This window comes from Apium graveolens, chromosome 3, assembly GCF_009905375.1.
Source record: "Apium graveolens cultivar Ventura chromosome 3, ASM990537v1, whole genome shotgun sequence".
In the NCBI taxonomy this organism is placed as follows: domain Eukaryota; kingdom Viridiplantae; phylum Streptophyta; class Magnoliopsida; order Apiales; family Apiaceae; genus Apium; species Apium graveolens.
Window position 1 is genome coordinate 1,999,424 of NC_133649.1, and position 70,736 is coordinate 2,070,159.

Here is a 70,736-nt window from a genome sequence, read left to right on the forward strand (position 1 = left end):
TCATATGATGAAGTTCAATGTGATAAGCGCAACCTCCTCATACAACATGATCCTTGGAAGGCCCACTATCACCAAGCTCAGAGCAATCCCCTCAACTATTCACTTAAAACTCAAATTCCCCACCCCGGGAGGCGTGGGAGAATTGAAGATGATAGAGAAATGGCAGGGAGATGTTATGGTCAAGCCCTGGTCATGGCAGAGACGGAACCGGAGAACAGGAAGAGGATAATGTCCCTACCCAAGGGACAAAGCAGAAAGAAGCATCGAGAACACTTTAGCAAAAGGGCCCGCTTGGATGTGAATATGATTGAGGACTCCGGGTACAGCGTAACCAACGCCGATGTCCGGATTCAGAAATTTGTAGAGAGCGAGGAGAAGGCAAAGGTAGAGCCTGCCCAACAGACAATTGAGGTAGAACTGGAACCCGGGAACCCCACCCGAAAAATAAAAATCGACAAAGGCCTGAAAACCACCTTCCAGAAGGAGCTTATCGATCTACTGAAGGAATACGTGTCGGGGATTGATGAATCTGTGGCCATGCACAGCCTGAACGTAGATCCAAAGCAAAAACCAATCAAGCAATAACGAAGGAACTTTGCCCCTGAGAGACAGCAGGCAATCGACCAGGAAGTTGAAAAGTTGTTAAAGGCCGACATAATCTGTGAAATTGAGTATCCGGATTGGCTAGCAAACGTTGTGCTGGTCAAGAAACCCAATGGAAAATGGCGAATGTGCGTGGATTATACAAGCCTCAACTCGGCATTTCTTAAAGACTCCTACCCCCTGCCCAACATTGACCAGCTGATAGATGCAACCTCGGGCCATGTAATGCTAAGCTTCATGGATGCTTTCTCGGGATACAACCAGGTCAAGATGAATCCGGCAGACATTGCGAAGATGGCATTCATTACACACCGGGCTGTCTATACTTTTGTTATGATGCCGTTTGGGTTAATCAACGCCGGGGCAACATACTAGAAAATGATGAATACCATCTTCAAAACTCAGCTATGCAAGAACATGGAATCTTACGTCGACGATATGATCTCTAAGTCGGCCACAATCCCGGACCACGTCAAGGACCTCAAGGAATGTTTTAACAATTTGAGGAAATACAACATGAAGCTGAACCCAGAAAAGTGCGCGTTTGGGGTCCCCTCCCGGAAGTTTCTCAGTTTTCTGGTCAGTGAGCGGGGAATAGAGGCCAACCCGGAAGCAAGGTTCAAGCCTCCCCGGGTCCGTTCTCTCCCCGATCCCATTCGTTGTCTGGGGAATTGACATCATGGGTCCTTTCCCTCGATCAAAAGGGGATCTTCGTTATGTGCTGGTAGCAATAGATTATATGACTAAGTGGGCAGAAGCCAAGGCTATGAGAACCATCAATCAGCAAGACTGCATCAAATTTGTGGATGCGATTCTGATGAGGTTCGGGATCCCAATGGTTTTAATCTCGGACAATGGGCCGCAGTTCGTGGGTTCGAATTTTGAATCCTATCTGAAAGAGCTCGGGATAAGCCACATAAAAGCATATGTGGCCCATCCACAAGGAAACGGGCAAGTCGAGGTCACAAACAGAACAATACTCCGAGGTCTGGAAAAGAGACTGGAAGACTCTAAAAAGAACTGGCCGGATGAACTCCCGAAGTTTTATGGTCATACAGAACTACCTCCCAGACGGGAACCGGTGAGACTCCATTCAAGCTTGCCTATGGTACCGAGGCTCGGTTACCGGTGAAAACCGGATCTCCCTCTCATAGAGTGGTCAACTTTGACGAGGTCTTCAACATAGAAGGCCTCAGAACCAACCTCGAACTCTTGGATGAAGTAAGAGACCGGGCTGTAGAAAAAATGGAAAGCTACAAAGAAAAAACAAAGCTTTACTTTTGCGAAGAAGGCCAAAATAAGAGAATATGTGGTGGGAGATCTAGTGCTCTGGGACACCGAAGCCTCAGACCCAACTAACTAAGGGAAACTGCAGCCGAACTGGGAAGGCCCCTACATAGTCAAGGAGGAGCTCCGTCCGGGAACTTACAAGCTGAGCTACCTCAGCGGGACCGAGGTCCCCAACACCTGGCACGGAACCCGGCTAAGGAAATTCTACCAGTAAGAGAAAGGTGCACATTCTGGGAACACCTCTACATTTATACTATGATATTTCGATGTAAACACTATTCACATTCCCCCAGAACGTAATTTTTTCTTTCGATATGAATGAAAAACTCTACTTTAAGCGTTCCATAATTTGAATCAATTTCATCATGTTGCTTATTTATCTACCACCCTGGGGTCTGCAAAAACACAGCCCATGTGTACTTTGAAAATTACTATCAAATGGAAATTTACCCCCGCCCGGGGTCCTATAAAAACTCAACCCATGAGTACTTATAAAATTTCTACAAGTTAAATATATTTACCCCACCTCGGGGTCTGCAAAAACACAGCCCATGTGTACTTTGAAAATTTCCATCAAATGGAAATTTACCCCTGTCCGGGGTCCTATAAAAACTCAACCCATGAGTACTTATAAAATTTCTACAAGTTAAATATATTTACACCACCCCGGGGTCTGCAAAAACACAGTCCATGTGTACTTTGAAAATTTCCATCAAATGAAAATTTACCTCTGCCCGGGGTCCTATAAAAACTCAACCCATGAGTACTTATAAAATTTCTACAAGTTAAATATTTTTACCCCACCCCGGGGTCTGCAAAAACATAACCCATGTGTACTTTGAAAATTTCCATCAAATGGAAATTTACCCCTGCCCGGGGTCCTATAAAAACTCAACCCATGAGTACTTATAAAATTTCTACAAGTTAAATATTTTTACCCCACCCCGGGGTCTGCAAAAACACAGCCCATGTGTACTTTGAAAATTTCTATCAAATGGAAATTTACCCCCGCCCGGGGTCCTATAAAAACTCAACCCATGAGTACTTATAAAATTTCTACAAGTTAAATATTTTTACCCCACCCCAGGGTCTGCAAAAACACGGTCCATGTGTACTTTGAAAATTTCTATCAAATGGAAATTTACCCCCGCCTGGGGTCCTATAAAAACTCAACCCATGAGTACTTATAAAATTTGTACAAGTTAAATATTTTTACCCCACCCCGGGGTCTGCAAAAATACAGCCCATGTGTACTTGGAAAATTTCAATCAAATGGAAATTTACCCCTACCCAGGGTCCTCTAAAAACTCAACCCATTAGTACTTATAAAATTTCTACAAGTTAAATATTTTTACCCCACCCCGGGGTCTGCAAAAACACAACCCATGTGTACTTTGAAAATTTCCATCAAATGGAAATTTACCCCTGCCCGGGGTCCTATAAAAACTCAACCCATGAGTACTTATAAAATTTCTACAAGTTAAATATTTTTACCCCACCCCGGGGTCTGCAAAAATACAGCCCATGTGTACTTTGAAAATTTCCATCAAATGAAAATTTACCCATGCCCGGGGTCCTATAAAAACTCAACCCATGAGTACTTATAAAATTTCTACAATTTAAATATTTTTACCCCACCCCGGGGTCTGCAAAAACACAGCCCATGTGTACTTTGAAAATTTCTATCAATTGGAAATTTACCCCGGCTCGGGGTTCTATAAAAACTCAACACATGAGTACTCATAAGTTAAAAATAATTTACCCCAACCAGGGGTCTGCAAAGACACAACCCATGTGTCGTACTTAGAAAATGTCCTAATTTCCTAAGTTAGAAATTCGCATATACAAGTCACTAGAAAAGGAAAGAAAAGCACAATCATATTAAACAACCCCGGGGAAACACACCCCGGGGGGCCAAATCCAAGTCATTTAAATTACAGACAAATTAGCCAAAAGACTGAAGTTCAGACAATACTAAAAACAAAGAAATAAAAATTACATGCCAAGAAATGGCAAAGTCTTCAAGCTTCTGCTGCAGGCTCGGCAGGAGGAGAGGGAGGCTGCTCAGGATCACCTTCGGGAATTGGAGGCTGCTGGGCGAGTGGCGATCCGAGAGAAGGAGGGATGTTACTAGACATTCCACCACCAGACTCCATGGTCCGGATAGCTTCCTTCTCCTGCTCCAATCGGGTCTCCTCTTCTATATACCTCTCTAGGAAGACGTCGATAGTACCCTGAGGCTCCTTGCCGAGATACTTCGAAGCAACATTCCAGCAGATCTGGATCTTCTCCAGCGTTTTGTCGTTCAGCTCTTCGAAGTACGCGGGAGTCCCCCGGAACCCGGCCAGAACCTCTTCGGGAGTGGGCCGGGCGGCAAGATCATCCTTCAGCTTCTTGTTCTCCGCCCTCATCAACCGGACAGAAGCCTCGTCCCGGTCCTACCTCTCCCGGATTTCATCAAGGAGCTTCTTATGAGCAGCGGCCTCCTTTGCACTTGCCTCCTTCAACTCTTGTATCTCCCGGGACAGCCTCTCAGATTCAGTCTTGTAGACCTCGGCAGCATCAGCCTTCGCCTGTAGGCTCCGGGTTATGCAAACCAGTCCAGCAGCTCGGGAGTTAGCCTGGAATAATTATACACCACATATTTAGATGATACGAATACAAGAAGACAAAACGAGGCAAGTACAAAATCGAATATCGAAATGGCACAAGGAAAAGGCTTACAGCAGTAATGTCCTCCTGAAGCCCGACCAGGAAGTCGTCAAGAGGCTCCTTCCTGTATTTCTTCCTCTCCGCTGTGCTAGCGTAGTTCTCAAAGAGCTCCCTCCGGCGAGTCTCCGGGGTGAAGCTAGCCAGCAGTGCCTTCAAAGTTTCCGGGGTATTCGGGGCCAGTTCAACAACAGACTTCTTGGCAACATGGCCCTCAGACCCCTCTCCTCCCTTCTCCCCGGAACTTGCAGGAGCACTCTTCGTCTTTCGGGGCGCCGGAACCCTAGTAGCGTCCCCTTGCTGCACATCTTCGGCCCGTGGCTCGTTGATCACGATCGTTGTCCTCCCCGGACGAGACGGTGCCGCCTTCCGGGCTGCATCTTCACCATCACCAACCTTCTTCTTACCGGAATCTAAGCTCGTCATCCCTCCAATCCTTCGCAGCTTGGCCGACAGATCCTTAAGTTGGGCAGACATGTTCGGGGGATAGGGAATTAACTTCGGAATACCTGAAAAGAAGAACAACAAAATATCAATCCCGGATATAAGCAATCAATAAAGGTTAGAGCAACGAAATAAAGCTAAGGCAAGAGACTTACAACCGGCAGCATGCATATTTTCATTGTTAATAAAGGAGTCTCGGGTCCATTGCGTCCCGAGTACCTCATAAAAGGCATAAACCATCGCGAGTGCTGCTTGCCCGAGCCGCTGGACCGGAAATCTATCTGTTTTAATTTCGAGTTTATGGAGGGGCGTGAACTCCAAATCCCCACCCCGGACAAAGATAAGTACCTTTATCTGAAGGATATCCACATTCCTCGATCCTAAACATGAACTCATACATCGGCGGGCAGTGGATCTCTTAATTTTGAAAATATGATGGAAAAGTTTGAAGGTGGGGAGGTAATTTTTGGCATGGCAGCAAGCTAGAAACCAACTTATCCATTTTACTGAATTCGGGGCCAGTTGGGTGAAAGGAATCCCATACACGTCCCGGTAGAGAGATCTGGTAAATTGATGTAATCCGAGGCGCATGCCCCGGAGGTGCTCCAAGGGAATCCCAACCCAACCCCCATTCGGTCTGTGATACACCCTCTCATGCTCCTCGGGCCATCTCCATTGGAATGTATCGTCAAGGTTAAAGGCGAGTCTAAGGGCACCATCTACCTCGGCGTCCGTATATTTCTCCTGAACCTCTTTATGAACCGCCCCACACTCATACCTGGTCCCCGGGGCGGTAAAAAACTTCCTATTCATATCGTCTTCATCGTAAGGGTCCCTACCTCCCAACCCATCCGGGCCCCCGTACGCCTCAGATAAATCTCTGTAATAAAAGCCCAAAGGCTTAGGATTCACTCGACAGTGGACAAAGTATTCGTCCACATCATCCCAAGACTCATCCGGATTAGAAAGGGTATCCCCGGGACCTAAGACTAATGTCTGGGCTAAAATTTGTTGGGGTTGGTCAACCCGGGGAGGCATCTCTACGGAGCTACTACTGGAAGAAGAAGATGAAGGGTAAAATGCGTTTAGTTCGCCTAAACCTCTAGGCCGCTCGGGATACCGACTCCTAAGGGTAGCAGTACGTTTAAAATGGGTACCTGACATAAACTATGTGTATCTATATAAACGCACCCCGAAGTCAATGCCAAACCCGAACCCAACAAAAACAAAAACAAACAAAAAACAGAAGAGTTTAGAAACAAATCGTGTATGTATCTTAGCCCAGAAACAAGATCTACAGCATATACATATACATGCAACCAAAAACACATATCAAGAACACACCCCGGGCCCTTCAACTTTTTACACTACTAAAAACCCACTTTTTCGCATACAAAACTACCAAAATTCATGATATTTACACAAATCAAACACAAAATTATTGAAAAAGCTATGCAAAATCTACACAACTACACAGATTCAAGGTCAAAGCAACAACACAGTGGTGAAAATCGAACAAGGAATATGAAGGGGCGTAGCAAAAATCGCACAAAATGGCTACATGCATTGCGAGAACGAAAGAAAAAGAAATGAAACAAGAAAGCGAAAGATCAAGATACTTACAAAGTAGCAGGAGAAAGAAATGCGGCTTCAGAAAATCTCTACAAGATTTCTCTGGGCTCTCTCTCTCTGTGGAAGCTTCTGCGTAAAAGAAAAAAAGAAGGAGAGAAGGAGGTATTTATAAAGAAAAGAAATACAGGTGAATGGTTTTTGGGATAAAAATTAATCCCCACCACGTGGTGCCCTCAGATTGGTCCCAGAAAATAACTGCATAGCAGTTATTACACAACTTGTCACGTAATCATTACGTGGGCAGGTCTTTTTAGGAGAAAAAAGGGGGAAGTTAAAGAATATCACACTCAAAACATACGCATAAACGTATGTATCTTTGACCCCGGCTGGAATCCTAACAGTCGTCTGACACCCCGGATTTGCAACATCAGCTTTTCAGAGTCCGGTCAAATCAAATGTCAGGAGTGTACTTATCCACCAAACCGTGACCAAAATCCAAAATCAAAATCGACTAACCAAGTCAACCCCGGAGTCTCATCCCCATTTGACCCCGGGGTTAAGGGGCATCAAATCAAACAAACCCCCAATTTTTTTCTAAGTACTTCAAGGGATCCCACCTTGAACTGCAATCAAAGGACTACACGAGTCAACCCCGGAGTCTCATTCCCATTTGACCCCGGGGTTAGGGGCAACAAATCAATCAAACCCCTGAAAACTTTTCCTAAGGCGTCGCGACACAATGATAAATTACTCTACTCCCCCATCCGGGTAAACCCGCATAAGGGAGTGGGGGGCAAATGATAGCCTATAATAATATAGGCCCAATTACAAGAGCCCAGGGAGTACTCAGCTTTAACCTTGAAGGGCCCAGGACACGTGGCGACATCACCACCGTCCGGGTGCCCGGGATCCGGAACGTTCCTACGGTCCGGATCCGGTAGTACTCTGACGCATCCCAGGCGTCCAGATACCCTACAGTCCAAAAGGCACACCTATGGTCCAGATTAAAAGGTGCAAACCCCTAAACCATAGTAGGAGGCCTATAAAAGGTAGGACAGAAGGAAGGTTACAGGTTACAATCTCACATACTCTCTCTCCCACACGTACTTACGCATACACACATATACACACGTACGCACCTTAAATACACCGGCATAATTCCGCTTTGCCTCTCTTCTCCTTAAAACCCTTTCTCATTCTTACGCCGGAGGTGCCGCGGGGACGCCACCCCCTCCGGTTCTGTTTTGTAGGTTCCCACCCTACAGCTACACCGCACGCCGCCGCCGTTTCCGTCCAAAAGGAGCTTGAATCCGGGCCCAGCAAGAAGAAGGCCCGGGGTGATTTGGGATTATCAATCACAAACCACCTTTTACTGCACAGCCATTCGTCGACGGTCTTGTTTTGTTGGATTTGATATATATCATAAAAGCCATGGCGTTTCTTATCGAATCCATGGATGTGAAGAATGATCATGTTTGATTGGATTCTGCTTGGTCTAGTTTGTTAATGTGGTGTTAATGTGGAAGGGGGATTCTAAGGAGAAGTAAACCTTTTTTGCCTATATAATTTGTTGAGTTTCAATGTTTTCAGACCTCGTTAACCATCTGTTTGATATTTATTATTATTCAGTTTCAAACAATTTTAGATATTAGCCTTGGAGATGTTCTTAACTGTATGTTGATTTGTTGTTCATATTCTATTTGTTATCATGGATTCATGAACCAATAATCTCAACTAAACTACCAAGTTTGAGTTTCAATGTTTCCGGGCCTCGTTAACAATCTGTTTGATATTTATTATTATTATGTTTCGAACAATTCTAATTGATTTTAGTGATTTGCTTGCTTAAAGAGTATCCTAAATTGTACGTTGAAATGTTGTTCATATTCTATTTGTTGGCTCATGGATTCATGAACCAATAATCACAACTAAACTACTCTGCGATTCTCAGGTTTCGGTTTCAAAATCTTACAAACAATTGCATTTTGCATTGTTCATGTCTTTCACAGAAAGAATGTCAATTTTTTGAAATAACAAGTTAATTCTAACTCGCACATTTATAATTTGATTATTTTTAGTAAAAGTAAGAAGCTCGATACCAAAGTGTCCTAAAAAAGTTTACTATCATCTTATACTATTTAACAAATTCGAAAAAAGTAACTGAACTCCATGAAGCTTAGTGATTTCAACAGATAAGGAAAAAAAGGTATTTATTATTTTTTTGCAAAATGTCATATATTTTTTTGTCACAAAAAATTCGAGATTCATTTTGAAATTCAATCTGAACCTATCATAATTTCTATAATATTTCCCATTATTTAATTTATGATTCTGCAAGCTCATTATTTACCAACCACATTTCCAATCAACTTATCAATTAGTTGTGTTAACTTAATTTACATACTAATCTTACTCTAATTTTTAGCAATTACCAGTTAATTAAACAAATTCAACTTACATAATTACTTAATTTGAGTTTCTTCAAAGAAATAACATTTATCCAATTAGAAATACCTCTCAAACAATAAAATAAGAGTGAAGATAGTACCCATTGTTCTGCAATTTGCATAAAATTGTTTCACTTCTATAAGATAGCGGATGAAAAATACTTTTTTTGGAGATGTTCATATAATATAAGATTTTTATGAATAATTAAGTTAATTAATTAAAATTTTTAATAAAACTTTTAAGTAAAGTTGAGATAATTCGGTAAAATCAGCATATATCAAAAAATAGGTATGATACCGAAATTTTTAATATTTCGTACATATGCACCTTGTGCATGCACAAAACTTTTCCCCTTAAATTTTATCAATAACATTTAATATGAAAATATAATGATATTGTTTTTGGGAATTTAGGAATCTCAGAGCTTTGCTAGATATATCCACATGTATATAAGAAATTATGAATTTTTTTTTTTGCAAAATGTTATACAGTTGTTTTAAACTGTAGCAGCTTAGAGATTTATTTTAGATATTTATGTATTATATTGAAATTCAAATTTTCCTTATTGACAGTATATATTATATGAAACTGTTTAAGTAAAATGTTATAATTTCATACCTAAACTACTCTAATTAAATTTAATACTGTTTTGGAGTAGTTTCTTTTGATACACTCCACCAACAACAAATTTGGCATGTAGATCCTAATTTTTTTTCAAATAATGTGGGGAGATAACAATTGTGTATTTGTGTGGACTATTATGAATTCTCTTAATTAATGTACTACATGAAATTTAAAATTATTCAATTTGGGTATTTAAAAATTTTCTACAATATCTTTTCATTATTCAATTTATGATTCTGCTAGCTCATTATTTACCAATCAACTTATGAATTGGTTGCTTTAACTTAACTTACATACTTATCTAATTCCACTTTCATCAACTTTCCAATTAATTAGATAAATTTGATTTGCACATTTACTTGATTGAAGTTTCTTCAAATATATCACACTTATCCAATATATTGCTATATTTAAATTTAATCAGGCATATATAAATTTATAACACAAACTAATACATGTGCCCTATCTCACTCGCATTGTTGTGTCCAAACCTTGAGCATTTTTTTATAAAATGTCAAGGTTTTTTATTTTCCTGTTTTTTTCAATTTTGTTTCGAACTGCGTCCTGTGATTTTGGTTCCATCGGAGTGAACTATGGCCGAATCGCAGATAATCTTCCGGACCCCTTGAAAGTCGTAGAGCTTCTTAAATCTAATGGCATTAATCGCGTTAAAATTTTCGACACCGATGCTTCTGTTCTATCTGCATTGGCCGGTTCAGGCATCAGTGTCACAGTTGCAATGCCTAATGAGGTTCTCGCTTCTGCTGCGTCTGACAAATCGTCGACTGATGCCTGGATCAAGTCCAATATAGCCCCGTTCTATCCGAATACTAAAATTGAGGCTATAGCTGTGGGGAATGAAGTGTTTGTGGATCCAAAAAACACTCCTTATTTAGTACCAGCCATGCATAACATGTTTGTTTCCCTGCAGGGACTAAATTTCGATATTAAAGTGTCCTCTCCTGTTGCTCTCAGTGCCCTCGAAAATTCTTACCCTCCGTCATCAGGATCATTTAAGGCCGAGTTGATTGAACCTGTTATTATACCAATGCTCAATTTAATTCGACAGACTGGTTCTTATTTTATGGTCAATTCTTACCCGTTCTTCGCTTATGAAGCCAACACTGACACCATCTCCCTAGACTACGCGTTGCTTAACCCCAACAGCGGTGTCAAAGACTCGGGCAATGGGAGGGTTTACAAGAGCCTTTTCGAAGCCCAGCTTGATGCAGTATTTGCCGCTCTTGATGCCTTGCATTTTAATGACATTAAAGTTGTCGTTTCCGAGACTGGCTGGCCCTCTGCAGGCGGGGACAAAGAACTTGGTGCTGGAGTCGAAAATGCAGCTTCTTATAACGGAAATCTTGTGCGCAGAGTACTCACTGGGGGTGGCACCCCTTTAAGGCCTAACGATAAACTCAATGTCTTTTTATTCGCACTGTTTAACGAAAATCAAAAGACCGGTCCTGTTTCCGAAAGAAATTATGGCCTTTTTTATCCGAACGAACAGAAAGTTTACGATATTCCTTTGTCGTTGAATGCATTGAACAAAGGAGGAGGTTTGAGTGGGACGTGCAATTTCGGTATGATGTGATTACTCAAATTCGAAGTTTAAATTTATATTTTTTATATTCCCCCCCTAAATTAGTGTAGTTTTTATCGAAAACACAAGTGTACGAGTTAGGCGAGTAACAAACGGTACTGTAATAACTCGTTTAATAACAAACCAGCAATAAACTGCACTGTAATACCTCGTTCAATAGCAAACCCTGTTATACGAAAACTAAAGTGCAGATTGTTTTTTGTTATGTTTTCAGCTTTGGGCAGCTGCGAGACTCCTACAAATGGTGCAGGCACTCAGAAGTCAGGGCCACTCTTGAAATGCCTGGTGTGGTGGTTCAATTTTTACTGTTCTTTTTTAACTAGGCATATTGAAGAGTAGCGCTTACCAGCTTATATAGTTCAAGAGGATATAGAATTTAATATTTTATGTAATGGTATCAGGCTCTAGATAGGCTTCTTTCTTTATTGAGTTTATATATTTTTGCTTAGAATTGATATTAATCTATAAGAAATATGCATGTAAGTAAGTATTCAGCGAGTTATACGAGTAGGTAGTGTATTTTAGTGATAAAATTAACAAATTTATAATCAAATCGGATAATTACTAATATATCCCTGGTATATTTATATTAAAAGAAAATTGTACTCATCTCATTTAGGTGAGTATGTACTTAGAAATATTAAGAGCTCTGTAATATATTCCTTCTTTATATTGTGACAAGCTGCATTTTTAATAATTTTAGTTTCTCTTACCTTTTGAGTAGTGCTAGGTTCCCCAAATATCTTATCCAAAAAATTTATGACTTATTTTTAATTTGTGGGCGCATATTAATGCATGCGGGTTCCCATTTTATTATTAGGAAGATTATCAACAATTCATGTGATACATCAGATTTGGGGAAATATTTGGGATAAAAATTTGGAATTTCTAACATTTTTCACCGTGATTTGAGAAATTTTTGTGAAAACTTTGTTAGAAGCTCTCTCAAAGGCAAAATCACTGATTAATTGAGTAAAGGGAGCAATTTGACTTGTATATTACATACTGGCTTAAATTAAGACGATTAATCAGAATTCAATGATTTAGTAGATTTTGAGGAATCTTGATATTCAAATGAAACTATCTATTTAAAAATAGGAAAATGTTAAACATAGCCGGACTATGTTTAAGAATTAAATACATGTATTTTTTCTGTCAAAATTTACCTTTACCTCCTTAAATATCAATATGAGCGTAAATTATAATATGGCAAGTGTTGAAAATTAAATTTTCATCCATATAGAATAGGTAAAAATCATTGCTCTCCACCCTTATATCTTCTTAGTAAAAATTATAGACAATTATTTTAGATAATACTTTTCAGCCCATATCAAACCCCTTGGCTACAAGTTTACAAAATCATTATAGCCAAATATTTTGCATTTTAGCAGAGATGCTCTTTAGGACGTACTCGCAGTGAGTCCGAAAGCTTTTCTAATATTAATGCACGGGGGTTCTTATGTAATTATATAACTTGACTAAAAATTTACTAATTTTATCATTAAATTCCCCTACGTACTCATGTACCTTTACATACTTAGGGGAATTTTTCTAATAATAAAATTATTTTATTCTATAAATTACTAAATTAGTAGTACAAGTGGAGACTTAATGTTTTGGGCCTAAGACTTACCTAAACGAGACAAACACTTCAGTTTAAAGTATAACCCTCAAAGCAGGCCCATTAAGAAAGCCCAAAATAAAACTAAGCCTTTTTTTCTTTATAAAAACATACAAATAAAATAAACCCACATTTTTTATCACCATCTCTGAGCACCAAAAATCTCTGTATAAATTTTCGGATAAGCTGCAAAAATTTAAGCAACAGAGGAAGCTTTGTGCTCATAAATTCACCAAACAGTAAGCTCACTTGTATGTCCTCGTTTACTCTTTTTTTCTCGTAAACTAAACTTTTAATGTTTCGTATTTAATAATATATATAAGTACAATACTTATATAGGACTTAAAAGTTGAGTTTATGGATTTATTGGTGCCTATACAGCAAACCCATGAAGGGTTATGTTTATTACATTCTGTGTGTAATGATAGTAGAAAGATTCAATCTTTAAGGTTTAAAGATAGGGTTAGAGTTGGATTTAGTAATAGTGTAGCTAAAGTGTTTGATGGGAAAAATTCATGTTCTTTTGTTGTTTGTGGTGGGAATGGTGATGGGTTGAGGGGAAAGAAGGGTTTTACGGAGAAAAGGCGAAAAATGGTATCTGCCATTTCGAGGTCTGGGAGTGTTGGTTTGAATGGGGAAATGAATGGTTTTGATGTTAGGAATGGGGGGAGTTCGAGTTTGAGTAAGTATAGTTGTTCGCGGAATTTTGAGGAGTATGAGAGTAATAATTGTCTTCGTAGATTGGTTAAGAGTGGGGAGTTGGAGGAGAGTTTTAGGTTTTTGGAGAGTATGGTTTATCGGGGTGATATTCCGGATATTATTCCTTGTACGAGTTTGATTAGGGGGTTTTGTCGACTTAGGAAAACGAAGATGGCTACTAGAGTTTTGGAAATTCTTGAGGAGTCTGGTGCTGTTCCGGATGTTATTACTTATAATGTGTTGATTAGTGGGTATTGTAAGGTGGGAGAGATTGATAATGCGTTAGAGGTTTTGGATAGGATGAGTGTTGCGCCTGATGTTGTTACTTATAATACTATCTTGCGTAGTTTATGTGATCGTGGAAAACTTAGTCAAGCAATGGAAGTTCTTGATAGGCAGTTACGGAAGGAGTGTTATCCTGATGTCTTTACGTACACGATTTTGATTGAAGCCACTTGTAAGGAAAGTGGGGTAGATCAAGCAATGAAGCTGTTGGATGAAATGAGTAGTAAAGGTTGTAAACCGGATGTTGTTACTTATAATGTCCTTATCAATGGTATTTGCAAGGAAGGGAGGTTGGATGAAGCAATCAAATTTTTAGATAATATGTCATCATTGTATGGGTGCCGGCCAAATGTGATCACTCATAATATAATTCTACGTAGCATGTGTAGCACTGGTAGGTGGATGGATGCTGAAAAGCTTTTGACGGAGATGGTTCGCAAAGGGTGTTCTCCTAGTGTTGTTACCTTTAACATATTAATTAATTTTTTATGTAGGAAAGGACTATTGGGTCGAGCAATTGATATTTTGGAGCAGATGCCTAAGCATGGATGTACTCCGAATTCATTGAGCTACAATCCATTGCTTCATGGATTTTGTAAAGAAAAGAAAATGGACAGGGCAATCGAATATCTGGAGATTATGATGTCTAGAGGGTGTTACCCTGATATTGTGACATATAATACTCTGCTCACTGCTTTATGCAAAGATGGAAAAGTTGGTATAGCGGTGGAAATACTTAACCAGCTAAGTAGCAAAGGTTGCTCTCCTGTTTTGATCACTTACAATACAGTGATTGATGGCCTTGCAAAAATAGGAAAAACAGAGTCTGCTATAGAGCTGTTGGATGAAATGCGAGGAAAGGGTCTCCAACCTGATATAATTACATATTCATCACTTGTTGGAGGGCTTAGCAGAGAAGGTAAGATTGAGGAGGCTGTTAGTTTCTTTTATGACTTGGAAGGACTCGGTGTTAGGCCTAATGCTATTACCTACAATACTCTAATGCTGGGGCTTTGTAAAGCTCGTAGAACTGATCGTGCCATTGACTTCTTAATCAGTATGGTAGCAAAGGGATGTAAACCTACTGAAGTTACTTACACTATTCTCATTGAAGGTTTGGCTTACGAAGGCCTGACGAAGGAAGCCTTGGAGATTTTAAGTGAGTTGTGCTCCAGGGGAGCTGTGAAGAGAAGTTCTGCACAACAGATGGTGGCCAAGATCTAGATTATGAATGAGTTGTAATGATATTTTCTTGAATCTACTTCATTTCTGGATAATTAAACCTTTTAGTTTTTAATACCTTCTCTTGTTTTACAACAAGCTAATGACTGTCATGCGTGACAAGCAAAATCCAAACCAATTTTGTCAATTGAAGAAAAGTTGCTACACTGCTGTTTCCGCTGTTTGGACTCAAAGGTTTGCATTCTCTTCATTCAGTAAGTATCACATTGCTCTTAATTGCAAAAGTCCAGATATATTATTGGTGTCCTAAACTGTTAATACATTAATATTTTTTCATCTATCATGGCTTTCAGTGGTTTAAGCTTAAGCCAATTCGAGCAGATTGTTATAACTTTATCCTGAATTTACTTTAGAATCAGCTTGAACTGTACATTTCTCAGTTTACAAACCTTGTGTAGCTGAGTTTAAAGTTTTCAATACAAAGCCCTGTAGGCTGTAGGTAGTGATCTGGCAGTTGCAATAATATTTCCCGGAAAATCTAAAATTGCTGCACCCTTAATCATATGAAAAGTTCACACACTAGAGAATATATGATCCAACTATCTAATTTTCACCTAAACTTGCATAAAATGATAAATCAAATTCAAGAATATAATGGACAGCCATCAACTGCAACACCCTTTGCAGTTGGACATGTAGCTAGATCACAGTGCTCGCCATTCGATCCCCACCACGATATGCTTATGTTTTCCATGCTTAAAGTGAAATACAAAAGCACCCCCATGAATGCTAATCCTGCATCAAATGCTGCAGAAAGAACATAATTGTACCTCTTCCACCAGTCTTTCCTGTATCTGAAAACAAAGAAATTGAACACTATGCCAAAGAAAATCCAGCTGTTGTAATTCAAGCTTGTTGCAGGAGGCATCATAGCTGTCGAGCCAAATACTACAGGAAGGTTTATCAGTTTAATCCACTTTTGATCTGGAAAGCATTTGTGTAGTAGCCATACGAGTATTGGACCTAAAGCACCTATTAGGAAGCACCAGTTAAGCTTAGAGTAATTCCCAAGCTGACCGAAGATCCGTATGGGGCCTACTAGGCCCCAGATAACCGACGCATCAAAGAACACTCTGTCATTAGGGCACGTCCACGGGCTGTTGGGTGGGAGGAGTTGATCCTGGCATATGTTCTCGATAGTATTTAAGAGCCACCAAGCGACACCAAGGTTGATTGATCCAGCTAGTATTGTTCCGACAAACTGTTAATGATAAATATGGGTGTCATCAAACATAAATTTCATTAGGCATGATAATGAGGGCTCAAACTGAGTTTGATGTACATTGAAAAGGTGTTGTACCTGAACTATGAACATCGATCTTGGTGGAACTTTCATGTAGTGGCCTAATTTGAAATCATTTAGAAAGGAAACTGCCTGTGTCATGCTCATGTAACCAAAAGTTTTGAAGCAAACATTCGCAATTGGCCTTCCTGGGTAAATGATACCCATTACATACTCTGTGATGATGTTCAGTCCTGGTGTCTACAACCAAAATATTGTTAGGGAAACTGCAAAATACTCGAATCTTTAGACGAATGCAAACATGTAGAAGTTAAACAAGTTGTTTTAGAATGCATTGCTGGTTCTTGATATAGACCAAAGACATGGTTGTTTGAAATTCAGTTGAGAAGATGCAAACTTTACTCGAGGACTCAATTGGAACGAAGCACTACCGATTACTCACCTGATTTGTGGTTGCTGTTATGACACTGATGGGAAGAGTGAATATTAAGGCCATCCCCGCAGCAAAGAGGAGTCCCCACCATGGCAATTGGACCTGATCGTTCATAAAAATGCAGAGGACGAGGGATAGAACAAGAGCCCCAGCCAGCATTACGTGAAACCACCAGTTTGGTATGTCCTTGTACTTCTTCATTAGTTTTGTGTGTATATCTTCCTTTCCTTTATGTGCAGCTTTGTATTGGCTGAGTATCTCTCTGTTAAGACAGATCCATCTCACAGTTCAAGTAATAAAACGCAGTTCTAATATTACATCAGTCACATAGTTTGACATAGGAATCCTTGAATTACCTTCCATTGAACGCGGCCACATGAGTTAGAGTAGCGATAACAGCAGCAAAACCACATCCGTAGGTAACAGCGAAGAAGGTACTGAGATAAATAGGTCCCTGCTCATGATACGCTGGTATGTCTAGCTGAAAGTTATTATTAACAATCGCAGTAACATTATATACATGGCCTTGAGAGGTATATAAATGTGAGGAGAAGATGGGGAAAGTTTTGGCCTTGTACAAATTCAATCCCCAATATGTCACCGGAGTTAAAACATAGAGTATAAGCGTGTATCCCACCATTACATTGACAATGGCAAAAAATGGAGTAATCAGAGGACTGCCTAGATATGAGGCTACAACAGACCAGTCTACCGTAAAGGAGGCAATTCCTAGTCCTCGCATGCCTGATCCAAGTTGTTGTGCTGTCACGGATTTTGGAAGGGCCCAACAGAGCAAGGAAAGATTGCTCAGTGTGGGGAAGAGGTAGCCTGGGAAGACATACCAGGAGAAGCTGCAGATTAGGGCAATGACAAAGAATTTGCCTCGTGACATTCGTTGAGTATCTTTCTCATGGAGGGCTCTGCACATTGTAATAGAAATTTAGTTTGTTTCAGTGTCTAGCTTGAATAGACTACTAGCTTTCATTTTTGCTTCTTAACATCAGTTGCATGATATATAAACAGATTAAACCTTTCGATGTGAAAAGCAAACAGGATTGCGATGATCTTACCTAAACAGAGATACCTGAACCAGACTACTTGGCCACCACATATGCGCTGGATCCACCACGTACTTCCTCAGAAGCCCTGCCCAACCGTACCCCAGTACCTGCATTATTGCAATGACAATCAGAGGAAATGAAAGTCGAGTTTAGTTTCTGCACTTTCGTTGTAAAAATCGATTTTATGCTTAATACAGGGATAAACTAGTTACAGAACTTTCTAATACCTAGTTTCTATCAATCACACATCCTTTGAATTTCTTTTCCCCCTGTGTAAGAGATTTCATACTTGAAAATACCGAACTTTCTAGTGCACCCTCAGGCCTCGGGCACCTTAGAGCAACTCCAACCTACTAGCTATCTGTGTTTTAGCTATTCAAGGATTGAAGTAGCTATTCAACAACTCCAACACTAGTCACACAAACAAAAAATTGCAGGCAGGGTTTAAATTTTATCTGAGCCCCGTTTACCTTAACCTGGCGGATGTCTTAATAACAAGAGGTCGAAATTCATGTAAATTAGAGGCACAATTATTACAAACACATGGGAGGACTCGAACCCGAGTCTCTCCCTAAACTGAGCTGTGATATCATGTTAAGTAACCAGCACTAAAACCTTAAGGTGTGGTAAAGGAAGGCTCAGTTGCACTAAAACCTCACTAAAACCTTAAGGTGTGGTAGAGGAATGCTCAGTCGCACTAAAACCTCACTAAAACCTTAAGGTGTGGTAGAGGAAGGCTCACTCCGTCGCACTAAAACCTCACTAAAACCTTAAGGTGTGGTAGAGGAAGGCTTAGTCGCACTAAAACCTTAAGGTGGTAGAGGAAAGCCCCAACAAAACTTTAAGATGGCAGAGGAAGACTTATACTCTTTAAACAATGCAAACATCAACAATTAAAAAAAATAGATTGAAGCCAGGTTTCTAGTATACCTGAGTAGTGATAACAAGAATCCAACTAGCCCAAAACGAGATTTTCCTATGATAAAACGCGCGAACAATATTAACAATCCCAACAGCATAAGCTGCGCCATTACCAAACGCAGAACCCGCATTAGCAAATATCGAAATCAACACATGCTCCTTCGTGTTAAACGGACCAGGATTCAACGAAAACTCCCTGGAACCGAACCCCGGAACCCTAAACCTCGCAGTTGGCAACACCGCAGCCATAAACTTCCCTGTAGGAAGCGTAGCAACTTGCACAGATATCATAGTAATCAGTAGCGGCTCGGTTCGATAACTGAAAAACGTGTTCAGAAACGATAACAAACAGCAGGAAGTGAGTCCCAGGAACCACATTCGAAATGTCCAGACAGGCAGTGCCGGATCATCGAAATTCGAGACGGTGAGACGCACTTGTTCGACTGGTGACACTTCTTCGCCAGTGTCTGTGTTTTTGTTTGCAGGAGAATCTTGAATCTCCATAGCCGCCATGGAGATGCAGATGCTTTGATGAAATGTGATTGTAAAGTGAGTTTGTGTTAAATGTTACGTGTTTTGTTGTAAATAGACCTGGTAAGTTGTTGGTTAGAGAAATTGGTATGGAGTTGGAATCACCGAAATTTATCCGTTTTTTCAGGATTATAATTGTTATTATCCTATTCGGATACTGATAATATGAATTTAAACTTGAAATCTTGGATGGGGATGAATACATGTACCAAATTCATTCCGACCTGAATGAATCTGATCGAAGCCATTATTTTATTTGGAATTTTTATGATCAAAACAGATTTAGTGTCGGATTTGGTTTGACTAACTATTTTAAAAAAATTAAATATAATATTTATTCTAGCATATTTCATTATTATAAATAAAAAATGTACATATATTTTGAGATTTTTCCAAAATACCGTAATTTTTAAAAAACATTTAAAAATACTGTCATTTTTAAACTTATTTTCAAATTACAATTTTTTAAATTTCATTTTCAAACATACTATTTGCAACGTGTGCAATCTCTTAAGCAACTTTTGTTTTATTTTTCTCAAAGTTGATTTTAAGGTTGCAAATTTAAAACACAACAAATGCAACCTTAAAATCAATCTATTCAAAATTGAAATTAAGTTGCACAAGTATTTTTCAAAATGAAACTTAAAAACATAATATTATTAAAAATAACTTTAAAAATGTTAATTTTTTTGTAAATGAGTTTAAAAATATAATATTTTGGATAATTACTCATATTTTTAATCAAAAAAAATATACGTGACCTACTTATTGTTAAGTTCTGCGAACAAACAAACTTGTTTGATAATTAATTACACACGCAACAAATACCAAAAATCAACAAACTTACATTATCATAAAATCAGAAATCTGTAGACAACTTTTACCAAACAACTACAGGAACATAATATGTAACGAAACAACTAGCCAAACAAATTAGTTTCACCTTGAGAGTCTACAACCAAACTAACCAAGTTTCACCTTAACTTGCAAGAACTTAACAACCAAATTCAAGAATATAATGGACATCCATCAACTGCTATACCTTTGGCAGTTGGACATTCAGCAAGCTTGCATTGCTCATCAGTCGATCCCCACCACGAAATGCCTATGTTTTCCATGCTCAAACTGAAGTACAAAAGCACTCCCATGAATGCTAATCCTGCATCCAATGCTGCAGACAGAACATAATTGTACCTCTTCCACCAGTCCTTTCGGTATCTGAAAACGAAGTAATTGAAGACTATTCCCACAAAAATCCAGCTGTTGTAGTTCAAGCTTGTTGCAGGAGGCATCATAGCAGTTGCTCCAAATAGTACTGGAAGGTTTATCAGTTTAATCCACTTTTGATTTGGAAAGGCTTTGTGTAGCAGCCACACGATAATTGGACCTAAACCGCCTAGCAGGAAGAACCAGTTGAGCTTACTGTAAATTCCAAGAGGACCAAAGATTCGTATAGGACCTACTAGTCCCCAGATCACCGATGCATCAAAGAAGACTTTGTCACTAGGACATGTCCATGGACTGTTAGGTGGGAGTAGTTCTTTCTGGCAAATGTTGTGGATAGTGCTTAAGAGCCACCAAGCAACACTAATGTTTATTGTTCCAGCTAGTACAGTTCCGATAAACTGTTAATTGATGAAAATGAGTGTGATCAAACATAAAGTTCAAGAGTTTAGGAACTGGACTGGATGTGTAGTGGAGAAGTGTGATACCTGAACTATGAACATCGATCTTGGTGGAACCTTCATGTAATGGCCTAATTTGAAGTCGTTTAGAAAGGAAACTGCCTGATTCATACTCATGTACCCGAAAGTTTTAAAGCAAACATTTGCAATAGGTCTTCCTGGATAAATGACTCCCATTACATACTCTGTGATGATGTTTAGTCCTGGTGTCTGCAGCCAAAATATTATTACCAACAATAGAAAAGTGCAAAATACTCGAATGTAGAGTATGAATAGAAACATTTAGAAGTTAAACCGTTGTTTCAGAATGGATTTCTGGTTATTGACATAGGCCAGAAACATCGTTATATGCAGTTAAGAAAATGCAAAATTTACTTTAGGACTCTATTGGAACGAGGCACTACCGATTACTCACCTGGTTTGTGGTGGCTGTTATGACACTAATGGGAAGAGTAAATATCAAAGCAAGACCAGCAGCAAAGAGGAGTCCCCACCATGGCAACTGGACCTGATCGTTCATAAAAATGCAGAGGACGAGGGATAGAACAAGAGCCCCAGCCAGCATCACGTGAAACCACCAGTTTGGTATGTCCTTGTACTTCTTCATTAGTTTTGTGTGAATATCTTCCTTTCCTTTCTGTGCAGCTTTGTATTGGCTGAGTATCTCTCTGTTAAGACAGATTCATAACGTACGTTCAGTATACTTCACGAGGCAGAAATAGTATAACACGTTATAGGAGACAATTTTAAAATTGAATCAGCATAAGAAATTTGACTTGGGAATCAGTTGAATTACCTTCCATTAAACACGGCCACATGAGATAGAGTAGCGATAACAGCAGCAAAACCACATCCATAGGTAACAGCGAAGAAGGTACTGAGATATATAGGTCCCTGCTTATCATATACTGGTATATCTAGCTGAAACTTATCATTAACAATTGAACTAACATTATATAACTGCCCCTCAGCGGTAAGCAAATCTGAGGAGAAGAAAGGGAAGGTTGTAGCCTTGTACAAATTCAGTCCCCAATACGACACAGGAGCAAAAATATAGAGAATGATCACGTATCCCACCAATATATTGACAATGGCAAAAAATGGAGTGATCAGAGGATTGCCAAGATAAGAGGCTACAACAGACCAATCTAATGTGAAGGAGGCTAATCCGAGTCCTTTCATGCCTGATCCAATTTGTTGAGCAGTCACGGAATTTGGAAGGGCCCAACAGAGCAAGGACATGTTGTTCAATGTGGGGAAAAGGTAGCCTGGGAAGACATACCAGGAGAAGCTACAAACTAGTGCAATAAAGAAGAATTTTCCTCGTGACATTCGTTTGTTTTCTTTCTCATGGAGGGCTCTGCGCGTTGTAATAAAAATTTAGTATGTTTCAGCTTCTAGCTTTTTAACATCAAGTGCAAGTCATGACTTATGATCTATAAACAGGATTCAAACCAGTACATTACACTAAAAAGTAGCTTGTTTGTCGATGTGAAAAGCAAACAGAATCGCGATGATCATACCTGAAAAGAGATACTTGAACCAGACTACTCGGCCACCACATGTACGCTGGATCCACCACATACTTCCTCAGAAGCCCTGCCCAACCGTATCCTAGTACCTGCATTATCGCAATAACAATCACAGGAAATGAAAGTTGAGTTCACTTTTCGCACTTCATCTTAAAAATCTATTTCAAATGATACTCCGTTAAGTTTGATGATGAAACTGATATATGACCTTCAGGTTTGAAGTACCTGAGTAGTGATAACAAGAATCCAACTAGCCAAAAACGAGATTTTCCTATGATAAAAAGCCCGAACAATACTAACAATCCCAACAGCATAAGCAGCACCATTACCAAACGCAGAACCAGCATTAGCAAATATCGAAATCAACACATGTTCCTTGGTATTAAACGGACCAGGATTCAACGAGAACTCCCTGGAACCAAACCCCGGAATCGTAAACCTCGTAGTAGGCAACACTCTAGCCATAAACTTGCCTATAGGAAGTGTAGCAACTTGTACACATATCATAGTAATCACTAGAGGTTGAGTTCGATAACTGAAAAATGTGTTCAAAAACGATAACAGACCACATGAAGTGAGTCCCAGGAACCACATTCGAAATGTCCAGACAGGGAGTGTCGGATCATCGAAATTCGAGACGGTGAGACGAACTTCTTCTACAGGAGATTCTTCATTGTCAGTGTCTGTGTTCTTGTATGCATGTGAATCTCTAATCTCCAGAGCTTCCATGTGAGGTTCTCAGATGATTCTCAGATCAAATGATGATTGTCAAATGAGTTTTGTAAAATATTACTCCCTCTCTCTCTCAATTTATATGTCATACAAATTGACCTAATTTTGACAAAAAAAATCTTATAATTTATAATCGGAAAAAATTATCAAAACTGTATCATTGAAAGATTGATGTTTAATTTACTGTCAAAGTTGACCATAAAAAGTCGAACAGATAAATTGAGACGGGGAGTGTTAAGGCCTGAGCTTCATGTCAGATACTTCCTTTTGACTTTTTAGGCATATTTTAAGGTTAATAAAAATTATAGCTCTGCAAATTATTTTTAAAATTTTATTTTCCTCAATAAAAGTATACATATTAAATTTTAATTTAAAAAAAGAAATTTTTAAAAAAAGTACACAGAACCATGAATTTTTTACACCTTAAAATAGGCATAAAAAATCAAATGGACTTGTATTTTGGGACGAAGGTAGTATATTTTTTTCGAATAATAAAATTTCAGAAACTTATTTCAAAAATTTAAGACAAGTTAAACCGGTCCTAAATTGGAAATTTGGAATACTACAATTTCTCCTCATTTTTAGTATTATATTTAATATTGTGATTTTCACATACTGATTATTTAAATATTTTTGGAAAGTGAATCAAATTTGCCAGAACTGAATCGTTAAAGAATAAATTTAATAATGTAATACGAATCTGCAATTTATTCTTTTCCCACACGTTTTTATAGCGAAGATACTTTAATCATATGGGAATATTTGGAAATGAGAAGATTAAATAAAGATCAATTACAATATACAGAAACATAAATCATGATCTTCATAATCTCTAACTGTCAAAATTAGTGTTAAATGCGTATCTTCGTCACAAGCATTATATCAAATTGAGAATAATTAGGCTATTTCATTTATTTTATTTTTTTGGTCAAGATTAGGCTATTTCAATAGTATAGTCTTAAAAATTAAGAATTGGTGATATTAAGAAACAATTAAGATTCATACAAAAATTGAGACGGAGGAGACTAACACTTTGTTCCCGGGTTTTTTAGATGAAGAAAAGAAAAAAAAATATTAAGTCTTGTATAAAAGAAAAGAAAAAATTTAGTACATACTTTTTTTTCTTATGTTCCTAAATTTATGAAGAAAGGAAATGAAAGTAAAAGATTTGTTGAAATATTCAATATAACTAGCATAATAACCCGTGCGAGGCACGGATCATTTTCTAGATTTTTTTATGCATCATACAATTATAATGTTCTTTTTTTCGACAAATACAGAAAATTTTCATTAACTTGAATATAATACAATCGGCACAAACCCCAACTATCGATACAACCAGGTGGTAAAACAAATATCATACTAAAAACAATTAGATGATTTTATTTAAATAAATTATATGTACTGCTGAGTTCCCGACTAACTTACAATTAACTTACACAATATAATAAAATAAAAAATGAATAACTGAAGTCAGAATTACTTGCAATCATAATATACAATAATGTAAAATTTACAATACAATCAATATAAAAAGATGATTTTAATGAAAAATGTTACTTTTTGAAATTTAACGTATATATGTATGAAAAAATGTTATTCTTTATTTACATTATTAAGTTATATGTGTATGTGTCAGCATGTAAATTATCGTATGTTACATTTTTTAGTATATTATGATGGTTTCAATTATTTATATGCTAAATATATGATTTATGTACATTTATATTCATTATTAACATTTACCGAGACAACTGATTACTTAAATAACATGCATTTATAATTATTCAAAAATTAAAAACATGTAATAAATAAATTGCAATAACTTATACATGGTATTCACATTATCACCGACAAACAATCCATAACTATTTTTTACGCAATCGAATACCAATCATGGTTGTAACATAAAATTAAATTATAAATTAAAGATTTATTATTGATATTCATTATTTTTTCAAGAACTCAAAGGAAAAATTGTAATTATATCGTTATTTAAACTGTTTTTAAGTTTCTTTAATTACGATAAATATTTTCCTAAAATTAAATATTTTTCAATTCGATAAAGTTTTATAAATATCGGTTGAACTGGTTAATTCTTTTAAATTATTGAACAATATATATATATATATCCCTTTAAATAGTATAAAATGCATTGAATCAAGAATTTTTTTTATAAATACCCAAGTTGCAGAAAATATTTATAAAATACGGATCAATCTCATATGTACCCGTTCAACCTCATATGCAACCTTTGTCTGTATTTTTACAAATATTTTCATAAAAAATAGTATTTTGGTAAATTTCCTTGAATTAAATGCTACAATATAGTAAAGATATAATTTTTATTTGTATAATTTAAAATATTAAAATAATTCAAAATATTTGTACAATATTTTCTTGATCACTCAATATTGCTTATTGAAAAGAATTCTTTTTAAAAGGCTAGTTTTTCAAGTGAAAAATGAAAAATAAATATATTTAATAAATCATCGTAATTTTAACAAATCTCTTGAGATCTTATATCAAATTTCGATATTTTTAAAACTGGGACAACTCCCAAGAACAATTATGCTACCAGTGAATTTAGTAATTTTAATATCAATTGACTTGATCATATCAAGACCTCAAATACATTAATTTATATTAAGATAAGCTATTAAAATACTTCACATTATTGATAAGATATTCTCTGCGAGCTTGTAATTTAAATTTACTAAACGTAGAATGTGGCAATATTTTTCGGCCGGGTAATGTAATCAAATTTTGAGTATTTTTTTTAACAATAAGCCAAGTTTTGATTTCAAATTTGAAATAAAATAAAATGCATTGAGTCATTATAATTCGAACTTATCTAAATATGTAATAATAATATAGATTATTTACATATAAGAGATTATATTTTCAATATTTTTTAAAAAAAATTATATATGTGCATTTTAATTACTTTTTATAATGAAAAATATGTTAAAAATATATAAGATATATTTTCAAAGTAAAAAATGATTAATAAATAAGATAATAATTCATTTATGTACTATGCCTAACTTTATATCTGGAATTAAGTTCTTTAAAATTAACTGTTAAAATATTCAATTAACGATCCATTTTTTTGGAATTCAAGTAACTATCTTTAAAGTTAAATAAAATATTCATTTAACACACTTCCATATGATGTGTATGATAAAAAAACATATGTGACAAAATATGTAAAAAAACATATGTGACAAAATATGGTGTAGTGGTATGAGGTGTATATGTGAATGAAATAACTTGAGTTCGATTCCCACAAATCACAATTTTTATATAAATATTAAAAATAGGGGTATTTTAGTCTTTTCAACGAGACTTTTTAATCTCATCAAATTAGTAGGTGCACCCCCTTTCTTGATACTGAGACCAATATATCATTGTATTCATATTTAACTCGAGTCTACTTTCATGTTATAAATTGATCATAATTGGGTGTGCACTTATAAATGAGGGTGTGCATGTATCAGCTCTCTATAATTATTACCGCAATTAATCTTTATCTCCCAATCATTTCACTTTTGAAAAAAAAAAATTGAAATGAAATTGATTCATATTTAACCCTTTTTTCTATTCTTTTCTTTTATTTAATAATCTTTGAACACGTTAGAGAAAATAAATAATCACAAATCTTTTCTTTTCCCTCCAAGCATTTCTCTCCAAATTCAAACTCCGGACACAATGCCAGTATAAAAACAACTGCCTTAAAGCTAGTTATTTCTGCTTGAGAAAGACACCAACACTATTTCACTAATATAAACTTTGCCTGTGCCCCCATATTATGGACAACATTCTGACTAGGAGTCTAGGAGACAACTCCCCTTAAATTTTCTCAGCAAGTCAAACAACTTTCTCCAACCCCATTAGCTCCAACCTCTACATGCCTAGAGCCTTCGACATTGCCAAATGGCGAGAAATTTTAGAGAGCGTTTAACGGAAAATTAGACAAGGAGGTTAATGGACCAAAGAAGTATAGATTGATCAGCAAAGCCGGTAGTGTTAAATTAGACTGCCAAAATCCCCACATGAACATTGTCCGTTTACAAATTTGTGGAGTCGCTTGCTATCACGGATGATAATTTCCCTTTCGGTTAATACTGAGATGAGTTTGATGAAACTGTGACAATCCCTGCACATGCTGATACTCTTGATAACACGTATTGGCACTGCATTTGGTGCGTTTAGCAAACCATATGCAACAGCCAACTTTTCACTGTGATGAATGATCTTGGAAGTTGTTTTCTCTTCCTCCTCGTCGTCTGTTACCTCCAAACTTCCATGTGCCTCGTATCCAATGGTCCTGGCTTTCTCAAGTAAATCACCCAACAACAAGTCCACCTCTCCACCGGGAGGACAGGGTCGGTCATCGGGCTTAAATGAATGAACTTTGTCTCTAATGCTAATCCAGCTCCAATCCTTCAACTTTCCTACTTTCTCATCTTTCATCCTCTTTCTTACTCTTGAAACATCTTGATATCTCCCTGCATTGAGGTACATGTTCAACAACAAGACGTAGGTTTCACAATCTTTTGGATTAAGATTGAGTAGCTGTTCGGCAGCGTAAAACCCTAATTCTAATTTCCCATGACTTCTACAACCTGCAATCAGGTTTGACCATATAAACTCACTAGGTTCGAATTCCATCTGTTTAATAAAATCAAAAGCTTCATCTAACCGACCTAACCTCACATACATATCAATTAAGCATGCATAATGGTCCATCACAGGCCTGATTTTGTATTCATTTTTCATCATCTTAAAGTAAGCCAATCCCTCATCGACCATACCAGCATGGCTACAGGCTGATAGAACAGCTACGAAGGTAATCTTGTTTGGCCTGACACCAGTTAATCTCATGTCCTCAAAAAGCTGCAGCGCCTGCTGAGAGTGGCCATGCTGAGAGAAAGCTGTAATCATAGAAGTCCAAGATATCATTGTTCTTATAGACATCTCAATGAAGGCTTTACATGCTTTCTCAATGCTTCCACATTTATTGTACATGTTGAGCAATGCAGTCCCTACAACCACATCAGACAAATATCCAGTTTTAATGGTTTGAGCATGAAGCTGTTCGCCTTGTTCCAAAGCCACCAAAGCACTACATACCGTTAATACACTCGAGAAGGTAAACAGATCCGGTTTCATATTTGATCGATTCAATTTTCTAAATATGTTAAGTGCCTCCATTCCACTGCTGTGTGCCGAAAGACTATCATCCGCTTGTTCCATCATCTGGGCATGGCCTGCAATCATAGCATTCCATGTAACTAAGCTAATTGTCTCCATTCCCTCAAACAACTTCTTTGCCTCAATAATCCGTCCACATTTCAGGTACAGATACATAATAGAATTTATTACAGGTAGATTATATTGATAGCCAAGCTTAATGCTCAATGAATGCACCTGTGACCCTACATTCATAGCTTGCATTACACAGCACAAACTCAGAACACTAGTAAACGTGTATTCATTTGGTTCGACACCGTCATAGAGCATTTCAATAAACAAACTCAATCCCTGGACAGAATCACCATTATCACCACAAGCTGATATAGCCGTAGTCCACGAAATCACATTCTTATCCCCAGTTCTTGAAAATGCTTTCACCGCAGAATCCAAACTACCACATTTAGAGTATAAGCACGAAAGTGCATTCCCAATACTTGTGTCATCTTCAACTTGATATTTTACAATAAACCCATGTAACTGCTCCCCTAATTTAACAGAATACAGTAAAGTACAAGCATGAAGAACAACCCCTAATGTATAATTCGTCGGATAAGTCCCATCCTCTAACATTTCACTAAAAACCCGAATAGCAACCATAGGCTCTAAACTCTGTATGTAACCCGACATCAACGAGGTCCACGTAACAACATTTTTCTTAGGCAACTGATCAAGCAATTTACGCGCAAAATCCATCTCCCCACACTTCCCATAAACATTAACTACAAATGTCATGAGATACAAATCCTCAAAAGTCCCGGTTTTAATAATATGGGCATGAATCATTTGAGTCTCCGAAACTGATCTATCTTTTACACATTCTTGCAAAATTGGGATATAAACATTTGACTCGAAACCAGAACTACCATCTTGTATTACAGAAAGAGCCTCTCTAAAGTCCAAACTCACTGATTCATGAGATTCAACCAACTGGGTTGTGCTTGTTTTATTGTTATAACTCCCCTAAACAAAGATTAAAAAATATAAATAATTATATACAGAACATACATATATACCTTTATCGGAGTACTAATTGAAGTACTATATGTCTGGCAACACGTTCTGCAATATATTTTGTAATATTTTAAAGCGGGACACTGCTCCCGAGTTTTTAAAAGTGAAGGAAGTAAGTGATTCGGAGGTAAAGCATGGACTGGTGTGAAAGTATGTTTAATTTGCATTCATTTTTATTTGCTTTCGTTCCTTTCAAGAACTCGGGAACACAATTACGAGAAAAAGTAAAACTAGTTTACTTACCCGTCACTTATTTTCCTTCCCTTTTAAAAATCGGGAGAAGGGGAAATACTTCAATTAGTATTCCCCGTAAATTTTGCTTACAAATGATAAACACATACAATTAAGTGAAGAAATGAAGTGAAAAGATGTTACCTTCAGGTGTATGGGAAGAGAAGAAGTGTTGGGGAGGTGTTTCTTGAAGTCTGGTTCGACCTTGAGTGTGTTATTACCAACCAGAACTGAAGGCAAAGAAGCCATCAAGATTGAAAAAATTGAAGTGATTGATGAGTTTATTTGTGTTTGGACATTGATTTTGTACAACAATTTGAATGATGTTTTTGTGTAACTCTATCTTGTTCTTGTTAACTGCTATTGTTTGTTGTTGTGTGTTTGGTTGGGATTGAATATCAAACTATCTCTTTTGATCTGTTAGACCTTTTGTCTTGCCATGTCAGCTGCAAAAGATGCTGACATGTCAGCTGTAGCGGTAAATGTTGTTGACAGTTGAAATTGCTGTCATTTTCTGATTTTCTGAGAAGTAACCGAGAAGGGAGCAAAAAATCTGAATAAATCTATTTTCCCCCAAAAAAAATCTTAATATATATATATCAAAAAAAAATCTGAAAATTTCATTTATTTGAAAATAAGTTTTTGTTGAAAGTTTGTAAAATTTATTTTTTGAATCTAACTTGCTGAATTTCTAGTTAAAAAAAACATAGAAAGCAAATTACACTCATGTGCAGTGTTTACCCCAATTTTTTTCAAAAATCTCCAATTAATCCCCGATTAATCCTTACAAATTAATCGATTTAATTTTTGAAATCCGATTAATATTTATAAATTATTTTTGAATTATACTTTTTATAATAAATAAGATAAATATATTAAATATTATTAAAATATTTAAATATATCCAATTTTTGTTCCGATTAATCCATCTGATTAATCCCCGATTTACATATTAATCCCTAATCGATACCTAAACCAATTATTACTCATTGCCGATTTTTACAAGCTCATGATGGTTGTAAAAATCGATAATCGGTATTAATCGGTTTAGGTACCGATTAGGGATTAATCGGCAAATCGGGGATTAATCGGAGGGATTAATCGGAACAAAAATCGGATATATTTAAATATTTTAATAATATTTAATATATTTACCTTATTTATTATGAAATATATAATTAAAAAATAATTTATAAATATTAATCGGATTTCAAAAAATAGATCGGCCAAATATTTTTTAAGGATTAATCGGGGATTTTTTTAAAAATCGGGGATTTTTAGAGCATGGCTGCATAGGACACATCTTACACTCGTGTTCAAAAGTCAAATACCTGCATTTAACGAGCTTTAGAAAAATATAAATCTGAGATCTTTGGTCTTCACTCAACTTCTAAAATTTATGATTTGTGATTCATAAAACTGTCTCTGTCGAAGTTAATATTTCGTGTTACTTGTAAGTGGAAAGGTACGATCAACAAATATTACACCTGGTGCAAATTAAGCTTTGTTCTCTTCAAAACATATTGGTATTACATAAAGAAAAAAAACTATAAGAGATAGGTGTTTGGCTTGATACTACACTAATTCATAAAGTTTTACATATTGCTGGACAACAATCAAGCTAAGACCTGAACACTTCCAAATAAAGACATCCCCTCCCATCTCTTCCCCTCGCATTTCTGCTCCATAAATTCCCAAAATTGACATAAAGCTGTTAACTCCTTTTTGTCTCTGTCGATGTGAGATGGAAGCCCACGCTGAGCCACTGCTTGACAAATATGCAGAACAGGGGATTAGAAGTGCATGACATTGGAATAATTAACGGGCAACCCAAATTACATATTGAATTGTCTTCGCAAAAGCAATCCACTAGATATCGCATACCTGCGATTAATGACTCTTTCACTTCATTGTTTGTATTTCATTGTCTCCTTCTCAAAACCAATTGTAGGAAACTGTTTAGCATACTCCTCTACTTTATGACGTATGTTATTTATCTCAGACTTATAAATATCATCTTTCATTGCTGCCACAAAGTCCTTCAACTTTGTTCCTGATACAGTTTGTACAGGTCGTGAGTTGGCATGCAACAGCTATAATATATATATATATAAGAGAGAGAGAGAGAGAGAGAGAGAGAGAGAGAGAGAGAGAGAGAGAGAGAGAGAGAGAGAGAGAGAGAGAGATCATTTATTAGGTTTAGAGACTGTAATGAACCTTTTGAGTCAGCCTTGATCTTCAAGGCTAACTTCACTGCAGCATCAAAGAACTCGGCAACTTTTACAAAATCCTCTTCAACAAAGCCCCTCGATGTCAGAGCAGGAGTTCCTAAATTACCAGGCTTAATAACTCATATCATACAAAATTATAAATAGACCTTAAATCCAGCATCCAGTGCAAATAGATCAAAAAGAAGAAAGGATTTACCCATTCGAATGCCACCGGGAACCATGGCAGAGACATCACCAGGAACAGTGTTTTTGTTTGCAGCAATGTGCACAGATTCCATAACCTTTTCCACTCTAGACCCATCAATTCCCTGCAGAAAAAAGTTCACATAGATTAAGAAGTAATTCCCCTACATAGTTTATATTAGGTAACAAATCCTATATCAGGTAGCGTCAGATGTTTCTCTTTTATCTACAAACCAGCTATTAGCAAACATACTTTATATACTCCCAGACCTAATTGCAAATGCCTCATGTAGATAATTATTTTTCAAGAAATTTATGAATTAGTAGCATCACAGTAAGTTACAAGATTTCATCAGTTTTAAAATAAAATATATAGACAACCAGTAAGATGAATATAATCCGCCAAAAGTCATTCTATATATTGTGAGAAAACTGCTCAGTGAAAACTGACCCCATACAATCAACAATTATGTATGTAAGGAATCAAAATGAATTTAAACAAGTTTTTTTCAAATTACCTTGTTCCTTAAATTCACCAATACCAAATGGTTCTCAGTTCCACCAGATACTATGTCATATCCCCTTTCTGTCAGACTCTGGAATTAAAAAGTATTTCACAAGTGAGCAGTACAACGAAATTGACAGTAAAAATATAGCAGATGAAACAGTTGCTCACAACTTAATTTATAAGAAGAATCTTGCAAAATGTTTAAGTAGATTTAGTACCTTTGCGAATCTCGAACAGTTGCTTAAAACTTGTTCTTGGTAAGCCCTGTACTCGGGAGTTCTAGCCTAATATGACAAATTAGTCAGAATGCAAAACGATGATGTGGGGATTTTATAAATCTAATCAAACATCGACCATGAAACTTCCAAAAAGCAGAAAACATGCGGAAAAAAAAAATTAAACCTGCTTCAGTGCAACTGCTAAGGCTGTAATAGTTTGATTGTGTGGACCACCTTGAAGGCCAGGAAAGACGGCCTGGTTGATTCTATCCTCGTAGTCATACATCACCTGCAGGGGATTCATATGTTAATTAAGTTGTTCTGATATGTTAGAACTTCAATCTGAGCTGCATGACTAATCGGAAATGACAAAGTGAATGCCAACCGGACTAAACAAACAAAGTATCACAAAAAATGGCAATAAACATTATGTACTGTATATATTAATTTTCAAGGACAACTCACTTCTTCCCCTTTTTTGTTGATCTCTTTTAACCCCTTCCTAAAGAAGATCATTGCCCCACGTGGCCCGCGCAGGGACTTATGAGTCGTAGTTGTCACAACATCCGCAAATTCGAAAGGAGATGGGATAACACCAGCAGCAACCAAGCCACTGATGTGTGCCATGTCTGCCAGCAAAACAGCTTTCTGCTTGTCACAAACCTATCAACAAAGTGAAACGAGGTTCATGGTTCCATGAGACCAATAGACTAAAGATGAAATAAACTGAAAAGTTAAAAGCATTTGTTCAGCATGGACATGTACCTTGCGGATACGTTCATAATCATACAGGCGAGCATAAGCACTTGCACCAGCAACAATCAATTTTGGCCTAAAGAGAACAGCACTTCTCTCCAACTGCAGTAACAAACCAAGTTTTAATGCACAACAAACGTAATAATATTATAATGAAAACATTGGCAACCAAATGTCATATAATAACACAAACAAATTAAGAAACTCCCGGTTTGGTAGATGTAAAGCATGATACTGATAGAAGTAGAGCATGGAACACTTAATATGTGTAGTCACTTGAAGCTTAATACCCGGTAGAAAATGAGAAGAACTAGTTCAGGATCAAAATTCAAAAGTCACAAAAACAAAAAAAAATGCCTCTTATATTGAACAAGATACATTTAATACTAACCACTATCTTGAATTAACAAGCACTTTACACTTATAATAGTCAAATCACTTTAAGAGGAAGTCTCTAATTGTGAACAGAGTAAATGGCATCAGCCATCACTTTAGAACTGGCAACAATATATAACACTTCTCAATCTCTTGTCACATTAGCTGTTTATATTACAAGAATTAAAATTATAATAGAGACTTATAGGATGAGGGAGGAATGATGTAATTAAAAAAGCTTGCAACATAACATGTTGCTTTATTAATAAGAGACAAATCAAGGGCATGAAAATTTTCATCTCAGATATCTTCACACTCCTAGCTAGCAGACAACATAATGTCATAATCTCATATATGTAAGCAATGTTCGAATTAAATCAATAACTTGAAACTGAAAAGTTACTGCCTACAGGGATGCAAGAGCAAGTTTAACACAAACGTGCACGCTTGCACACACATACAAATAAAAGATCTTTGTGATCAACGACTATAAGCTACCTGATCATAGTCAATATAACCAGTGCTCTCGTCCAATCTGTATGGCATTGTCTCGAAAAATATGGAGACAGCAGATATCTTTTTTGTGTCCGTCTGGTAATTGAAAAGGATGAAAACACCAAAACATTATTGTAAGCTAATGACAGCAGCTCTACTGAGACTGGAAGATAATATATACTAACCAGAAGAGCACCCTTGATGCTGACAGTTGATTCATTGGTTTTAATACCCCGGTGAAGTTAATAAGCATAAACTTATAAATGATATTGAAATTTATCATAATGTGTGCTTGAGAACGTGTTAAGAGGTTACATTAATCAATAACAATGGAGATGAACTTTAAAGTATTTTAAAAAAGCCGTAAACAAGAATTATTCTGGCATTCACTATTCAAAATTTGCACAAGGCTGCTACTGTGCATGCACTTGCTACTTATTCAATGTAAAAGAGAAAGAAAATATTTTTGTAGATGTCGGTGTTTTTCCTTCATTATTTAAAGTAAATTGAAATGGTCATGAATTCAAAAGTTAAATTCTCCAGTGATTTATCATCTATATGATCCTTCTATATCTGCATATAAACAGGTTTGTGTATTGCACCTGATAGCCATGTGAAAGATGTCCGCCATGAGGAAGATCAAGTGCCATGATTCTGTCATGGGGTTTCAACAAGGCAGTATAAACTTGAAAGTTAGCTGGAGAACCAGATAAGGACTGCACATTGACTGCAAGAAAAGATTCTTCGCACTATTAGAAGCGCTGCTACCCTTAGAAGATGTAATGCAAAAACAACAATGTAAAAGACAGCAAAGGAATAAAGCCTTGATGTAACATTGCTAATGCTTGAGATTTGATGCCTAATTAGATAGTGAAATGAATAATGGTATGACCATGTTTATAAAAATACTATCATTCCAATATGGTTTACACATATCAATATTCGGACAAAGGAAAAACATCCATTATGGGTACTCAAAAGCTTATGTAATTATTATCAGGTAACAATGACATAGAAGATTGGACTTTACCTCCCCATTTTGCAGGATCTAGATCAAAAGCTTCTAAAGCACGCTTCTGACACAATCTCTCAGCCATATCAATATACCTAACATTTACAAGCCAAACTCCATTCAGTATATGCATAGATGTTAAAAGAAGCGAATTATAGTAAATTTACTTACTCATTTCCTCCATAGTATCTTGCGCCAGGATAGCCTTCACTGTACTTGTTAGTCATTACTGAACCAACAGCTTGCATAACCGACAATGACGTAAAATTCTCTGAAGGAATTAGCTCAAGTCCCTAAAGCAAGGCATTATATATCATGTACAACATTACACTACAAAGCCTACCGGAAACAAAATAACAACAGAAAGACGGAACAATCGCAGCAACTTTGAAGTTACAAAGCATATCAAATTACTTACGAACTATTACCGTTTATCCATTTATTAATATATTATATTTGTAAATCAAATAGTTAAATAAACAGATAAATGAATGGATATTAGATACCTTCCATTGCCTAGCCTTTTCGAGTTCGATGATATCAGCAATTTCCGGATCGATCTCTTCAAGTGGAGCATTCAATTGATTGATCCACTAATACCGACAATTCGTCCAACACATACATTTAACAAAAACAAACACAATGTCTCTAAACATTAAGCATCTTAGATCTCAAAACTCAAAAAATGCAGCAATCACAAAATAAATTACAACATATATATGCATATACTGAGAGAGAGAGAGAGAACAACAAAACACACACACGTATATACGAATTGTATTATGTATATCCGAGAGGAGGGAGGGGGAGAGAGAGGGAGGGAGGGGGAGAGAGGGAGGGAGAGAAACAGAGAGAGAGAGGGAGAGAGGGAGGGAGAGAGAGGGGGGAGAGAGAGTGAGAGCGAGAGAGAGCGAGAGAGAGAGGGGGAGAGAGGGAGGGGGGAGAGAGAGAGAGAAGATTACAGTGACGCGAGGATCTTGCTTATCAGCAACAGCAGGATTAGGCAAAGAAGACTGCAATAACAAAAACAAACATAAATCATGATAATGAAATATATGATGAATTAGAATATGAAAAATGAATGTAAAGCAAGGGAAATGAACCATGTAATAAGAGAGGCGAGGATGAGACACACAACGAAGAGGAGAGATCGAAGATGAGAGCCTTCGAAGCGCCATAGCCATTGCCATCCTTCTTACAATCCTCTCTATTAGGATTGTTATTTTTATCGCCAAATCTACAGCTCTTTTTTTGTGTATCCGTGTGTGTATTAGTATGTATATGTGAATATGGATGATGGATCGAGGGGGATGTCAGAAAAAAATGGAGTGTGAGTGGAGGGGTTGGTGAGTGGTGACTCATTAGGTGCTCAACCAACATGAAACATCTTGGGATGCTGAATCTACCCCTCCACTTTTGTTTTGTTACCTCTTCTTGGTACTCCCTCCGTCACATAATATATTTCTCGTTTTAACTTTTCGTAATGTTCATATTAGACTATTAATCAAACATATTCATAAGTGATTATTTTGGATTCGTATTTATGAGTACTTTAATACAATTAAGTTTTTATATTTAATACTAATACAAAATTAAAGATAAGTGCGAAATAAGTGATAAGTTGATAAATATTTATAAGTTCTATAAGTGTTTGGATAAATTTACTTATAAGTTAGAAGTTTTTTTACTTAAATGAATTAAAACAAATAATTATTAAATATAATTATCTTAGTTCATGAATCTTAAATTAGAAAATATTTAAAAATTTATATTTTAAAATCAAAACTTTAGAAAAAAGTGAAAAAAATGAAAATAAGTTGGAAAAAAGTACGTCACTGCCAACTTTCAACTTATCACCTTATAAGTTGTAAATTCAGCTTATAAATTGGGTCGACAAACACTCGTCGATAAGTTGTTACGGATTTATAAGTCATAAATGCCTTATAAGTATATTGCCAAACAGGCCCTTAGCGTGACATTTCTCTTGTTTAAAACTTTTTTGTTACTGATTATTGTTGGGTAATAATCAAAAATAGCATTTTTTAAAATAATTTGTTACAAAAATATCATTTTTTAAAATTTTGGTAATTTTGATCAAAAATATCAGCCTAATACATATTTGTAATTTGAATATCACTGATGTATATTTGAGAAATGGATATCACGTAAAAAAAATTAAAGAATAAATAAAAGTGAAAAATCAGAAAATGAGACACGCATTTTTAAGATATGTATAGCTTGAACGGAAGTAGTGTTACGCATTTATTAATTGTATATCACAATTTTAATTTTTTGAATTATTTTTCAAATTTTTTTTATACACGCTACCCATTTGAAAAATATATATTAACATTATCCAATTTAAAAATACGTATTAGAGTGGTATTTTTGTTTCATAATCTTAAAAATGTGTTTTTTTGTCATTTTTCATCATTATTTAATAGTTAGTAGTACTTACTAGCGGGATAATTTTGACAATTCTTTTCTTTTAAAAAAATGCACAATCCTTCACATAGATGATATATAATTTAAATTTTGACAATTTCTCTAAAAAAATGTTCAATTTTGCATAGACAATATATAATTTAAATTCAAAACATAAACAACTACACATGCACAATCCTTCACATAAATACAACAAATAGTTTTTACTCACATTTTTTAAAACAAAAATTCAAAATAGTGAATCAATATCACACATATTGAGATGCTTCAAAAATGTCATATATCTCATCTACTCTCCTGATTCATATCTCCACCGCCTTGTCTCCCATCAACAGCCTGATACTGCTGCTGCACCGCCGTCGTGTAATACACTTGCCTCCCCTGCGCGTCATATCCAACCTGTCCATATCCGGGCTCTCCCATGGGTCCCATTGTGTAGGCACCAATATTCTTTTGCTGAAATGATTGTTGCTGTTGTGGGACTACATTGTAAACCGGCTGCTCCCGGTAAACATCCGGTACCACCATTCTTTGCCCTCCATAATAGCCTTGACCAACACCGACTTGTCCGGTAACCGGTCGCATCACCTGAGTTTGATAAACTCCGGCCGCATTCGCCGGAATATAATACACTTGTTCGTTTCCCGGCCTCTCCTGATAATAACTCGCCGGCGGTTGTTGCACGTTTTCCGGTGGCTTTTGACCGTAAAAATCGCCGTAATTACCGGTATTCAAATTTATCCTCTCTATTTGTTTCTCTATCTCCGATTCATTTATAAATCTCCGATCTTCAGCTTTCGGAGACTGTACCGACGCAACCACTTTACACGGCGGCGCGTGTTCTTCACCGTGTACTTCACCGTGTCCTTCCTTGTCGAAACCGAACAAAAAGTCCGGCGTAGCCGACGACGGCGGCGTAACCGAAGCAGAATCGTTATGATTCTGATTCTGCACGGAGTTCAAGGCGTCAACGAACCACTGCCGATCGGACTTCGAATCCGACGAGCTAAACGCCGACGACGGCGCCGGAGACGCCGGAAACAGAAACAACCGGAGACGAACAGGCTTCGTCGACGCGCGATAAACACGATCATACTCAACCATCATATGCTCCAAATCCTCATCATTCGTAACAGAAATCAGCGCATCGAGATCTTCGCCAGGCAATTGATACCGAAACGAAACAGAATTAGATTGCAATTGGGAGAGATTCAATAGCTTAGAGAGAAAGAGAGAGAACTTGATATTCCGATCGACGGCGAAGATTTTGGTGTCGCCGGCGACGTAAGTGAGCTGATTGTCGTGCTGACGTGGCCGGATTTTCCCGCCATAACTAACCATAAGCTTGATTTTGTAGTTTCCGAGAGAGTTGTGGTGTGATTCGTCATCCCAAGTAGCGTCACTGGTTGTGGTTGATCGTGGAGATGATTGAACACTAGAGTATGAATAGTTGTCCATTTTTTTAAAAAAAAATTTGATTTTTTGTTTGAGTGGAGTGGAGGGGTATTATTATTATCTATGTGTATATATGGATAAATTGGAATAAATTAAATTATTTATTTTAGTGAAAGTTTGGGGATAATGGAGACTTGGTGGTAGGGAAAAAGATGTCAAATTATTCACTGAGATATTTGTGTGAATCATTTTTTATGGGTGATTGTAGTGTGCACTCAGAATCAATACTCGATAAAATAATATTTTTCTCCGATTCTTGGAAAATAAAGATACTATATTTTTTTAATAAAATAATAAATTCGTTTTAGTAATTTTCTTGCATGCCTATCATTTTAAAGAGGTTTAAATATATATATAATAGAACCACAATAAATTAATATTCGATAAACAAATAATTTCGTAAACGAATAATCTCGTAAACGAATAATATTTTTTATCCAACATAATAGAGATAATATATTTTTGACCTTGATAAATGAATAATATAATTATACTATATCAAAATATTAATATAATTGAAGATATATAATACATAAATAAATATAAATTCCAAAACAAATATTAAGATGTAGAGAATCACACTAACACGAAAACAAAAAAAATGTAACATATTTATACAAATTACAAATTTTAATTTTTAATTTATACAAAAAAATGTAACATATTTATACACGAAAATTAAAATGACTTTTTAATGACAAATTTCACTTACACATATATTTTCAATGTTTATGCTAAAAAATTAAAAAATATAATATAAAATTATACAAAAAAGTAGATATTTAAATTTGTTGAAATTAATATTTTGCAAAAATATAGTTGTAAATAAGTTAACAAATATAAAAAAACTTAAAAATATATTATGTATTACTTGACATGTTTAAGAATATATTACCATTAAAAATAATTAAAATCAAATTATAAGACTAAATTTACAAACATAGAATTTTTTAAAAGAAAATTAAAAATTATAAAAAATATTATAAAAATATTTATAAATTATTTCATGGATTGCACGAATATAAAGCTATATTTTTTAGGTGACTATCATATTGGTTTTTCACAGAAGCTATATTTTTTAAGGTGACTATCATATTGTTTTTTCACAAAGTGTTATTTGTGAAAAGCCATCAATGTTATTAATTTACCATAGATTGACAACTATATAGTTAATTAACAACGTTACCTTTTCAAAAAATATATGTTCTTATTAGCAAAGTACAAGGACTTGATTAACTTGCTCACCAAGTTTTATATAATCAAATTGATTATAAATACACACATTATCCAATTCATTATAATTTAGCCCTAAGATTAAAACCAAATCTTATTTAAAACCCTCAATTGCTTATGATTTGAGAGCAATTGTGTTTGTCTAGGAGAGCTAGCAAATTTCTTCTTTTTTTAGTGTAGAAATTCTTTGCTATATCTTTAATGGAGGGTGAAGCATATGCTACTACTCTTGTTTATGACTTTGACTTGCCATGGTAGAATTTTGACTTTAGATTTAAACTCTTAATCATTATATATTACTCGATATGTGTTATTTTAAGTTTTTACTATAAGTAGAGTTACAATTTACAGTTATTTGGATGTCTGTAACGAATTCACAATATCAGTGGTTTTAAGTTTTTACTAACAGTGGTGTTACAATTATTTGGATAACGTATCTATGATATATTTTTACCAAGAGCATAATTTGGATGCATTTTCCGGCTAAAAAATCTAATATACGCCGCCATGTATGCATTTTCTGGAATCACTCACAGTTCCTTTTTTAGTTTGGCTTATGTTGAACCTTAGCATTATCAGTTCTTGCTCAAACATGATTGCAAAATTCTACAATTTGATATTACCTATAATATTTTCTGCAATTGAATTGATGCGTCTTGTATCGTGTTATTGCAGAAGAGAATGTCAATATTCTACCATGGAAGTCAAAGTCGTAGCAACTCAAACTCCTCACCCTGCATGAAAGATATTGTAAAGCCCAGAATTCCGACACTACAGAAAGAAGAAATTTGTTTGCTCACAGAATTATCTCTGACAAACACAATAGCATTCTGCTCGAAAACGCAACAGAGGAGTGTCAGAGATTCGCCATCTCAACGTGGACCGAATTGGCATTGGCTGTAGCAATGGCAATGGCAAGCAATGTCGCAAGACAGAGAATCCAGATTCAGAGTTTACTTCACTTTCTAGTTTGTTGTCATTGCCCATAGCTATAACATGTATGTGCAAATTGTAAACATATCAAATAAATGAAGTTAGAATTAAAGCTGATAAAATTTGAAAACATTTGCCTTGAGAGACTTGTAATACAGCCTTTCTAGAACTGCCAGAGGCATTACAATTTTGATCAATGGAAAGAGTATATAATATCGTGGTTTGAAAATTATCAAAACAAGGTGATCACTTCATCCTCCAAAAGGTTGTCCGTTTGCAGTAGCAGCAGCAGCATCGCTTGGTGCATCCGTTCCACTTGGAATTTTGCCAGGAAAGTTGGTTGTTGAAGAATCTGAGCCTATCATGCTGCAAAATACCAAGGTTATGGCAACAAAGCGATGATCAAGATTAATATTTTACAGAAAGTTTAATACAACACGCTTACCTTTTATCAACGATGACAACTGACCGAAGCTCACAATTTTTTAAGCTGAGTAGATCAAATAGATAATAATCCATGTCAGTGAGTATTCATAACACGTAACAACCATCTAAGTAAAATGAATAAAATGATTTTTCTGATAAACAAGAGTTATGAGATAAACAAGGGATTGTCAGAGCTTAGGTATTATTTTCGGTTTGGACTTAAACAAAGAGTGCCCTTAGATGTTGGTTTGTATAATGTAAAAATAAAAATCAAAGGATCTTACAAGCCAACATCCAGCATACTACAAGGATCAGGCCTTATTTGTTGGTCATATTTTTTAAAGTTTGATAAACTAATCCTCAGACTTGTGCTATAAACCATATAATTCAAACAGAAGCAAATCCATCAAATACTTACAATGTGCCCATTTCACTCTTAATGGAAGGATGACAATCATCTCCATGTTGTCTCAAAGTATGAACAAGAAGTCCACTGTGAGTGACGACTGCTATCTCTTTCTCTTTTCTTGTCCACAGCCTTTTAACAACATTAGAGGAAAATTCTAATTAGAGGGTCAATGTCATATCTGTAATCATCCCCAAAACAAGTCTAAAATAAATCTCTACAAATTATGGATCTGTTGCAAGTACTCTAAAAACAGTGACAGCAAAATAGGAGATGCAGGAGAGAGTAGCATCAGTTACGACATCAGAAGTACTTGGAAGTACGATGTTTGTTTATAGATTCAATTTACTAGAAGTGGCTATATGGTTTGAGATGCTACAGATAACATATAGAAAACTCTCGAGGCAAGCAAAGCAATCGAAAACTTCTTTGCTAATTTACTCCATAGGTAGAATTTGTTTTTAAAGGGTGATTTACCAATCAAAAAATTTATTTCCCCTGGCAGCAACATCTTCATTCTTTTCTCTAATGTCAGCTTTCCACAAAACATCAGCATCATTTTCTATCTGAATACAAATCAAAGTTATATAGGTCATCAACTCCGAGAACCTAATTGATTCAGGTACTTCAACCATAATACACAATCAGACAGTTAATAAACTTGGAAGAAAGAGGGACTTGCCAATGAAAAATCAATTGCAGGAAACATAGGTTTGTACTCGCTGATGCTTCTTCTCTGATCACATGGATGAACTCCCTGCATTATTATTTATTGCGATGAGTACACCCCAAATGCTGATAATATTTAAGAGGAAAGAACTTTCATCAATTTGAAAGTAGATTTCTAGAAGTTAAGAAGTTCTAAACTGAAGTAGAATGTAACCATTTAGCAGCACAATCAGTTGTGATATTTTGAACCTAGTTTCAGTTAGAAATTTAGCCAACGCAGGTACATACGATTTCTTGCTAGCTCATATAATGAGAGTGAAATTTTTAGGTATGGAATGCAATATTTACAGAAATCCTAGACTGTGCCAAATTTGCTTTCAGATAACAGGCTTAAGAAAGTAAGGAATCTGGTATCCAGAGTGATAGATGAAGTGACAATTAAAACACGCTAATTCATAACAATGGCAGAAACCTGGGGTAGAACTGTGTTGAGGAACGTACATTTGAAACGATGTTTGCTATTACTATAATTTGTACTAGTGCAGGAATTGCATTTGTATATCGCGATTTTGAACTTAAGAGGGAAGACCACTGAACACCTTTGACCTCTTGAAAAAGAGTAAAAAATAATTTGTAGGAACATAACAATGAACTCAGATATAGGGAGCTATGGCTAAATGCAACACATACCAAATGTTCGCGGCAGAGCTCTACGGCTATGAAAGGTGGACAATTCAGACTTGAGATTGCTGGGTGATCACTATTACCAGCATTTTCTATCATTAATGGGGGCAAATTGAACTCCTCTGTGCAACCTTCACCTCCAAAAGCTCCAACTGCTGTCTGCAAGGTTCTATAGTGTAGATGTTGATAAACTTAAGCACCAACATAATTGCAAAAAATATTGTAGGTAAATCGAATTTAATATTAACTTACTTTCCACAGTTTATTGAGAAAGAATGAAACAAGCAGATTATGTCGAACAAGTTTGTTGCAAATTTTTTTCCTAAAGTTTAACATAAGGCAAAAAAAGGGGAACTGTGGCAGCAGGGATACCTTAACAATGGTGAAACAACAACTAATTCGACACTCTCAAAGATTCCAGAGGCTCGTACATGCTTGTGCAGATTTTTTACCTGTGAAATGCAGCATTTCATAATTGCAACACTGCTGTTCTTAAAAACTTAGAATCGCTTAAAACACAACATACAAATTTATGACAGTAGTCACAGAACTATACTTGAGCCAGAGCCTAGATGTTATATCAGATACTTGTCTTACATTTGACAGAGCAAGTAAACATTCACATTTAGATGTCTACAACTACAGAATTGAACTACAAACATTTTGGAATAGTAACAAGTACCGAAAAACAAGTTAAGCTAATTAAAATGGAAGTTCCTTTTCGCGCTTTTCTTCACTCCCTGGTAGTTACTTCATTAAATTGAGAATCTACAAGAAGCAAAAACTAAACTAATTTCATGAACATTACCTGCTCCCAGCCTAATGGGGTGAGATGTGCATCAAAGAATTCTCGAGATGAGTAGGCGCTGTGCTCCTTTTCTCCTGCTACATTATGAATCCCTTGAGCATGTCTCACCTACATATTGTTTAGCAGCATAAATACATATAATCTTCAATTTCAGTGAAGCAATCTGTTTCTGAATTGCAACTACAAGATCTCGAAAATTCATATCAAGCAACTTCACACATTTTTTTATGGAAAACAAAGCATAACACGAAAGCAAACGAAACGATAGCAAATCAGGGGATAAGAGAAGCACAAACCAGGTGAATAGTTTTCGTCCGGTGTAAAGGGTACACACTTGTGCCAGGATTGGCCGAATCCATATATCAGCAAATACTGGACATGGAATAAAGCTTATTAACAAGGGATGCATAAATTAACCTTCGAAAAAAAAAATCGTCAAGAAACCAGTTACTCTAAAATCTCAAGTTGTTAGAGAATGACCCTTTCCAAATACGTAATTAAGACAATTTATGAATCATTGCTAACCAATATGAATGATACTTATGCAAAGAACAATACCATTCCAAATTATTATATTCAACATTTTATAAACAGGTACATCCATTTCATGTATGAGCTACAGTGCCTACAATACTATTTTGAACAATCTACTCAATTAGTAAATACGCGACATAGCCAGGGTCACGCTCTATGGAGAACAGTTTTAGCCGGATACGACAAATTTACATTTCAAACATGGTGAGATGAGATCATGAGCATCGAAGATCCGAACAAAACAAAATTAAAAGAAAACACAAGTACAAAAACATTCTTACATTACAGACAATTTCTGTATACATGTACTCTCTACAGTGATAGCATGTTTATGAAAGCACTACCTGAGGAAAGTGAAAATCACAAAGGTGTAAGAAACTTTTGTGTTTGATATAACTGCAACTGAATGAATGAACGAGAATCGCTTTTTGTAGGAAAATTAAGCTGGGATTAAGGACAATATTACATGCCCCGTACCCTCAATTCTTTACATTGGCGGACGAGACAAGCTCGGCCCTTATTATATATAGTTGCATAAATTTTTTCCTAAATTTTTCTTTTAAATAAAAATATAACTTTCAAATTTTTATACGAAAAAGAAAAAATAAATTAAAAATGAATTACGGAACTATACTCTATAATTGTCTTAAAATAAGTGTCATGTGAAAAAAATATAAAAAAACGAAGGACACCGAGATCGTATAATTCTAAATAATGAAGAGTGCAAGTACAGCAAGTATAGTTACTAGAAATAGAAGTGTAACGTGCTCTGTCTTTATTAGCACGTGTCGCATTTTGTATGGCCAGTTTGGCATATTCCACAGTCTATGCAGGTCGGCTGACTCATTTCCAATTTAGAAACATTTTTTATGCAAGGAAAAAGTTAGATTTACAGATCGGAAGTTTTTAGAAAATAATATTTGGTAGATTTTGATTAAAATGGGTCACGCATGAGAAAAACATTAGAGAACATAAAAGTTGTATAAATTTTCAAAAAAATAATGTTGTAACTAATAATTTTCCATTCGAGATTTTTTTCTCTGGAAGTCCAGAGTTTTTTTTTCTCTCTTGTCTATGTGACAAGTTTGTTTTCTTTCTGTCTTTCAGATCTATTAATCTACTTCGCTCACGTTAAAAGATTATCACTATGAATTACGATAAAGAAAATATAGAGAAATTGTATGAGAGACTAACGATGGAGGAAGAGGAGGCTGAAGGTATTATAGTTGGGGGTGAAGAAGGACGGGAAACAAAAGAAAGCTTTGTACTGGTGAGAAGATTTCTGACGGAAAAACACGTAAATTTTCAGGCAATGCAGAATGTATTAGCATCGGTGTGGAGGTCAAAAGAAGGTATGGAAGTACATGATATTGGTGGATACAGGTACTCCTTTGTATTTTATCACATCATGGATCTCCGTAAAGTTCTAGAAGGGGGACCATGGTGATATGAACAAAACATGCTTGTGTATCATAAAATGCAAGAAACGGAGGATGAACATCAAGTGCCGTTGAATGAAGTGGAGATCTGGGTGCAGGTACACGATATACCCAAAGGTTTCATTTCTGAAACTATTCTAAAGAGTATTGAAAACTTCATAGGTACGTATGTCAAATCAGACCCTGGAAGCTTTGATGGTGCATGGAAGGCGTTCGTAAGGATAAGAGTTAACCTAAATATCCAAAAACCATTGAAGAGACGAATGAAAATCAAGCGGGAAGGTGGCAATTGGGGATGGGTGAACTTTAAGTATGAAAGACTTGGGAATTTTTGTTTTGTATGTGGAATTATAGGACATACTGAAAGAGAATGTAACATTGTGTATGCCAATCCGGAGAAGGAGATTGAACGAGCGTATGGGACTTGGCTTCGAGCATCAGGGCGTGGGGGGAAACAAAATGCTGGTGCACGGTGGTTGAGAACACCAGGATCTGGTGATAGTTGGACGGAACATGGCGGACGATCGAAGCAACAGATGGGAGAAGATGACAGTGCAAATCAAATGGCGAGATTTACGGAAATGGCAGGTGTGGTGCGCGAAAATGTGGGCGATAAGTATGCAGTTATTGTTGCAGCACGTAATCAGGGGGATAGAGAAAAGGAAGGGAATAATATTAATTTAAATATGGAGAAAAATCAGGAGAATTTAGATGTTATTTTGGAGGCAAAGAGAAAACGGGTATCGATAAGTCAAAATGAGGAGGAGTATGGGCCTGAGTTGATGCAAACAGATGGGCCAAAAAATAATACGGAGCTGGCTTTGAATGAATCGAATGAATCAAAAAACTTGCAAGGGGCGGGACCTGGACTCCAGGCACGCCGAGTATTATGAGTTTCTTTGCTTGGAACTGTCGTGGAATGGCCAATCCACGAGCAGTTCGATTTCTAAAAGAAATCACTACTCAGTTACGGCCATGTTTGATTTTTTTGTCAGAAACTTTAGTAGGTAAAAATAAGATTGAAGAGATTTGTAAGGGGATCCATTATAGTGGATGTTTTACTGTAGATGCTCAAGGGCTTGGAGGAGGATTGGCGTTGATTTGGAAAAATGAAGGAGGGGTCGAAATAAAAGGAAGTTGTAACCATTACATAGATTGTGAAGTAAAGTGTGATCAGATCGGAAGGTGGAGGTACACGGGTTTCTACAGCTGTCCTGAACGCTACAGGCGTCGAGAATCATGGAGTATTCTAAAGCATTTAGCTAGCCAGTCTCAATTGTTGTGGTGCATACTAGGGGACTTTAATGACATTATGTTTGCTCACGAAAAGAACGGAGGAAGACCGCATCCAAGTGTTCTGTTGGAAGGGTTTAGTAATACGGTTAATGAATGTGGTTTGATTGAAATAAGTTCTAGTGGGAGTGCATACACATGGGAACGATCGAGGGGTACAGTAAGGTGGATCCAAGAAAAGCTTGACAGGGGACTAGCGAACCACGAGTGGAGAAACATGTTTTCGACAGCTGAGGTAAGAGTTTTAGAAGTTTCCACGTCAGATCATTTACCTTTATATCTTGAGTTAAATAGAACGATGTATACACCAAAGGTGAGGTGCTTTAAGTTTGAGAATGTGTGGATAAGGGAAGACGAATGTAAGAAAGTTATTCAAGAAAGTTGGGGATATGTTGAAGGCAGGAGTATCATGGAAAAAATGGAGTACTGTTGCTTAAAGTTAGAAGAATGGGGGGGAGGAAAAGTGAAGGAAATGCGTTTGCAAATTCAGGAATGCATAAATAACATGAAAAAGTTTCGTTCAAGACGGGATGGGTATGGAGTGACTAAATATAATGAGGCGAGAGAAGAGTTCTTGAAGCTTTTGGAGAAGCAAGAAGTGTATTGGAAACAAAGGTCCAAACAATTCTGGCTCAGAGAAGGTGACCACAATACTAAGTTTTTCCATAAATTTGCGTTAGGAAGAAGAAAACGGAATCAGGTGACAAAGTTAAAAGACTCGAATGGAGAGTGGAAAGAAGATAAAGATGGAGTCAGGAAGGTGATTATTGACTATTTTTCTGAGTTGTTTCAAAGTTCAGGTGTGAATGCAGAACTGTCGGAAAGAGATACAGTAAAACGAATCACAGAAGAGCAGAATAATGATCTCTGTTATTTCTAGAGAACTAACAATGAGATTTACAGAAGGGGGGTTGAATGTAAATCTCAAAACTTTTTCAAGTTTTGAGCAGTTTATAAAGACTGTGTGTTCAAGATGAACAAGTGTGTGAATTGCTTTAAGCTGATACAGACAGATATATATTCAAACACAAATGTAAAGAACACAATAAACCTTTAAAAACTTTTCTGGTGGATTTGTTGTTCCACCAGAGATGGTATTTCAGAAATTCTGTGATCTAAGAATTTGATCACAGCTGCATCCTAGTACAAACTAGATAATTTTTCTCTCAAGATTTTTCTAAACAGCTCTGGAAAAATTCTTATCTAATTACTAGCTACTACTTGGTTTATATGTTACCAAGTTTACAAGTGAAGATAAGGATATAATAAAATAATAAAGTAAGATCTCCACTTGTTTCTTCTCCAGTTCACTCCAGTACTTTGTTGACTTAATGTCTCTTTATACTAGAGTAGAACGGCTGCTTTTTCTGATGTTCCTGAAATTAGGCTGCCACATTTCAGTTATTTCTGTTCACCCACGTGCCTCTGTTTGTAGGTACAACTACCACTTATCAACGGTTAATCAACAGAACATCCGTTGAAGCTTTCATACGTTGATGCACTCATCCGTTGAAGGATGTTATCCGTTGACGCTTTAGAGACATCCGTTGAAGCTTAGCTTCTCATCCGTTGAAGGTCTTTAAGTCATCCGTTGATACCACTTCATTTATACAAAATTACAAGGCATGAAATATTTACAATTGGCCTTCCTATCTGCATATCTTCTAGTAGTCAACATGACTCATAGTTTCTCTCAACTTCTAAGAATTACATCTTAAATACAGAGACTGAAATATGCTACAACACTAGACTTATTTCTAAGTAAAGCTACACCATCAACGGATAGCCAAAGTGGTCTTATCCGTTGAGGCTGCAGACACTGAATTTCTACTTAAGTGTTTTGTTAAACATATCATCAAACTAATGCACATATATTCCTAACAATCTCCCCCTATTTATGTCTATAAGAATTGTAGGCATAAATTCAGGGTTAACTTGATGATAACAAAACACTTAACAGATATATGAATTGAAACTAAGTAGAAATTTGAAAATGCTGCAAAAATGTATGTACTAGGAGGAAATTGAAGATTTACAGTATTTCCAAGGGTACTCCTTTAGCCTGAGCAAATCATCTTTTTCTTCTTTGTTCCCTGGTTTTCTTTCCTAGCCCTTTGTCATTTTCCTCAATTTGGAGTTGGAGTTGTCTGAAGAATTCAGCTTCATCTTCAACACTGATATCCAACTTAGATTACATTTCCTTGAGAGTTTTATTGCTGGCAATCTTGAGTTGGTCTTCAAGTCTGAAAAATCTTCTGACTCCTTTATCATCTCTAAATTCCATCAACCAATGAGGTGATTTGTGAATTATAATTCCCCTTTCTTGAATGAGTAAAGTCCTGGGTAAGGCATTGGGCTCCCTCCAAGTTTTCCTTATATTGGCAATCTTGTTGAGAATTTCAGTCTTGGCAGTTCTGGTAAAGCCAGAATCCTTTTGTATAGCTGAAAAGACTCTAATCAAGGTAGAGTAGCCTTCATTCAGAATCCTGTGGAGAGGCCATGTTCTTTCCCCAGCTCCTTTGTATCTGAACACTAATCTCTCTGGTAGCTGTCTGTAAGCAGCTATTCCTCTTACATCCTCCAGCTCATCCAGATAGAGTTCAATGTCTGAAATTTCTTTTATGTCACAGATGTGAACATAATCATCTTTAGAAATGGATGGCTTAGGCTTAGGCTTTTGTTTTTGAGTGAATTTCTTAGAGGTTATGGGAGGTGTAGATTTGGGTTTTCTTTTCTGTTTCTTTGGTAGTGGAAGAGTGGTTAGAAAGGTAGGCAATTTGATGGTGTCCCAATCAATAGGTTCCTCTTTTGGAATGATTGGTTCACCATGGATGTTTATAGTGGGATTAGCAACAAGAGGTTCAGGTATGGAAGGTAGTGGTTTAGATATAGATTTGGTTACTTCAGTATTATCTTCACTCCTTCTATGTGCCTTGGCCTTTCTTCTGTTTCCCTTCTGCCATTCCTCTCTTTCTTCCATACTCTCACCAAATATACTCCCAAAAACCTCATCTAGGTTTGCAATCTTGTCTTCACCCCTGACTTCAATTCCTTTCTCTTCTTCAACTTGACTTGACTTTAGCTGTTGTTCAAGCTTTGCTTGTGCTCTTTTGTCAGCCTTTAGTTGCTTGACTTCTTCCTTCTTGGCTATTGAGAATTTGGGATGTCCTTGCATCACACATATGCTCTTTCCCTCTCTAGAGATAATAGCCCTATTTCTCCTTACAGCCTCATCCATGGTCTCTTTGAGATAAGCAATACTCCTACCTAAAAGCTTGTTCTCATCAGCTTTTGGAGGAGGAAAGTCCACTTCTTTTAAAGGATTCTTTGTAGAGTCCTTATTGGATCTTTTATTGGGCTTGAGAATTATAGCTTGTAGTTCTTTGGAAGAAGCTTCTCCATCCTTATGTCTCCCTACTGGCTTGAGCTCCATGTTGATTGGTTCAATCTTTGTGCTATATTTCACAGATGTTGATTTATCTTGTGTAGAGCCAAACAACAGTTGCAACCTTTCATCAATTCTCCTCCTTTGCTCTTTCACTTGAATTTCAGCTGCTGCTAGCTGAATCAAATCAATTCCATCAGGCTTTCCTTTGATTTGAATGATTGGAGAAGTAGTGATGGCAGGAACTAGCACTTTAGATATTTTGATTTTTGTAGATGGCTCTCCTTCCCCTTCCCTTTTACTCTCCCCCTTTTTGTTATCATCAAGGAGAGGGGTCAAGCCTTGTGCTTTTGCCAGCTGCATTAGGAGACTGGTTTGAGATTGTTGGTTGTGAAGAATGGTGGCCACAGAATCTTCAATAACTTGAACTCTGTCTTCCAACTTGGCCAGCCTTTTCTCAGTAACTGATTCCTTTTTCAATCTCAAAACCAAGTCCTGCAATGTACCATAGGGCATGACTGAATCCAATTTTTCAGAACTGTAGGATTTCAAGTCAGCAATATCCTTCCTGAGATCATCCATACTCAGATTCTGCTTTACTTGCTGCAACTTCATGAGATGCAGTGAGTCCAGGTGAGCTTGAAGGATAGCTTTGATACTTGCATGTGAAGTGTTCTGAATGGCCTGTTGAATAGTGTTGATTTGTTTGACTAAGGAGACATTGAATTCCCCTGATCTATACTCCTTTGTCAAAGCCCATTCAGGTAGATTTGGAATTGAACTAGGGCCTTCATCTCCCCCTAAGTTCATGCTTCCATCAAAAGAAACAGAGTCATCATCATCAGAATTTACTCCAAATTCCTCAGATGGCTCACCAGCTGTAGAAGGCATCTTGTTAATAGCAGCTTTATCCCTTTGAAGAGATTCTGTTGTGTGTACTAGATGTAGTGTCTTTTCTGCCTCCTCATTGCCCTGAGCAGCCAACATTTGATAGGCTGACAAAGGATGAGTAAAAGTGTCAGCATCCAAGGAAATGTTATCAATTACAGCTTTGTAATGTTGCTGAAATTGTCTTTCCTTTTCAGCATCATCCACAATCATTGACTCACTAGCAATGGCTGGTTCCACCCTTATATCTACTGTACCTGCCTTTCTCTCTTTTTCTCTATTTTCTTGCATCAGGGGCTCCCCCTGGCTCACACAACTCACTCCCTCACCTTCACCTACTAAGGTGGTACTCCTCTCACTTACTTTTGCCATGCTGGAAGAAATAGCATGCATTTTTGAGCTCTCAATCTCTCCTTTTGCCTGGGAGCAACCCAGCCTCTCACTCAAATTTTCACTCCCTTCCCTCAATCCTAAGAGTGATTGCACAGTATTCATGTCTTCTACACTTGGAATTGATTCAGTTATGTGTGGAGAGACTATCAACGGATGTGGAATATCCGTTGAAGGTGAAACTGATGTTATCAACGGATAACTGCTGTTAAGCTTATCCGTTGAAGAGCAACCACTTGTCAACGGATGAGTGATATCCGTTGAAGAAGGAAAAGAAGTTGAAATTGAAAGTGATATAACTGTTGAATCTGTGTAGATTGATTTGAGATGTGGTGACACAGATCCTTCAATTATATCTGAAAGAATTTGCGGGTGATCCAACAAATCATCTAAGAGATGATGATCACCTGTATTTGAGTGGGGCTCCTCCCTGAGTTGTAAAGAGGGAGAATCAGGAATTGATGGGAATAACATATCCACATCCAGAGATGGTGATGAAGTGTTTGGTGATTGATGTGTGATTATTGTGAGAGAATGGGGCTGTGACTCCACATTTATTGGAGCCACATCAAACTGAGTTTGAGAAGGCATAGATACAGATGGATGTATCTGTGCAGTGTGTGCACCCTGTGTAGAAGATTGGGTTCTAGCCTTCTTTCTTCTAATAAAAGCTTTTGTTGGTGAGTGTTTGGCTTCAGTGTCCCTCCCTCGTTTGTTCTGTGTTCCTGGTTGGGAACTATTTTCAATAGTAACATCCTTTTGGGAGGATGCAACTAGGGATGTGCTAGATACCTTTTCAACCACCACAGCTTTTTGAGAAACTGTGGCTTGGCTAGCTTGGGAAGCACTTAACTCTCCTTCCTTATCCTGGGGGTTTCTTTGATGTTCACCCCTCCCCTCACCACTCACACCCTGTTCACTCCCCTCAGGGTTAATGGTTGGTGTTACAACTGTTGTCTTTTGAGAAACAACAGAGGTGGTTTTCTTTGCCTTTGATTTTGAAAGTTTAGTTTTGGTGACCTTGGTAGAAATCTGTTGGGGCATTGTCACAGATTTCATGGCCACACTAGAAGATAAAGAAATAGAGGGGTTGGAAGAAGTAGGAGTTGTAGAAGCAATTACCTCACCTACCTGAGGTGCATTCATGATTGGTAAGTATACCAATGGCACACTGCTGTTGAGATTCATTCTCAATAAATCTGCAAGAACTCTTTTCTCTTGTGCCCAGCACTTGAGTTTATTATTCTCATTGATTATGACCAAACCTTCAGCAACATGGTTAGCCAATAACATAAAGAATCTAGCATAATAGATGTTATTAGGTCTATTAGCTTTGTTACCTAATCTAGTACCCAATTCTAGCATCACATAGTTGCTAAGGTTAAAATACCTATCAGAAACAAGCATATAGAGCATATTAACAAGAGATGAAGTTATGGCATCAAAATTACTAATTTTCCCAGAGAAAACCTTTATAAAGGCATCCCCAAGAAAACTTCATTCTTTCCTAAGGCCTTTTCTTCTAATACTCCCTAAACTAGCAGAGTTAAGAGAATAACCTATGGAATCTAACATGCTGGATACATCATTATCAGTGTGTGGTGTCATGGCATTGTTCTCAGGTAATTAACATGCTTGTAAATCATCACAGTTAATACAGTGATTTTTACCTTTGAGAGTGAAGGAGATAGTCATATCTATGGAGTTGAACTCAGCAGTTGTCCAAATCTCCTCAACTACTTCACAGTAAATCGTTGGGGCTTCCAGCATTGCATAGCTAAGTTTACAGTTTTTGATGAAGTCCATCATTTTGTGATAGTCTGAATGGGCTTCATTCTTTTCTACCAAAGCTATGAAATTGTTCTTCTCATAGATGAACCCAGATTGAGACATAATTTTCACGACTGGTGCCATAGTTGTGAGTAGAAATTGCAGAGAATAACTTGAAGGTTTTGCAGAGAGAAAATGGTAAATGCTTGAAATTTTAAGAAAGCGTAAAGTAAAAATGAAAAATCAGAAGGGCTTATATGCTTTCAAAAAAAACAAAAAAAAATAATAAGTAAAAGATTAATCAATAAGTATATGTTAGTGAATTTCAGCCGTTTAAGAATAAACTGTAAGTATTCTAACAACTACCTTTAAAACCAATACATACAGATGTATGTATGAGTATCAACGGTTAAGAAAATAGAATCAACGGCTGTGAAACACCTGAATCGACTGATGTGACATTTCAACGGATAAGTCAAATTGTCATCCGTTGAAAGGTACTTCAGTTTTATCCGTTGATGGATAAAAATTCCAGAAATGTATTTGTCTTTCAACGGATAATGAATATCCGTTGATAGAGCAATTTTGACTTTCAACGGATAGGAAACATCCGTTGATGGTATAAACTTTGTTAAAAGTCAAATTTGTTCTAGCAACTAATATATTTCAGGCTTCAATTCAAATTGCAATAAGGACAAGAATTTTAAGAGTAATTAAGCATACCTAGCTCACTTACTAATCTTGTGAATGTTGATTCATCAAGTGGCTTGGTAAATATGTCTGCAATTTGTTGTTCACTTGGAACAAAATGTAGTTCCACTGTACCATTCATGACATGCTCCCTAATGAAGTGGTACTTGATATCAATGTGCTTGGTTCTTGAGTGCTGTACAGGATTCTCTGTTATGGCTATGGCACTTGTGTTATCACAAAAGATAGGAATTCTATCAACATGAAGTCCATAGTCAAGGAGTTGATTTCTCATCCATAACACTTGAGAGCAGCAACTTCCAGCAGCAATGTATTCAGCCTCAGCTGTAGAAGTAGAGACTGAATTTTGCTTTTTGCTAAACCATGATACAAGCTTGTTTCCCAGGAATTGGCAGGAGCCTGTTGTACTTTTCCTGTCTATTTTGCAACCTGCATAGTCTGCATCTGAATAACCAATTAGATCAAAGCCAGATTCTCTAGGATACCAAATACCTAAATTTGGTGTACCCTTGAGATATCTGAAAATCCTTTTGATAGCTATTAAGTGAGACTCCCTAGGATCAGCTTGAAATCTAGCACACAGACATGTAGCAAACATTATATCTGGTCTGCTAGCAGTTAAATATAAAAGTGAACCAACCATGCCTCTATAACTTGTAATGTCCACAGACCTTTCAGTCTTATTTAATTCAAGTTTGGTGGCAGTGGCCATGGGAGTTTTTGCAGATGAACATTCCATTAAGTCAAACTTCTTTAAAAGATCATGAATATATTTAGTTTGACTAATGAAAATTCCATTACTAACTTGTTTAATTTGTAAACCAAGAAAATAGGCTAGTTCTCTCATAAGGCTCATTTCATAATTACTTTGCATTAGCTTAGCAAACTTTTTACAAAGTTTATCATCTTTAGAACCAAATATTATGTCGTCTACATAAATTTGAACAAGTATACTAGAGCCATTAACATTCCTAAAGAAGAGAGTTTTATCAACAGTACCTCTAGTGAAGTGATTCTCCAAAAGAAATTTTGATAAGGTTTCATACCAGGCTCTAGGTGCTTGCTTCAGTCCATAGAGTGCTTTCAACAGATAATATACATAGTCTGGAAAATTTGGATCTTCAAATCCTGGAGGTTGACTTACATAGACTTCTTCCTCTAATTTCCCATTTAGAAATGCACTCTTGACATCCATTTGATAGACTTTGAAATTGGCATGAGCTGCATAGGCTAGAAAAATTCTGATGGCTTCAAGTCTTGCAACAGGAGCATATGTCTCATCAAAATCTATTCCCTCTTGCTGAGAATAGCCTTTAACAACCAATCTGGCTTTATTCCTTATGATAATGCCATTTTCATCCATCTTGTTTCTGAATACCCATTTTGTGTCAATAGGACTCTTGTTCTTTGGTTTGGGTACCAGCTTCCAAACTTGGTTTCTCTCAAATTGGTTTAGCTCTTCCTGCATAGCTAATATCCAATCTGGATCCAATAAGGCTTCTTCCACTTTCTTAGGTTCCTCCTGAGATAGAAAACTACTATACAGACATTCATCTTGAGTAGCTCTTCTTGTTTGCACTTTAGATGATGCATCACCAATGATCAGTTCAAAGGGATGATTCTTGGTCCATTTCCTTTAAAGTGGAAGATGTGCTCTAGATGAGGTGGCCTCAGTATTGTCATGATGTGAGATAGAGTGTTGACTAGTTGAAACTCCCCCTGAGTTGTTGGTCCTTTGCAGGGAACTTGGAGTTCTATCAACTGATGATGTAAATCGATTATCCGTTGATAAACTATGATCAACGGATGCTTCATTTAGTACTTCAACGGATGATACACCATGTCTTTCAACGGATACTGCATTGCCTCTATCAACGGATGCAGAATTCTGACTTTCAACGGATGCAGTATTTTGTGCATTATCCAAGGGCATGTTTTGAATCCCTTTTGAAGTGTTATCTCCATCAGTCTCCTCTTCACTATCATCACAATATATCTCAATGTTGTCAAATTTGAGTCTCTCATATTGTCCCTCATCTGTTAGTCCATCAATCTTTTTATCATCAAACACAACATGCACAGATTCCATAACAATGTTGGTTCTTAGATTGTAGACCCTATAAGATTTTCCAGCTGAATAACCAACAAATATCCCTTCATCAGCCTTTGCATCAAACTTCCCTTTATGGTCAGATTGATTCCTTAGTATAAAGCATTTACATCCAAAGACATGAAGAAAGTTTAGAGTTGGTTTTCTTCTCTTGAACAACTGATAAGGAGTCATGCCTTTAGCTTGATTGATCAAAGAGATATTTTGAGTGAAACAGGCACAATTAACAGCTTCAGCCCAGAAATATGTTGGTAACTTTGATTCTTCAAGCATTGTTCTGGCAGCCTCAATTAAAGAGCTGTTCTTTCTTTCAACTACCCCATTTTGCTGAGGTGTTCTTGGAGCTGAGAACTCATGCATGATTCCATTTTCTTCACAGAACAGCCTCATTGATAAATTCTTGAACTCAGTTCCATTGTCACTCCTGATATTCCTAACCTTCAGGTCAGGATGATTATTGACTTGCCTGATGTGATTGACAATGATTTCACTTGCTTCATTCTTTGATCCAAGAAAATAGACCCATGAAAACTTTGAGAAATCATCTACAATCACTAAGCAATATCTTTTTCTTGCAATTGACAATACATTGACTGGTCCAAACAAATCCATATGTAGCAGCTGTAATGGTTCATCAATTGTTGTTTCAAGCTTCTTTTTGAATGATGCTTTCCTTTGTTTGCCTTTCTGACAAGCATCACACAAACCATCCCTTGAGAATTCAACAAGAGGAATTCCTCTTACTAGGTCCTTTTTGACTAGATCATTCATTGTCTTGAAATTCAAATGGGATAGTTTCTTGTGCCATAGCCAACTCTCAACTGAACTTGCTTTGCTGAAGAGGCAAGTAATAGATTCTGCATTAGCAGAGTTGAAGTCAGCTAAGTACACATTTCCTTTTCTAACTCCAGTTAGAACCACTTTGTTGTCTTTCTTACTAGTGACAACACAGGCTTCAGAATTGAAGGAAACTGTATTCCCTTTATCACATAGTTGACTGATGCTCAGTAAGTTATGTTTGAGACCATCAACTAATGCAACTTCATCAATGATGACATTCCTTGTTGAAATCAAGCCATATCCCATAGTAAACCCTTTGTTGTCATCTCCAAAGGTTATGCTAGGGACAACTCTTTCCTTAAACTCTGTGAGCAGGGAGAAATCTCCTGTCATGTGTCTTGAACAGCCACTGTCCAAGTACCATAGATTTCTTCTATTTCCCTGCACACCATAAAATCAATCAATTTGATTTTGGTACCCAAGTTTCCTTGGGTCCATTCTTGTTAGCCTTTCTCCTAGACTTCATTCCTCCTGCATCTCTAGACTTAGGTAACTTTGAGTCAACCTTGGTCTTAGATGTAGTTGGTTGAGGTGTAGGGTTAGTCACAGAATCATTTAGCACATTTGGAATATGATAAGGCATGGATTGTGCATACATGTTGTTCCACATAGGCATATTGTATGGCATTTGAGGCATACTAAATGCAGCAAGATAAAGATTGTTAAAATATGGCATGTTTGCAAAATGTGCATAAGGATTCTGTTGAGACATAGTAGGCATAGCATGTAGAGATGATGCAGACATGTTAGGCATGGAAGAGGGTACAGTTATGGGGGTTTTCTTAATAGATTTGCAATTAGCAGATAGATGATTAACACTACTACAATGCACACAGCTTTTTCTAGGAGCATACCTATCAGGTGTGTAATTGTTATGTTTGTTAACACCTACCTTCCCATTTATGTTAGATTTTCTTTTAGTTTCCTTTTTATCCTCAACCATCTTGAGCCTATTATTTAACTGTTCTAAGGTCATGTGCCCTATATTCACCTTACTGACATCTTTGGATGTGCTTGCTTCTTCTTTAACAAAGTTCTTGGAAGTTGAACCAAACTTTTTGTTGAGTTTCTTTAGATTTTCACTAATAGAAACATCTGCCTGTTTTAATTGTGGAACCTTCAACGGATGCTCATTTTCTTCCTTCAACGGATAACCTTCATCATCCGTTGATTCCACATCCGTTGACAGCCCATCAATTAATTCCAGTTTCTTTTTGTTTTTATCCCAGGCAGTTTCACAGAATGATTCAATTCCTTGGACCTTGGCAATTTGAGCACTAACATCCCTAGATGTTTTCCAGGCTTTAATCACCTCTTGCTCTCTCTTTAATTGATTAGAAAGTATTTCTACTTTCTTAATAGATTCAGCTAGTTCATTCTCAATAGATATACAATGCAACTTGGTTTTCTCTAGGTCAATCAACTTATCTTCTAACATAGCATTTCTATTACTTAAAAACAGATTGTTCTCTTTAATCCTACTATTTTCTTTAGCAAGAGATTTAAGAGACACACGCAAATGATACAATTCAGTAGACATGTCATTAAAAGCATCATTGCACTCTTCTTTAGTAAGTTGTGTTACATCAGTAGTGATTACCTGAGTTGTTACCTGATTGCTTGATGAACTAACTTCATTTTCCTCAGAATCAGCCATGAGAGCTAAGTTGACATACTCCACATCTTCATTCTCTTCCTCTCCATCAGCTGCCCAATCTTTTTCTTGAGTAATGAAAGCCCTTTCCTTTTGCTTGAGCAGATCAAAATATTTCTTCTTGTAATCTACTTGGTCAAATTTCTTCTTTTCAGAGGTTGGCTTTCTGCACTCACTTGCAAAGTGTCCACTTATACCACAATTGAAACACTTGAACTTTGATTTGTCCACCATGTTCTTATGAGGTTTAGTGGCTCTAGTGTTTTTCTTAAACTTCATCTTTGCAAATCTCCTGGACAGAAATGCAAGATGCTCATCAACACTATCAGAGTCATCTTGACTGGAGTTGTCTTCATTCTCAGCAACTTGCTCTTTTTCTTTGCTTGATTCCTGATATCTTGTACCATCTTTGGAGTTTGATGTAGATCTCACAGTTTCTTGTCTGCATTCCCTCTCATTTTCAGCTACCAATGCAACTGAACTTCCTTTCTTTCTCCCCTTCTCCAGTACCTCATCCTGTTCCAACTCTAGTTCATAAGTCTTCAAGATTCCATATAATCTTTCAAGAGTGAAGTCCTTATAATCCTGAGAGTTTCTTAAGGAGACAGTCATGGGTTTCCATTCCTTTGGCAAGGATCTTAAGAATTTAAGATTTGAATCCTTCACCTGGTACACTCTACCATACAGCTTCAATCCATTCAACAGCTTTTGGAATCTGTTAAATGTGTCATTTAAAGATTCATTTTCTTCAAAATGAAAATACTCATACTGTTGAATGAGAAGCTGCATCTTGTTCTCTTTTACTTGTTCTGTACCTTCACACAGTAGCTGAACTGTGTCCCAAACCTCTTTGGCAGTTGAGCAATTTATCACATTATCAAACATATCCTTGTCAAGACCATTAAACAAAATGTTCATAGCCTTCTTATCCTTGTGGACTTCTTCTGTGTCTTCCATTGTCCATTCTGCTCTAGGTTTTGGAATGGATTGACCAACAGCAATTGTGGCCGTAGCAACTGTGGCTACTTTGTGGGGAATGTGAGGACCATTCTCAATACAGTTTACATAACCTTCATCTTGGGAGAGTAGATGAAGGTGCATTTTCACCTTCCAGTGGTGATAACTGTCTCTGTCAAGAACTGGGATTTTTACTCCAATATCCTTCTTACTCATCTTTGTTAGATTCCAAGATCTTTAAACTCTTTGTTTGTCAAGAGCCTGCTCTGATACCAATTGTTATTTCTAGAGAACTAACAATGAGATTTACAGAAGGGGGGTTGAATGTAAATCTCAAAACTTTTTCAAGTTTTGAGCAGTTTATAAAGACTGTGTGTTCAAGATGAACAAGTGTGTGAATTGCTTTAAGCTGATACAGACAGATATATATTCAAACACAAATGTAAAGAACACAATAAACCTTTAAAAACTTTTCTGGTGGATTTGTTGTTCCACCAGAGATGGTATTTCAGAAATTCTGTGATCTAAGAATTTGATCACAGCTGCATCCTAGTACAAACTAGATAATTTTTCTCTCAAGATTTTTCTAAACAGCTCTGGAAAAATTCTTATCTAATTACTAGCTACTACTTGGTTTATATGTTACCAAGTTTACAAGTGAAGATAAGGATATAATAAAATAATAAAGTAAGATCTCCACTTGTTTCTTCTCCAGTTCACTCCAGTACTTTGTTGACTTAATGTCTCTTTATACTAGAGTAGAACGGCTGCTTTTTCTGATGTTCCTGAAATTAGGCTGCCACATTTCAGTTATTTCTGTTCACCCACGTGCCTATGTTTGTAGGTACAACTACCACTTATCAACGGTTAATCAACAGAACATCCGTTGAAGCTTTCATACGTTGATGCACTCATCCGTTGAAGGATGTTATCCGTTGACGCTTTAGAGACATCCGTTGAAGCTTAGCTTCTCATCCGTTGAAGGTCTTTAAGTCATCCGATGATACCACTTCATTTATACAAAATTACAAGGCATGAAATATTTACAATTGGCCTTCCTATCTGCATATCTTCTAGTAGTCAACATGACTCATAGTTTCTCTCAACTTCTAAGAATTACATCTTAAATACAGAGACTGAAATATGCTACAACACTAGACTTATTTCTAAGTAAAGCTACACCATCAACGGATAGCCAAAGTGGTCTTATCCGTTGAGGCTACAGACACTGAATTTCTACTTAAGTGTTTTGTTAAACATATCATCAAACTAATGCACATATATTCCTAACAATCTCATAAAACCTGTTACGAGGGAAGAAGTTAAAAACGCTGCTTTCGCAATGTACCCGGATAAATCTCCCGGGCCCGATGGATTAAATCCTGGTTTTTTCCAAGCTTATTGGGGAATTATAGAAGAAGACGTGGTTAAATTCTGTCAACAGTTTGTTAGTACAGGTGAACTACCATGTGGAGTAAATCGAACAGTGGTGTGCCTTATCCCAAAAACTAAACAGCCTCAACAAATGACTGAGTTGAGACCAATATCACTATGCAACGTGTTGTTCTGAATTTTATCTAAGGTTCTGTCAAATCGGTTAAAGCAATGTTTGCCATCATTAATTTCAGAACAACAAAGTGCTTTTGTGGAGGGGAGACAGCTTACAGATAATGCACTTATAGTTTTTGAGGTTAACCATTACATGCGGAGGCATACGCAAGGGGTTAATGGTGTGTTGGGATTAAAACTTGACATCTCTAAGGCCTACGATAGGCTAGAATGGCATTTTCTGGATACAATGATGGAGAGATTTGGCTTTAATAGTGTATGGAGGAATCGAATTATGAGCTGTGTTAATTCAGTGTCGTACAGTTTTATTCAAGACGGTGAGGTCTTTGGCAATGTTCAACCAAGTCGAGGAGTTAGACAAGGGGATCCCATTTCCCCTTATCTATACCTACTATGTGCAGAGGGTTTGAGCTCCATGATTAGGAGAGATGAGGAAATGGGACTGATACATGGATGTAAAATAGCTCGTGGCGCACCAGCTGTTTCACATTTGTTTTTTGCAGACGACTGTTATCTCTTCTTTAAAGCTACAGTCGTTGAAGCAACGGTTATGAAGAATTTGCTAGCTAAGTACGAAAAAATGTCAGGGCAAGCAATAAATTTTGGCAAGTCCAACGTAGTCTTCAGTCCAAATACTAAGACTGATCAAAGAATGCATGTATGTAATGTTTTAAGAGTTCGAGAGATAGCAATTCCGGGGAATTACTTGGGCTTACCAATGCATATAGGAAGAAGAAAGAATAATGTGTTCAAGTTTTTAAGTGAGCGTGTAACTCAGAAACTGCAAGGTTGGAAAAACAAGCCAATATCGAAGGGGGGGAAATTGATCCTTTTGAAAACGGCTGCTCAAACAATCCCGAATTTCTGGATGCAGTTGTTCTTAATACCAACTGAAGTATGTAACGGAATTCAAAGACAAATGAATTCATTTTGGTGGGGTTCTGGAGGGTCAGACAGAGGGATCAAATGGTTAGCCTGGGACAAACTTTGCGTTGATAAAGCAGGGGGAGGTTTAGGATTCAGGGAGTTAAGTAAAGTCAACCTTGCCATGTTAGCCAAACAAGGCTGGAGACTTTTAAATAATGAAAATCCTCTTGTTACAAGCATTATGAAAGCGAGATACTATCCGGAAGGGGATTTTTTACAAGCTCAGTTGGGTGTGAATCCTAGCTATATGTGGAGAAGTATCATTGCAGCGCAAGAAATGGTCAGCCAAGGAAGTCGAAGACGTATTGGGAATGGTGAATCCACGAGAGTTTGGACAGTACCGTGGTTGCCAAGCAAGGAAAATGGATACTTAACGACAGATATGCCTCAAGAGTTGAAGCACATAAAAGTTGTAAATTTGATGGAGACAGATTCTCCTAATTTGGACGATGCGGTTTTGCATGATATATGTACTGATAGAGATGTGCAGTTGATCAAGCGTATACCAACTTCATTGTAGCAGACGGAAGACTCGTGGTTCTGGATTTTGGAGGAGTCGGGCAGCTTCTCTGTGAAAAGCTGTTATAGGAGAATTCAAGGAGAATAGGTCTGGCCTCATGCATTATTTTGGAGAAAAATTTGGTCTCTCGAACTGCCAGGCAAAATAATAAACTTTATGTGGCGAGTATGTAAATCTTGTTTGCCAACAGCAGTAGCTCTTGCAGCTAAAAGAGTTCAGATAGATCAAAAATGTATGAAAGGCATATGTTAAGCCTATTTGTTTACTCGAGGTTTAACTCAACTCAAATAAGAATGTAATAAGTAAATAGTGGATCTATCGTCAGAGAGATCTCACAGAGTAACATCTGTCAAAGGGTTAAGAAACATTATTCATCTACAGACTTGAAGACTTAATTCACTGGAAGAAGCTCAAGAAATTGATCAAGCCTCAGTGATATAAATCAAGATTGTGGATTTAATCAAGTGACAGAGATCTCGTCAGGATATCAATTAATTACAAGGATTTAGTCTGAAGAAAATCAAAGTATCAAAGTCAAGACATGAAGAAACGTCACGGAAGTTAGTCACTCATGAACCAGACAGTACATCGAGTGTCAACGTTGAAGTGGTGGAATTGATTCATATATTTCAGTGATTTTCAGAAGTTTTACAGAAGAATGGATGCTGCTCAGGGTTAGTGTTAATTCTCTATTAATTAATTAAGTCATATAATTTAATTAAGAAAATAAATTATATCTGCAAAGATTAATTTATTGATTAATTAAATTAATTGATTAATTAATTCAGAATTAATATTAAGGTTTTTCAGAATTTTAATTGATTTAAAATCTGTTATTAATTCAAAACGACAACTGATTGTATTAGTATGATAATCGGTATGACAATCATTAGTCATACCGAAAGTCATGCTAATTCAAAAGGATTGTCTTATCAGATTTTTTATTACATTAAAATCTATTATTAATTCAGTAAAACAATCTGATTTTGAACTACTATGACAATCGGTATGACAATTGATAGTCATACCGAAAGTCTTGCTAGTTCATTCTGATTGTCTTGCCAGTTCAAAGAGATTGTCATGCCAGTACATTCTACTCGACTGTTGGATTAAAAAGCAGCAGAAGCAGTTCATTCAAATATCATACAGAATACACAAGTCAAGAACACAGCAGAAACAAAAAGCAAGGCATATCATTTTTCATCTGCTTTATTCAAGATCAAAATTCTAGATTGTAAAGTTAAATCCAAACCACTAGAATTATTTATCTTGTTCTTGTGTAACAATCTAGCGGATCAAAATCCCTAGAACTTAATCTCAAATCGCTTATAGCATTTGATCTTTTTATTGCAAAAATAGAAAAAGTTCATGTTGAATTTATTCTAGATTTGTGATAATTGATTTGAGATTAATCCCTTGTAAACGATACCGTTGTTGTAACACCTTTCAAGTTTAATAATAATTTTATTTAACTTGAATTTTGTTTCACATTTTTATTCCGCATTTTATTCGATTAAACGGTATTGTTTGTATTCAACCCCCCTTCTACAAACATATTGAGACCTAACAATTGGTATCAGAGCCTTCTGATTAACGTACAAATCAAGATCCTAGACTTTTGTGTTTCTTTCACTCCTTGAATTTTTTATTCACTCAAAAATTCATAATGACTACACAAAAAGTTGGAACCGTTAAAATTCCACTATTCGATAAAGAAAATTATATCATGTGGAAGAAGAAGATGTTATTGTTTTTACAAGTTGTTAATCCCAAATATCTGGAAGTGTTAAAGAAGGGTCCAAAAATTCCAATGGTTATTGAACCAGAGGTAATAGAAAATGATGTGGTGATCACCAAAGCTAGAACTTATGTGAAAGATCCTGAGGATTTCTCTCCTGCTGAAATAGAAGAAGCCTCCCTGGATGCTAGCCTTCAATTAATTTTAGTAGATTCCCTTGATGAATAGACATGTGATGAATTGTAAAGATTCCAAACATATCTGGAAAACTATTGAGGTTATTAATGAAGGCACAGAGGAAGTTAGGGAGAACAAGTTAGAAATCCTAACCTCTGAGTATGAATACTTTAAATCCAATCCAGGAGAAGGAATCACTGAAGTGTTTGAGAGGTACAATGCATTGATCAACAACCTGAACATTAATGGTAAATACTATTCCATCAGGGAGGTCAACAAAAAGTTCCTGCTAACACTGCCAACTCATCTCGAACATAGAATCACTGCCATAAGAGAAGCAAGAGATCTGAGTGAGATTTCTTTGGAAAGGCTCTATGGTGTGTTAAAGACTTATGAGTTGGAGCAGATTCAGCAGAAGGAAGTTTACGGGAAAGGAAGAGTGGTCAGCACGTCTACTGCTCTTGTAGCTGATGAACAACAACAACAACCACAATATCAACAACAATCTCAACAATCAGAAAGAATGGTACAGTCTTCCAAGGTTGAAGAAAATGTGATAGTAGCAGAATTTGATCCTCCTGCTACAAATCAATCAGGAGATGATTTTTATTCCTTGGAAGAACTGGAGCAATTGGAGGATGTATCAATGGCCCTGATTGTCAAGAGATTCTTAAATTTCAGATTCAAAAGGAATCCCAAGTTCAAGTACAAGTCCAACTACAACAGATTCCAGAAAGGTGGATCTTCATCCTCTAACACCAGCAGTGGTGGGTATAAAACAGGGATGGTTGATCGAAGCACCATTCGATGCTTCAACTGCAATGAGTTGGGACACTTTGCCACATAATGCAGGAAGCCAAAACAAGTTAGGAAGAACTCTTACGATTCTAATCAGAAGAGTAAATCTGAAAGGGCTTACCTGGCAAAGGGAAGAAGCTGGGATGATACTGACAGTGAAGATGAAGAAGTTGGGAATCTTACTCTCATGGCTAGTGATGCAAACACCTCATCGTCAAGAAAAGAGGTAAAATTTACTGATGCTGAATTAGTTTACCATCTAGGAGGTTCCTTAGATTGTGCTCGTCGTGATAATGAATTGTTAAATCAACAAATGAAAGACCTTGAGAAAGAGGTCAATGAATTAAGACTTGTGCACATTAATCAAGATAAATTAAAAGAACAAGTATCTTTTCTAGAGAATAGAGTTGACTGTTATAGACAACTTGAAACTATTCTCAAAGACAAGATCACCGATCTTGAGGCTAAGGTTAAAGCTTACTTTAATTCTTGTTCGAAGTCCAAAAAGTTTTACAATAAGCAAGCTGTTAATCAAACATCTGGAATAGGTTATGATTACAATGCTGATATTGGAAAATTAGGCATGAACTCCCCTCCTCATGTCTGTGCTAAAGGCAGGGAAGTACCACATGTGCTTAAGGGTGTTGATGAACCCCTCTATAAAGAATCAATTGCTGAACCATTTGATGAGACCTCATTTATTATTCAAGAAGAAATCTGTGCTGAAGATAATGCTAATGAGAAAGCTGTCTCCAAGTCAAGTGTGTCAAAAGTTCCAGTCAAGGTTGTGAAAGCAACTGAGACTAACTCAGACACACATGAGTTGGATAACACAAATGCCATGTCTACCATGCATAAGTTGCCTATTGTTAATCCCTCTCATAAAGCATGTGGTGTTCCTGATTGTATGTCTTGTGCTTTTAATCTGATGTATGCTTATTTTAATGGTAAGCATGTTTCTAATGATAAGACTACTCCTCGTCAGCATGTGAATAATAGAAAGCATGATAGGTCTAAGACTGCTAGTCCTCCTAAAGCTAAAAAGGAGACATTTGTGCCTAAGCCTAAACAAAAATTTGTCAAGGTTGTTCACAAGGTCAAATGTCCAGTCATTGAGAAAGTTGAGAATATTAAAATTAAGAATGTTGTTTTGCCTGATAAAGGCCAATTTTACAAATATGCCGGACCCAGCCAAGCTTGGGTTCCGAAGAAGGTTTAATCCATTTGTATTGCAGGGCATTAAACAGGTACAACCGGTAGTGTGGATTCTTGACAGCGGATCGTCAAGACATATGACCGGAGATAGAGCCCTGCTATCAAATGTGGTTGAGAAAGCTGGCCCAGTGGTTACCTTTGGAGATAACAGCAAAGGTTTAACGGAGGGATATGGCTGTTTGCTAGCTGGAAATGTTATCATTGAAAATGTGTATGTTGTGCAAGGACTTGAACACAATCTTCTTAGCATTAGTCAGTTCTGTGACAACGGCTACAATGTTGTATTCGACAAGCTGAAGTGTCAGATTCTGCACAAGAAAAGTGAAAAACCCTCCTTGATGGGAATCCGGAAAGGAAATCTGTTCGTAGGTGACATGAACTCTGGAAGCAATCCTGAAGTCAATTGTTTCTATGCAAAGGCATCGTCAGATGAGAGTTGGATATGGCACAAGAGACTTTCTCATCTCAATTTCAAAACAATGAATTCTCTTGTCAAAAGAGAATTGGTCAGAGGTCTGCCTCAGCTGGAATTCTCCCCAGAAGGACTATGTGAGGCTTGCCAGAAAGGAAAGTCAAAGAAAGCAAGTCACAGAGGCACTGACACATCTTCCATAACTGGTGTTCTGCAATTATTACACATGGATTTATTTGGACCAGTTAATGTCCTTTCGATGTCAAAGAAGTGTTACTGTCTTGTGATAGTTGATGACTATTCCAAGTATACGTGGATTTTATTTCTTCACTCTAAGGATGAAACACCACAAGTTGTGATTGATCATATCAAGATGATTGAGTTAGATTCTAATGTCCATGTTAGAGCAATAAGGTCAGATAATAGAACAGAATTCAAGAATTCACTTCTCAATGGATTCTGTACAGACAAAGGGATTACCAGACAATTTTCAGCTCCTAGAACCCCTTAGCAAAATGGAGTGGTAGAAAGGAAGAATCGTACATTGATTGAAGCTGCAAGAACGATGTTAAGTGAATCAGGTCTTCCAATGTACTTTTGGGCTGAAGCTGTCAATACTGCATGTTATACTCATAATCGAACTCTAATCAACAAAGACTTCATGAAAACTCCTTATGAGATTTTGAATGAACAGAAACCTTCTATCAAATACTTTCATGTATTTGGTGCCAGATGCTTCGTGCTCAAGGATGGAGATGATCGTCGTGGTAAATTCGAGGCAAAGGCATATGAGGGTATTTTTGTTGGATATGGAAGAAGATCATACAGAGTGTATATCATTGATCAACACAAAGTAACTGAAAGTGTCAATGTTATATTTGATGACACTAAACTCCCTAGTATCCAAACTGAAGTTTGATGATATGTCAGATTCAGAATCAGAACATGGTCAAGAACCTGAGTTTGTTGCTGGTGAAGAACCTGTTAATCATGATGATACTCAAGGTAATAGTGATGGAAACTTTGGCAACAATGGAGATACCACTGCTACTGACGGAGAATCTTCAAGTCAACATGGCAACAACTCAGGGGGAGATGCTGAAGGATCATCTAGTAGGACACAACATCCCAATGAATTTCAAGGCGAATCATCAAGATCAAATCTTCCAAGACAGACTGTCTGGAATAAAGCTCATCCTTTTGAGTTGATTATTGGTGATCCAGATGTTGGAGTCAGAACTAGACGTGCTACTCAAAATGAGTGTCTGTTCTCAGGATTTCTTTCTGAGATGGAACCTAAGAAGATTGAGGAAGCACTGACTGATCCAGATTGGGTGATTGCTATGCAAGATGAGCTCAATCAGTTTGAAAGTCAACAAGTCTGGAAACTGGTACTTAGACCTACACACAAGAAAGCTGTTGGTACTAGGTGGGTATTCAGGAATAAACTAGATGAAGATGGTGTGGTTACAAGAAACAAGGCAAGACTGGTAGCAAAAGGGTATTCTTAAGCTGAAGGCATTGATTATGATGAAACCTATGCTCCAGTGGCTAGACTTGAGGCCATCAGGATATTTCTGGCATTCGCAGCATTCTCAAACTTTAAAGTTTATCAAATGGATGTCAAGAGCGCCTTTCTGAATGGAAAGCTGGATGAAGAGGTATATGTAGAGCAACCTCCAGGTTTTGAAGATCCAGATCATTTGGATTTTGTCTTCTTTCTTTTCAAGGCTATCTATGGACTCAAACAGTCTCCGAGAAAATGGTATGACACTCTTTCTGAATTTCTTATTGAAAATAGCTTTATTAGAGGTGTCATAGACAAAACTCTCTTTTCTAAAAAACATAAGAATGATACTATATTAGTCCAAGTCTATGTGGATGATATAATATTTGGGTCTACTAATGATAATCTCTGTAAGAGATTTGCTAAGTTAATGCACAACAAGTTTGAAATGAGCATGATGGGAGAGCTAAAGTTCTTTCTTGGATTACAAGTAAATCAAAGGTTAGATGGAACATTTATTTGTCAATCCAAGTATCTCAAGGAACTCCTCAAAAAGTACAATCTAGAGGATTCTGCATCAGCAAGGACTCCATCAACTACAGCTGTCAAGCTTGGACCATGTGAAAACTCCATTAAGGTAGATGTCACAAGCTATAGAGGTATGATTGGCTCGTTACTCTATCTTACTGCAAGTAGACCATATATTATGTATGCTACATGCTTATGTGCAAGGTTCCAAGCGGATCCTAGAGATATTCATCTCGTTGCTGTTAAACGAATCTTAAGATATCTTAAGGGAACACCAAATCTAGGCATTTGGTACCCTAAAGAATCTGGTTTTAACCTTGTTGGATATACAGATTCAGATTACGCAGAAAGTGTTGTTGATAGGAAAAGCACCTCAGGGAGTTGTCAATTCCTAGGTAGCAGACTAGTCTCGTGGTACAGCAAGAAACAGCAAACAGTTTCAAATTCAACGGCCGAGGCTGAATATATTGCTGCTGGAAGCTGCTGTGCTCAGATCTTGTGGATTAGGAACCAGCTACGAGACTATGGCTCTGTATTGAACAAAATTCCTATTTTATGTGACAATACAAGTGCAATAGCCATCATCAACAACCCTGTGCAGCACTCGAGGACAAAGCACATTGACATCAGGTATCATTTTATTAGAGAGCACGTCATGAATGGTACTGTTGAACTATTTTTTTGTTCCAACAGAAGAACAAATAGCAGATATTTTCACTAAACCACTTGATGAATCCACATTTACCAGAGTTAGTTGG

The 70,736-nt window shown here is 36.8% G+C and overlaps 8 protein-coding genes and 1 pseudogene across 10 annotated transcripts; 3 read left to right on the forward strand and 6 right to left on the reverse strand.

Moving 5' to 3' along the window:
- The first annotated feature begins 8,049 nt into the window (after positions 1-8,049).
- Positions 8,050-11,284, forward strand: LOC141711249 (putative glucan endo-1,3-beta-glucosidase GVI; annotated as a pseudogene).
- A 1,784-nt stretch (positions 11,285-13,068) lies between these two features.
- On the forward strand, positions 13,069-15,218 carry LOC141711384 (uncharacterized). Its single transcript, XM_074513806.1, has one exon. The coding sequence runs from the start codon at positions 13,272-13,274 to the stop codon at positions 15,120-15,122; it is 1,851 nt and encodes a 616-aa protein (XP_074369907.1). The 5' UTR covers positions 13,069-13,271; the 3' UTR covers positions 15,123-15,218.
- Positions 15,219-15,311: 93 nt separating this feature from the next.
- Positions 15,312-19,448, reverse strand: LOC141711383 (oligopeptide transporter 4-like). Its single transcript, XM_074513805.1, has 6 exons — positions 18,808-19,448; positions 17,887-17,984; positions 17,173-17,736; positions 16,826-17,078; positions 16,441-16,623; positions 15,312-16,341 (listed from the first exon to the last, which is right to left on the reverse strand). Exons 1-6 carry the CDS (start codon positions 19,309-19,311, stop codon positions 15,724-15,726), a joined length of 2,220 nt encoding a protein of 739 aa, XP_074369906.1. The 5' UTR covers positions 19,312-19,448; the 3' UTR covers positions 15,312-15,723.
- A 795-nt stretch (positions 19,449-20,243) lies between these two features.
- LOC141710505 (oligopeptide transporter 2-like) lies at positions 20,244-23,275 on the reverse strand. The gene is made up of 6 exons (XM_074513071.1): positions 22,772-23,275; positions 22,538-22,635; positions 21,811-22,374; positions 21,430-21,682; positions 21,042-21,224; positions 20,244-20,954 (listed from the first exon to the last, which is right to left on the reverse strand). The coding sequence occupies exons 1-6, from the start codon at positions 23,273-23,275 to the stop codon at positions 20,337-20,339; spliced, it is 2,220 nt and encodes a 739-aa protein (XP_074369172.1). The 3' UTR covers positions 20,244-20,336.
- A 3,568-nt stretch (positions 23,276-26,843) lies between these two features.
- On the reverse strand, positions 26,844-30,173 carry LOC141711385 (putative pentatricopeptide repeat-containing protein At5g52630). Its single transcript, XM_074513807.1, has 2 exons — positions 29,924-30,173; positions 26,844-29,497 (listed from the first exon to the last, which is right to left on the reverse strand). The coding sequence occupies exons 1-2, from the start codon at positions 30,026-30,028 to the stop codon at positions 27,308-27,310; spliced, it is 2,295 nt and encodes a 764-aa protein (XP_074369908.1). The 5' UTR covers positions 30,029-30,173; the 3' UTR covers positions 26,844-27,307.
- Positions 30,174-31,270: 1,097 nt separating this feature from the next.
- Positions 31,271-36,966, reverse strand: LOC141711386 (serine hydroxymethyltransferase, mitochondrial-like). Of its 2 annotated transcripts, none has more exons than XM_074513809.1 (16): positions 36,661-36,966; positions 36,520-36,570; positions 36,064-36,150; positions 35,729-35,850; positions 35,576-35,652; positions 35,148-35,272; positions 34,549-34,641; positions 33,685-33,777; positions 33,385-33,582; positions 33,104-33,208; positions 32,920-32,985; positions 32,712-32,789; positions 32,207-32,318; positions 31,997-32,107; positions 31,664-31,832; positions 31,271-31,547 (listed from the first exon to the last, which is right to left on the reverse strand). In XM_074513809.1, exons 1-15 carry the CDS (start codon positions 36,745-36,747, stop codon positions 31,687-31,689), a joined length of 1,551 nt encoding a protein of 516 aa, XP_074369910.1. In that variant the 5' UTR covers positions 36,748-36,966; the 3' UTR covers positions 31,271-31,547; positions 31,664-31,686. The 2 variants fall into 2 exon arrangements, with proteins under 2 accessions (XP_074369910.1, XP_074369909.1); XM_074513808.1 differs by having other exon boundaries at positions 31,271-31,544; positions 36,661-36,964.
- Positions 36,967-38,180: 1,214 nt separating this feature from the next.
- Positions 38,181-39,513, reverse strand: LOC141711387 (uncharacterized). The gene has a single exon (XM_074513810.1). The coding sequence runs from the start codon at positions 39,458-39,460 to the stop codon at positions 38,288-38,290; it is 1,173 nt and encodes a 390-aa protein (XP_074369911.1). The 5' UTR covers positions 39,461-39,513; the 3' UTR covers positions 38,181-38,287.
- Positions 39,514-41,710: 2,197 nt separating this feature from the next.
- Positions 41,711-45,642, reverse strand: LOC141710506 (phosphoglycerate mutase-like protein). Of its 2 annotated transcripts, none has more exons than XM_074513072.1 (10): positions 45,495-45,642; positions 44,913-44,988; positions 44,617-44,724; positions 44,181-44,260; positions 43,815-43,977; positions 43,138-43,212; positions 42,933-43,021; positions 42,468-42,587; positions 42,069-42,113; positions 41,711-41,989 (listed from the first exon to the last, which is right to left on the reverse strand). In XM_074513072.1, exons 2-10 carry the CDS (start codon positions 44,973-44,975, stop codon positions 41,875-41,877), a joined length of 858 nt encoding a protein of 285 aa, XP_074369173.1. In that variant the 5' UTR covers positions 44,976-44,988; positions 45,495-45,642; the 3' UTR covers positions 41,711-41,874. The 2 variants fall into 2 exon arrangements, with proteins under 2 accessions (XP_074369173.1, XP_074369174.1); XM_074513073.1 differs by lacking the exon at positions 45,495-45,642 and adding an exon at positions 45,432-45,453.
- Positions 45,643-47,508: 1,866 nt separating this feature from the next.
- Positions 47,509-48,762, forward strand: LOC141711250 (uncharacterized). Its single transcript, XM_074513652.1, has one exon. It carries the CDS (start codon positions 47,509-47,511, stop codon positions 48,760-48,762), a length of 1,254 nt encoding a protein of 417 aa, XP_074369753.1.
- The last annotated feature ends 21,974 nt before the right edge of the window (positions 48,763-70,736 follow it).

Bases quoted from the DNA above. Each gene is read 5' to 3' on its own strand.
- LOC141711386 (XM_074513809.1), bottom strand. From the start codon at position 36,747: ATGGCAATGGCTATGGCGCTTCGAAGGCTCTCATCTTCGATCTCTCCT. The intron at 35,851-36,063 runs GTATCTAATATC...GCCTTGCTTTAG, and splicing joins AAAAGGCTAGGCAATGGAAG to GGACTTGAGCTAATTCCTTC. The intron at 35,653-35,728 runs GTAAGTAAATTT...TGTAAATGTTAG, and splicing joins AGATACTATGGAGGAAATGA to GTATATTGATATGGCTGAGA.
- LOC141711384 (XM_074513806.1), top strand. From the start codon at position 13,272: ATGGATTTATTGGTGCCTATACAGCAAACCCATGAAGGGTTATGTTTA.
- LOC141710506 (XM_074513072.1), bottom strand. From the start codon at position 44,975: ATGGATTCGGCCAATCCTGGCACAAGTGTGTACCCTTTACACCGGACG. The intron at 42,588-42,932 runs GTAAATCACCCT...TGTTGTTAAAAG, and splicing joins GGAAATAAATTTTTTGATTG to GCTGTGGACAAGAAAAGAGA. The intron at 42,114-42,467 runs GTAAGTATTTGA...TGATCTACTCAG, and splicing joins AAGAGTGAAATGGGCACATT to CTTAAAAAATTGTGAGCTTC.
- LOC141711383 (XM_074513805.1), bottom strand. From the start codon at position 19,311: ATGGCGGCTATGGAGATTCAAGATTCTCCTGCAAACAAAAACACAGAC. The intron at 17,985-18,807 runs GTATACTAGAAA...GCAATAATGCAG, and splicing joins TTCTTGTTATCACTACTCAG to GTACTGGGGTACGGTTGGGC. The intron at 16,342-16,440 runs GTACAACACCTT...TATCATTAACAG, and splicing joins GATCGATGTTCATAGTTCAG to TTTGTCGGAACAATACTAGC.
- LOC141710505 (XM_074513071.1), bottom strand. From the start codon at position 23,275: ATGGAAGCTCTGGAGATTAGAGATTCACATGCATACAAGAACACAGAC. The intron at 21,225-21,429 runs GTGAGTAATCGG...TTTTGGCTGCAG, and splicing joins TAACAGCCACCACAAACCAG to ACACCAGGACTAAACATCAT. The intron at 20,955-21,041 runs GTATCACACTTC...ATCAATTAACAG, and splicing joins GATCGATGTTCATAGTTCAG to TTTATCGGAACTGTACTAGC.
- LOC141711385 (XM_074513807.1), bottom strand. From the start codon at position 30,028: ATGGCTTCTTTGCCTTCAGTTCTGGTTGGTAATAACACACTCAAGGTC. The intron at 29,498-29,923 runs GTAACATCTTTT...ATCTTTGTTTAG, and splicing joins CTCTTCCCATACACCTGAAG to GGGAGTTATAACAATAAAAC.
- LOC141711387 (XM_074513810.1), bottom strand. From the start codon at position 39,460: ATGGACAACTATTCATACTCTAGTGTTCAATCATCTCCACGATCAACC.
- LOC141711250 (XM_074513652.1), top strand. From the start codon at position 47,509: ATGGCCAATCCACGAGCAGTTCGATTTCTAAAAGAAATCACTACTCAG.